Raw genomic sequence first — 72,089 nt, 5'->3', positions numbered from 1 at the left:
GGCGGCGCATCCACCAAGGCCGTGCGAAGTGCCACAAAAGCGGCTTCCTCCTCTATCCCCCAGCGAAACTTTTGACCTTTGGCGGAGAGTGCGTGCAGTGGTTTCGCAATTGTCGCAAAATCGCGGACGAACCGACGATAGTACGATGCGAAGCCAATAAAGCTACGCATTTCAGTCCTGGAACCCACTACACATGTCATCACACCGCTAGCTATGCATTACAACGTTGTATAATGTTGCTCATTATGAATTGCTCTATTGTAATGTACGTGCGTGTTAGTGGTGCTGTTGTTACACAGCTACTGTGATTATCGTTACTGCAGATGGACGCTCACCGACTGTGGACCCAAACTCTGCCCAGGACGACCTCCAGATTTCCTCGGACCTCAGGAAGGTGACGCTGACTGCTGTCCCCCAGGGTCGCCCTGATCACCCACACCGCTTTGATTACTGGCCACAAGCCCTGTGCTCAGAGAGCTTCTCGTCGGGTCAGCACTACTGGGAGGTGGACGTGGGGGGTACGGCGGGGGGCTGTGAGGTTGGAGTCACGTACGGGATGATCGCACGGAAAGGGAGTGGTACAGAGTGCAGCCTGGGAAGGAACGACTCATCCTGGGTTTTATATAAAGATAACAACAGCTGCTACGTGTATCATGGTGGTGTAAAGACCTCAGTGCCGGTGAGGGATCCTCCCCAGAGAGTCGGGTGTCACCTGCACTGGGAGGCGGGGCTGCTGTCGTTTTACCGCGCCGACTCCATGGAGCTGCTGCACTGCATTCACCACGCGTTTAGTCAGCCGCTCTACCCCGCACTGTGGGTGTGGGGTGTTGTTGGTGACTCATTGAGGATTCTGGATCTGAGTCGTGCGTCCTGAGAGCACGGAGTGTGAGCAGCGCAGAGAAACGGGCACAACGCACAGACTCACGCACACAAAGACACAGATCCCCCGTGCAGCCTTAACAGGCTGTTGGAGGCAAGTGCTGTCAGGGAGGACCTATGAAGGCCGGCACAGCACTCGAGGTGGTGGGTGGCCAACAACAAGCCCGACGGCCTTTGTCTCCCTAGTGGCGATGTTTACACATCGCACCAGGTACTCATTTGAGGCTGAGTCGACCTAGGAGAAGCCCATGACCGGTTTACCAACACCATTGATAGCGATTATCTGAATCGGTCTTGGGTCTCCCCTAGGTCGACTCAGCCTCAAATGAGTACCTGGTGCGATGAGTAAATATCGCCCCTGGGGATACAAAGGCGGGTCTCTCCCAGGCTGGCCTACATAGGTGCTACTCACTAACAGCACCTGACCCAAAAGTTTTTTAAGGCTATACGGGCGATCTGTGTCTTTTGGTGAGTGGGTTGTTCTGTGTATGCCCTTGTCTGTGTTTGTGTCTTTGTTGTTGTGTTTCTGTCTTTGTGTCTGTCTGTCGTTGTCTTTGTGTGTGTGGCTGGGCATGGTGCTGGCCACCCACCCCCTCGTGTGCCACAGTGCCAGCCTTCATAGTTGCTACTCGCTACTAACAGCACTTGCCCCAACAGTCTGTTAAGGCTACACGGGGGATCTTTGTCTTTAGTGTATAGAGGGGCATGTACGTAGTGTGGAGTGGAGCGGTGGTGCAGTGGTTAGCGCACTGGTGGGGGAGGGCAGGGGGGAGCCAAGGTTCTCTCTGACGCCATCGTCCCTCGCACTGCACCGCACGCCGCGTGGTGCTCAACGCAGAGAGAGCGGAGTTCCACCGCGGGCGTGATGGGAACACGTGTCACGTGACGCTGCGGGGTGACGCGCGCTGTTCCCTCATGGCTACTCGCTCGTTGGGCGATAAACCAGCGGTGGAAATGGGATGGCATCACTTGGGGGAGACCTGCTTGTGGCGTTTGAGCTGGGCTAAAAACTTTTGTTAGAACCAGGGGTCAGGTGACTCTTCCCCCACCCAAAGCAGTTTTATTTTACAGGGCATAGAGAAAGAGAGAAGCCACACCTAGTAGTAGAAGGAGGAGATATTTCACCACCAATATTATTCATAATAAAAGTTTATTTTTATTAATATTTTAATTCTCTGCTCTCAGACTGAGACTTGGACCTGCAGTCCTTCAATTCATGGGATAACGCCTCCCTCTGCTGACAAAAATGGGAACTGTCCTTTGACTTTGAAGTGGGTTAAAGTAATTAAGCGCATGATATATATCTCGAGTGAAGATCTACCTTACACTACAACACGACTAATATTGTCTCAACACGCATTAATAACACAGACACTGTGTGTTATTACAGGGATAATGACAACGCGAACTCCAAATATACAGCAGCTGTCACGGTAGTAATCTAACCCACGACCTCCTGCATACCAGGCGAGGGACTTAACATCTCCTAGCCACCGCGGCACCCCTCCTTAACGTGAGACACCAATCCGGTGTGAACCCAATCTCGAGTCTGATGCTGTTTAGCAACGCGTAGATGATTTGAGACGCATTGATTATATCGTACCAGTTGTGTACTTGTGTGAACGCTAATCGCATTGTGCTCGGGACTCTGGGTGAGATTTCTATTTGCTTCATTGCTGGCATGGGTTTGACTTGTTTTGATTTTTTTCAATTTTGTGACCCAGGTCACTCTTGTCAACGAAACTCATCCTGATCTCCTGAGTTCTCACCTCGTTAAACTCAAATTCAACTCAACTCGATCAGCATCAGCAGAAGTGTCATCTGCAGCAGAATCAGTAGTAGCAGCAGGACCAACAGCATCAGCAGTGGTAGCTCCATCATTAGCATCATCATCGTCAGCATCAGGAGTAGTACCAACAGCATCAATAATAATAGTAGCATTTTCAGCAGCAACAGAATGTTCACCATCAGCAGTAGAAGCAGCAAAAGCAGCAGCAATCACTCTTGCAGCCGAGACTCATCCTGGTCTCTTGAGTTCTCACCTGGTTAAACAAATTGACTTTAACACAAATTACTTGATTGTGTTCTGGGTTACCTGTGAATTGGAATACTATTTTATTGTGGGTCAAGGGTCCATGTGTGTGTGGTGATGAATAAAAACATTAAATCTGAACATCACTTTACTGTGCTGGGATGTTTGGGCCCACATTTGGGTGAGTTTCCTCGTTTCTCTGTGGCTGGGCGGTAGCAGTTTGACATCTTGATATCAGTGGTGGCTATGCACGTGGCCTGTAATCCCGCACTGTGGAGCTGAGGGTTGGTGGGACCCCTCGAATGTTGTGAAGCCCACTTCCCGAAGGAGCCGAGCAGATGCCGTGCCCCAAGCTGGCTCTGCCAGGAGAACTCCGTATTGCAAAGTGTGGACTAAAATCGTCTGTCCCTTCTGTATGGCATGGAGTGTAGCGCCGTTTCAAGCGCAGGCTTTATGCGGGTCGACCAAATTCTTCCCACATGCACACATACAAACATTCATTGACTAAAGACATCTTAACATACATAGAGGAGTGCAGACATTTGGTAATAAGTTTAACACGTTGGCTTTCACGACCAATATCCTCAATAACACATTTGGGGGGGGGGGGGGTTAGAACCCGTAAATATATAAATGATGACGCTAGTTGTAATTAGTGGTGAAACGTCGTACTCAGATTATAAATGTTGTGGCTTGGCTTTTCATCACACCGGTGTGCTGTACTATTAACGAATTAGCATGTTCTATTTATGTGAAAAACCTTACTAATTGGCTGTGTCGGGTGGTAGCAGGTTTATTGACACATATTTATAGATTTGGTAATCGTTGGTGAAGCCAGCTAATCACCACCTGACTGATGCTTTCCCGCTTGCCTCTGGTTCCTCGACGATCATGAGAGATGTGCTTTGTGCACGTAATGTCATCAGAATGGAATCTCACGAAAAACCGATGACATACGCATACGTCATCGAAATAGGTTAATATATACATCAGCTGAACAATCGAAATCATATACATGACTCATTATGTACCCAACATATTCAAACTGTGTACTATACTATACTTTGCACGACGTTTCGATCACAACACAAACAATCGTCATCAGGTGGGACAACGACAGCAAGAAAAAACTGCTGAAGTAGGCGAGAGATCTGCCGTGGCACGAGGTTATATAGTAGGCCTCGGCAGTAGGGGGGGAGAGAGAAGAGGGGGGGAGGAGGCGTGGCAGAAAGTGGACCCCGCGGCAGCCCTGGGTCACTGGAGTAAAGTGGACCACGGCAGCAGCACTGGAGAGATCGGCTGCATGGAAGGAGAGAGAAGGGGAGGGAAGGAGGCGGGGCAGAAAGTGGACCCCACGGCAGCACCCGGGTCACTGGAGTAGAGATCGGAAAAAGATGCACAGAGAGAGAAAGACACAGAGAGTCGGAAATAACAGCTGACATAGGCAGGTAGGATGTAAACATCACTGTCAGTTAAGGCTTTACCTGGTTAATAACGTCCTTCCAATGATTGCTCAGTTTGTACCCATCTTCTCGGTTCAAGTTGTGTCTGTGTTTATATATCTGGATGACTTCATGAACAAATCTCTGATAATAGCCGGTGGGTTTGCAGAGTACCTTCGTCTTGGAAAAGTCAATTGCGTGTGAGCCCACTTTGTTAAAACAATGATCAGCAACAGCAAAGGTATTGGTCCTACCGTGTTTCAGATCTGAATTGTGTTCATGAACGTGGTCCGAGACGTTGTTTCGTTTCCTCAATGTAACTGCTGCCGCAGCCACAACTCAGTTTGTAGATACCCGGGTATTGCATATCAGGAATCACATCCTTTACAGATGGGATCAAATCACGGATTTTGTGTACTGTGTTGAAACGAACCTGGATCTTGTGTTTGTTTAAGATTTTGGAAATCTTTTTGGTAACCCCTACTATGTATGTCAAAGTAAAGGTATTGGTTGGATCCTCAGATGGTTGTTTCCCCATGGCTGGGGAGACAGCTTGTACTGTATGCTGTTCTTGACTGAATTATGTAGATTCAAATAAGTGACTTAACAGAATGTACATATCCAACATACTTTTTTGTTTATCTCTGGTCTCTTTTCTTCATCACATTGGTGCTTTATACGACTGAGGTTACTTAGGGGTCACAAAAGGGAGAGAGGAGGGAAATATATAAGAGGTGAAAGAATAAATAACCTGAGATTCGCGGACGACATAGATCCGATGGAAGAAAGCTGCGTAATAGTACTGCAGGGAAGTCTTCTTACGTGGAATAAGTCAGGAAAGGATGCAGGACTGAGGATTAACGTGGAAAAGACAGTCAATGGTGTCGGAATGGAGGGCGTTGAGCAAGAAGTAATAATAGATAGTGGCAAGATTGAGAATGTAAATGAATTTGAATATTTGGGAAGTCGACTGACATGGGAAAACGACTGCCTGAAAGACAAAAGAAGAGCGAGGATCACAAAGGCAAAAGGAGGAATGGCAGGATTCAATAACATTTTGAGAAGCAGGTAAATCGGCTGCAAGACCAGGCTGAACATCTTAAGAACATGCGTTTTCAGCACAGCTTTGTATTCCTGCGAGACTTGGAGATTGAAAAAGACTAACAAAGATAAGATATTGACACTCGAACTGTATTGCAACAGAATGATACTGCATCTAAGCTGGACGCAAAGACTGACCAACGTAGAAGCAAGAACAAAGGTTGCACAGAAGAAGACCGATTGCAGGCAGCGATGAGAAAGAAACTGGCACTATTTGGACATTATGTGGGATGAACAACAGCAGGAAAATGTAATGTCAGTTGTTCGGAAAAATGGAAGGAACAGGAAAGAGAGGAAGACTTAACAGAGAATGACTTGACGATGACATCATGAAGAGATTGGTGCCGGAAAGATTTGGCACTACTTGAGGAGATTAGCACAAGACGTAAGAATGGGGAAGCAAATGACGAAATGTGCAGTTGACACCTACGGGCTATCTGCCCATGGATCGTGATGATGATGATCTTCAAGGGAGCTTTGTACTTTCACACAAACAATACAGAAAATAAAGTGGACAGCTCCACAGGTGGAGGCGACTGGCGAAATCTATCAAACAAGTACAAAATTAAATCGTCCACCACAAACCGGTAGTGCCACTCGCCCTGTCACCATGAAGACAGCCCCCAGCACCTCCCCCCAAATCTCAAGGGGGTTCAGGTGTTTGAGAATTGTCATTTTTCAATTAAGTACAGTACATAGCAGAGGTTCAAGTGTTTCAGTTTGAATGTTTGAAGTACTGTACAAGTCTTGATTTGAAGCTTTCCTGACTGCAGGAATCCATACTCTTTGGTTCTTTCGGTAAAGTCACGTAGGAAGAAACTAAGTAGTTAGAAACTAACTACGTGATTTTACTGAAAGAAGCAAAGAGTACAGTACAAGTGTTGTGTTGTAACGGTATATCTGTCAACCACTTATCAGTGGCTACTTTATTACGGACCAATTCAGACCTTGTTGACAACCCCGTGCTCCCTTATAAATCTCAACGTTCATCCTACAAAGTCCCATCCCAAGGGACAAAACACAAACAAATAGACACAAAAAATGTTGCCCACATTGAAACGGCTGTACACCGTATGGACCTGAAAACTAAATTTCCCTGTGCAAGAATCCGGGTAAACCGTATGGGTTTGCAGGTATGTTACGCGTGTAGACAAACTTACCTTTGATGTCATGGTAAACAAGGGGGGCGCTCCAGAGCTACGGTTCGAGTTGAAGTGAGCCGCGCTTTGTGGGTGTTCCCCATTTTGTGATCATTATTATTAAATCGTTTTTATGACTGGACCATTTTTAAGTGTGATAATCTTACACTACACAAATTGATAAGGGGCTGAATTTAGGAAATAGACTACACGGTTTCAACAGCGAAGTACTATACAGGAGTACAGTATGTTTCTTGCACAGAAAATCACATCGCAGGAGCACTGCCCTATCCGAATTCACAGCAACAGGACCCCCACTTATGAGCAGGAGGCTCAAAGAACTATCCCGTGTTAATTTACTTGTTTATTTTTCTTGCGGTTCTTGTGCTCTAACTGTATGACAGTCCCGTGTACTGTAGAATCATTAGTTAAATAAATACACCCCTTTTGACACAGTTCCCCTCGGCCATTTACCCTCAGGAGATATCCTTCCTCCACCTCAGCCAATCTTACAGTCGTTCACGAACAGCATTTGCCCCAACATTCTGTTGGAACATATATGGGGGGTAGTTGTATTGTGTGTGTATGTTTGTGTGCACGAATATGTAAATTGTCTGTTCTCTGAGTTGGTCACACTCGGTGCTCTTAGGACGCACGACTCAGATCCAGAATCCTCACTGAGTCACCATTACTTCCCACAGTGCGGGGTAGAGAGGCTGACTAAACGAGTGGTGAATCACGTGCAGCAGCACAATAGATTCTGCGTGATAAAACGACAGCAAGCCCCGCCTTCCAGTGCAGGTGACACCCGACTCCCCGGGGAAGATCCTTCACCGAGACTGAGATTGCTACATCACCATGAATCACTGATCAGCTGTTGCCACTTTTCCTAAAATCCCAGGATGAGTCGTTATCTCGCAGTCTGCACTCTTTACCACTCCCTTTCCGAACGATGGTCCCGTACGCGACTCCAACCTCGCTGAACCTCGCGTCGAGGTATTGCAGTAGTGTATATGGGCAGTGGTAATTTACTGTTGTGCATATATAGTCAAACATAGCTATACCTTAGTCTGGTTCTGTGAGTTTAAGGTATTAAAACTGAACCCTACTAATTATAAAAGATGCCTGAGTCTGGATCTAACTGCCTCAAGTATGATTACTAAATTCTAAGAATGCTAAGAAAGTCTGGATATGAGCCACAGCCAATAACACTGTACATTATGCATCCTAATTGTGCCTCAGAGAAGCACTGTTGTGTAAATCAACACTTCTGGAATCATGCACTTCCAGGTACAGTAAAACCTTGGATTGCGAGTAACTTGGTCTGCGAGTGTTTTACAAGACGAGCAAAATTTTTAAATAAATATTAATTTGATAAACGAGCGAGGTCTTGCAATACGAGTAGTACGTATACGCTTTGTCTGCCGAGCATCACGTGCCTTGATATACGAGTGCTTTGGATTACAAACACGTTTTTGGAACGAATTATGCTTGCAATCCAAGGTTTTACTGTATTAGGGCTGATGGATTTGGACATTTAAAAGATTTTAAAAAATAATATATATAGACAGCTATAGGAAGGATGCTGATCTATTATTGTTACAAATACTCTACACAACGCGGCTATTTTGTGTAAATTATTAATATCACCAGGAGACTTTATGTTCTCTTTTACAGCAGGATTTGCAGTGAAATGGATATTTATGCATGCGACAACCCTAACAGGCTCATAGCAATATCGTTGAAGGCATATCAAATTCTTTGGCACGTGTCGTAATGGGTACCCCAACATCTCACCATGTCCGTCTGGTGCTCATTGAGCTGCATTGGATTCCAGTTCCTGAACGAAGACAATAAAAGTGCTTGCCACAAATTAACCACAATGCCTTGCTGCTCTCATCAAGGAGCATGAACCATCGCGCAAACTCAGATCACCCTCGCGGCGGATTTTGGCTAACCATCAAACAAAGACGGTCACCGCATCGTGTGCTTTCAGATGCGCTTCTGCAGCCATCTGGAGAGCTCTTCCTTCTGATATTAGGAAGCCACTGGAGCTATGCACTTTTAAATCATCCAGATTGAAAAGACATTTCTTTAAAACTGCATGATGCTGCGTTTGGTTATCTGTCCTTCCCCCGCACCTCCGATTATACGCCGGTTGACTTACGTACGGCGCGAAAGCAGTTCAACATTCGTACCCAAAAGGCTGAGAGCGATGGAGGCACAGCGTCCCCTACTGGGGCGACCTGTGTGAAGTACAACAAATGCGCGGACTGCCGCCCCCTGCTGGCCTGCTGGGGAGTGGCATCCACGAGGCATCGTGGAATTTCCTCCTCTCACCTCTCTCTCGAAAGAGACGCGGAGCTCCGAGTGAAAGTGAATTCAGGCGAACTCGCGTGAAAGAAAGAAATAAACACCGCCGAGAGGGACTTTTCCAGCCACGTCCACCGTGACCCTGACCCCCTGCAGGCGTCTCTCCCCCCCTGCAGGCGATCTCTCTCCCCTCCACCCCGCTACAGCGCGCTCCTTGAGGCCGCGTAGACGAGGATCCTCACCCCGTGTGTCCCATCCTCCCAGCGATGTTCATGCGCGAGCCCTCACCCCACGGCACGTGCAGGTGTTGTGCACGTTCCCCTCGATCGATGTGGGGTTTGGTTTGTGCGATTTAGCGTGCAGTAATACCACCGTGGCAAAGATGTTAACTGCCTCGCCTGGTATGCCTGCTGCTGTATATTTAGAGCCTGCGTGTCTCTCTCATCATCATCACGGTGGCAAGGAGATGTTAACTACCTGGCCTGGTATGCAGGAGCTCGTGGGTTCGATCCCGACCCTGACTGACGCCTGCTGCTGTATATTTGGAGTCTGCGTGTCTCTCTCTCATCATCATCATCACGGTGGCTATGAGATGTTAACAATCTCGCCCGGTATACAGGAGGTCGTGGGTTCGATCCAGACCCTGACGCCTGCTGCTGCTGTATATTTGGAGTTTGCAGTGTCTCTCTCCATCATCACGTTGGCTATGAGATGTTAACTATCTCGCCTGGTATACAGGAGGTCGTGGGTTCGATCCAGACCCTGGCGCCTGCTGCTGTATATTTGAAGTGTGCATGTCTCTGTCATCATCACGGTGGCTAGGATATGTTAACTACCTCGCCTGGTATACAGGAACTCATGGGTTCGACCCTAATGCCTGCTGCTGTATATTTGGAGTTTGCGTGTCTCTTTCGCCGTGATCACGTGACAATGCAGCCTTCAGAGCGGTGCTCCGGAACGCGAAATTAGACAATGAAACTTTTTTGCCAGGATGGCGCTGTGCATATTCATGTTTTTTCTATTGCTGTCGTTATACAGTCACGAAAAATACCATGCAGCATTTTCATTAAGTAGTTGTATATAGCGAAACGTCGCACTCAAATGGTAAATGTTGTGGATTTACTCTCCAATACACCGGTCGGCTGAGGTAGTAACTAATTAGCGTTTTGCTTACGTAACAAATCCCTTACTAATTGGTTGTGTCCGGTGGTGGAGGGTTACGACACAACATTTATACGTGATGTAACTAAAAAACCTTTGTTATGAATATTGGTCGCGAAAGCCTACGTGTTAAACTGTATGTAGTGTATGATGTACTGCATATATTTGACACTTAATTCAAGCATAGTGTTGTCACGCACACGATGCCGACCGCCCGACTGGGTTACAGTCATTTGGAGCAGTTTTTTACCGATTAGCCTTGGACTGCTGGATAAATGTTGGAAGCCGGATAATCGATGATAAACTGTACAGCTCAGTTTCATTTACATGGGGACGCTGGTGCTGAGACCCGCAGCATCCCTTCTGCCTGTTCCAAAGCCGTTGAGGAACTCTTCGATCGCTTTCAGAGCTGATATGAAAGAGAACAACCATAAAGCAGTTAAGGTTTTACCTGCTTAATAACATCCTTGCAATGATTGCTCAATTTGTATCCATCTTCTCGATTGAAGTTATGTCTATGTTTATATATCTGGATGTCTTCATGAACAAACCTTTGATAGTAGCCCAAAGGTTTGCAGAGCACCTTGGTCTCGGAAAAAAACAATATCACACGAGCCCACAGCGATATAACAATGGTCATCTACGGCAGAGGTATTGCTTCTGCCGTTTGTCAGATCTGCCTTGTGTTCGCGGACACGGTCCGAGACATGTCGTTTCGTTTCCCCTATGTAACTGCTGCCGCAGGTACAACTCAGTTTGTAAACTCCAGGATATTGCATGTCAGGAATGACATCCTTAACAGATGGGATTAGATCACGGATTTTGTGTACTCTATTGAATCGGACCTGAATCTTGTGTTTGTTTAAGATTTTGGGAATATTTTTGGTAACACCTGCTATGTATGCTAACATGATGGTTTTGATTGGCTTCTCAGGGGGTTATTTCTCCATGGTTGGAGAAACAGCTTTGCGAATAATGCGGTCCGAGTACCCATTCATCTTTAGGGCTTGGTGTACGTATTCCAGTTCACTGGCTAGGTGGTGTTGGTCGGAAATGCAGTGGGCCCTGTGGTGTAGCGTTTTGATGAGGGAATTCTTCTGTGCCGGATGGTGGTGGGAATCAGGTTTCAGATAGGAATCTGTGTGAGTGGATTTCCTGTAGACAGTGTTCCAACGAGCCGTCAGGTCTCTTCTCAAACAAAACATCCAGGAATAGTAGCTTACCATCCTTCTCCACTTCCATGGTGAATTTGATGGATGGGTGTATGGAATTTATGTGGTTTAGAAATTGGTTCAAAGCTGGCAGGCCATGTGGCCAAATGACAAAGTCTCATCTACATATCTCTTCCACAAGGAAGGACATAGGGTGGATGTCTAGATGGCATCTGTTTCAAATTTCTCTATTAAAACATTCGCTATCACAGGTGATAAGGGGGGACCCATGGGGGTACCTTCATTTTGTTTGTAGAAAGTATCATTCCAGGTGAAGTAAGTGTTGGTAAGGCAGTGCCTAACCAGAGTAGGTACATCAGGATTCAGTCCATGTTGGACTAAATCTTCAATTATTGCTAAGGTGTCAGGTACAGGAACCTTGGTGAACAGAGAAACTACATCAAAGCTGACGATACGGTACACACCGCGTATCCAATAAATAACACATAACTGGTAGATAAGTAAGTAAGCGTACTGTTAGGCTTACCAGCATTCGACCTCATCATATTACAGCTACTGGACCAGTAGTTACCCCTGTACAGTTTTAGCACTGGTAGATTGCGCACTGCGCAGACAATAGCGGCACTAACGCCATTGCCTCCTGGCAACAAAGCCATTGGAAGTTTGAAACAAAGCTCATGGTCGCGACTGTATAGTGCTCAGCCAATGGCAGCGGCCCAAGGGACTCAGCAATTATGATTCCGCGTCTGGTAGATGCGATCTGAGCGTGGCTTTTTCACTCCAGCGCTGTCCTCCAGACAGTCTCGTCCCTTCACCTGATGAAGGCCGATGGTGTTGTGGCCGAAACGTCGTGAGAATATTATTGTGTTATTTTATTTTATCAATTTATTATTTTATTCTCATTCTACGTGACTTTACCGAAAGAACCAAAGAAGATGGTAGATGCTTGTTAAGGCCCTTCCCATTGTGCAATCCATAGCCTCAGCTGAAACTTTCGCATCGCCCTACAGCCACTGAAAGTATTAAACAAAGCGCGCCCACTTCAAACATTGTCGTTTCAGAGTGTTCTTGAGTGTGATTTTTGCAGTATACATACTGTTGTTTCATGCGTGTTTCAAGTAACTATAAGTCGCTATACCGTAGTTTATTATAATCACTTAAGTGTTGCATAGTGGATAGTCCTACCATGAAGAAATTAAACGAGTTATGACATGTCACACGTGTAAAATATATTTGGGATAGCCCGCACCTCCATATACCCTGCAGGGTTTTGTTTTGTTTGTAAAAAGTGGTATACCCCGCGGGATATACGCGGGAAAATATGGTAGTCATGGAAGTTGGAAGGTGCTCTTCTCTGTCGTCCGGTTGACAGCACAGTTTAGATTGCGTTCAATTATTTTAATATTGCCATCCCAATCACAATCATCTTCCCTTGACGTGAAGCAGGAACGTCGGTCACTGATGATGCGAGCAGATATTCCGTCTTCGTTGATTAATGATTTCAGTGCTGTGAGTACATCTTGTGGTGAGGTGTCGTTGATACGGTATAGCTGAAACACTGCTTCTTGGATAAGCACGGCTCGGAGGTCATCGAAGACTGCCTGTTGCTCATCCGTTCCATTGAAGTCGGCATTTTTCTGCGTGGGCCTGCTCAGGAGTTATATGAAGTGATGAGAGGTAAATTGATGGGAGATGAAGCGATGAGAGATAAAGTGACGAGAGATAAAGTGACGAGAGATAAAGTGAATCGAGATAGAGCGATGGGTGATAGTGATGAGAGATAAAGTGACGAGAGATAAAGTGAATCGAGATAAAGTGACTAGAGATAAAGTGATGAGAGATATAATTATGAGATAAAGTGATGAGAGATAAAGCGATGAGAGATAAAGTGACGAGAGATAAAGCAGTGAAAGAGAACGTGACTAGAGATAAAGTAACGAGAGATAAAATAATGAGAGATAAAGTGATGAGAGATAAAGTGATGAGAGGTAAAGCGACGAGAGATAAAGTGAATAGAGATAAAGCAGTGAGAGATAATCAATGCATCCAGGTATACACTCTACGCCCGTCCTTGTGGAAGAGATACATGGATGACACGTTTGTCATCTGGCCACATGGCTGACCGGCTCTGAAACAATTCCTCAAACACATCAATTACATACACCCAGCAATCAAATTCTCGATGGAGGTAGAAAAAGGCATGCTACCTTTCTTGGATGTCATAATCAAAAAGAGACCAGATGGCTCATTGAGCCAATCTGTCTACAGGAAAGTAACTCATACCGACGCTACCTAAAACATGATTCCCACCACCATCGATCCCACCAGAATTTCCTCATGAAAACGCTACACCATAGAGCTCAATGTATCTCCGACCATGAACACCTGACGAGTGAACTCAAACACGTACACAAAACTCCCAAGGCGAATGGATATTCTGACTACACAATCTGCAAAGCCATCACCCCAACCGTGAGGAAGGAGCCATTTGAAGATCAAATCAAGTGGTGGTGAGAGATAAAGCGATGAGAGATAAAATGATGAGAGATAAAGCGACGAGAGATAAAGTGAATCGAGTTAAATTGAATCGAAATAAAGTGATGAGAGTTCAAGTGAAGATCCAATCAAAACCATCACCAAAAAGATTTCCAAAATATTGAACAAACACAAGATCCAGGTCCAATTTAACACAGTGCGTAAAATTCGTGATCTGATCCCATCTGTGAAGGACAAGATTCCTGATATGCAATATCCCGGCCTCGACAAACTAAGCTGTATCTGCAGCAGCAGTTACCTTGGGGAAACTAAACTTCATGCCTCGGACCGTGTTCATGAACACAAGGGAGATCTGAAACACGGCAGGACCAATACTTCTGCCATGGCTGATCATTACTTTAATGCGGCTGGCTCACGTGAAGTTGATTTCCCTAAGACGATGGTACTTGCAAGCCCACTCGCTATCAACAAAAAATCGTTCACGAAGCCATCCATATATACCGACACAGACACAATTTCAACTCAGAAATCATTGGAAAGATGTCATCAACCACTTTGGGCCATGACTTGTTTTGTGTTTTCGTGTCAACCTCTACCGTCAGCAGTGTGGATGTTTGTAGCGAGGTGCAATGCCCCCCCCGCCACCATCGCTACCCACCTCTTTCTCCCCCTATCTCTACCCCCTTCCTACCCCCATTGTCTACTCCTACATTGCCACTGGCTGACTTACACCGCTCAGCTCTCCTACTCCCAGCTACTGCATTGTCGACTCTTACATTGCCACTGGCTCAGTGGCTGCCCCGTCCATGCTGTGTGTGCCGCGAAGCCCTCCTCCTCCCAGCTCTCGTCCCCCGTCCACTAACTTTGGAAGCCCTTAGCATAAGCAGTTGCATTTGGAGGCTCGCCCCCTCTTTTCTCTCTGCCTGATGAAGACCGCTTGGTGTTGCGATTGAAACGTCGTGGGTTTTTTGCTTTTATTATTTTCAATTTTTTTTATTTTACATTTTTAATTTTATTTTATTTTATTTATTTTATTTTATCTATGTTGCGTCCTATAACTAACCACACGGAGACGTCTGCTGGAGGCAACAAGTTTATTGAATAACTCTGAACACTCTGTTAAAGCTACTCTGTTAACCACTACTCTGTTAACACGGAGAGGTGCGACCCCTTCCACTCTATTCTAAGGAAGAGACAGCCTCCCTTCTAGCGTACTCTACCCACTCTGGGCTACGCACACGCCGGTCCGTTGCGACGGCGGCTAGGAGAAGACTGGACCGACCGACCCACCCAGAAGTACAGGACTCGCCCTGGACCGCTTCAACCCCGGCTTAGCAAGAGCCTCGGGGAGGGTCCCAGGGGGTCCGAGCTACCTCGGCTCCGCTTCAACCGGCTTACGAGAGCCACGGTTGAAGGTCCCCGGGTCGCTGGTCCAGTCTTCAGATCTTCAAATGTCTTCGAGCTTGAGTTGGTGAGTACTGCAACGACCGTCCCGAGGGCCGGCCTTTTATCTCCAGGTCGGCGTCACCCCTCCCCTCATGACCCCCCCTCCAGAACCTTCTGGAAGATCTTAGAGGGTCTTAATTCTTAAGAGGTCTTAGGAAGTGGAGGGGGGCCATCATCTCCCTCAGCCCCCAGCCCCTGGGGGGTCTGGGGTGTCAACCTCTGGTCACGGAGGGGCGGGGGTTTGACCTTCGGTCAATCCCTACCCAACTCGCTCTCTCTCTCGGCTGCCCCCTGTCGGCCCGTGAGCGTGGCGGCAGGTCAGCTGCCTACAGCGCCTTGTTATGGCACAACATCTACGTGACTTTATCGAAAGAAACAAGAATATAGAGAACATTTATGCGAGATAAAGTAACGAGGGATAAAGCATGATGCCGGCGGCGGCGTGTATAGCAGCGTGTGAGTTGTTTTTGTGAGTTGTTTTGCGTGAGTGTAAACTGTGCGTGAGTGTGTGAAAATGTGAGTGAGAATGAGCTGTGTGTGAGCTGCGTGTGAGTGTGTGTGAGTGAGCCGTGCGTGTGAGTGAGCCGTGTGAGGGTGAGCCGTGTGAGAGTGGCTGTGACGAGAGGGACTTCTGCGTTCATGTGTGTGTGATGGTGTGGTGATGTGCACTCTGTGTGTGATGGAGTGGTGATGTGCACTCTGTGTGTGTGTGATGGAGTGGTGATGTGCACTCTGTGTGTGTGTGATAGTGTGGTGGTGTGCACTGTGTGTGTGTGATGGTGCGGTGATGTGCACTCGTGTGTGTGTGTGATGGTGTGATGGTGTACACTCGTGTGTGTGTGTGTGATGGTGTGATGTGCGCTCGTGTGATGGTGTGATGGTGTACACTCGTGTGTGTGTGTGGTGGTGTGGTGATGTGCGCTCGTGGGTGTACCTGGCGCAGCCTGAGTGAGGCCTGGTTGGTCCCGCATGTGGCGCAGCCTGAGTGAGACCTGTTTGATTGTGCACCTGGTGCGGCCTGGGTGGGGCCTGGTTGGTCGTGCACATGACACAGCCTGAGTGAGGCCTAGCTAATCATGCACCTGGCGCAGCCTGAGTGAGGCCTAGCTAGATCGTGCGCCTGGTGCAGCCTGAGTGAGGCCTAGTTAATAGTGCACCTGGAGCAGCGTGAGTGAGGCCTAGTTAATCATGCACTTTGCGCAGCCTGAGTGAGGCCTAGGTAATACTGCACATGACACAGCCTGAGTGAGGCCAAGTAAATCGTGCACCTGGCGCAGCCTGAGTGAGGCCTGGCTAATCGTGCACCTGGCGCAGCCTGAGTGAGGCCTAGTTAATCGTGCACCTGGCGCAGCCTGAGTGAGGCCTAGTTAATCGTGCACCTGGCGCAGCCTGAGTGAGGTCTATTTAATAGTGCACGTGGCACAGCCTGAGTGAGGCCTAGCTGATCGTGCACATGACACAGCCTGAGTGAGGCCGAGTAAATCGTGCACGTGGCGCAGCCTGAGTGAGGCCTAGTTAATCGTGCACATCGCAAGGCCTGAGTGAGGCCTGGTTGTACACATGACACTGCCTGGGTGAGGCCTGGCGGATCATGCACCTGGCGCAGCCTGAGAGAGGCCTGGTTAATGCACAAGGCACAGCCTGAGTGAGGCCTGGTAGACAGTGCACCTGGCGCAGCCTGAGTGAGGCCTAGGAAATCGTGCACCTGGCGCAGCCTGAGTGAGGCCTGGTTGATTGCGCCCATGGCGCAGCCTGAGTGAGGCCTAGTTAATAGTGCGACAGACCACAAGCTGTGTTCCTGCCAAGGCGGCATTGCCACGGACCCCAAGCTGTTCCTGCCAAGGCAACATGGCCACGGACCCCAAGCTATGTTCCTGCCAAGGCAACATTGCCACGGACCACAAGCTGTATTCCTGCCAAGGCGGCATTGCCACTGACCCCAAGCTGTGTTCCTGCCAAGGCAACATGGCCACGGACCCCAAGCTGTGTTCTTGCCAAGGCAACATTGCCACGGACCACAAGCTGTATTCCTGCCAAGGCGGCATTGCCACGGACCCCAAGCTGTGTTCCTGGCAAGGCAACATTGCCACGGACCCCAAGCTATGTTCCTGCCAAGGCAACATGGCCACGGACCCCAAGCTGTGTTCTTGCCAAGGCAACATTGCCACGGACCACAAGCTGTATTCCTGCCAAGGCGGCATTGCCACGGACCCCAAGCTGTGTTCCTGCCAAGGCAACATTGCCACGGACCCCAAGCTATGTTCCTGCCAAGGCAACATTGCCACGGACCCCAAGCTATGTTCCTGCCAAGGCAACATTGCCACGGACCCCAAGCTGTGTTCCTGCTAAGGCAACATGGCCACGGACTCCAAGCTGTGTTCCTGCCAACGCAACATTGCCACAGACCCCAAGCTGTCTTCTTGCCCAGGGAACATTGCTACGGACCCCAGGCTGTGTTCCTGCCAGGGCAGCATTGCCAACACAAGCAATCATCATCAGGTGTTTCCCTTCTACGTGACTTTACCGAAAGAACCAAGAATATAATTTGAAGCATATTCTTGGTTCTTTCGGTAAAGTCACGTAGAAGGGAAACAATAAAATAATAAAAAATATTAAACAATAATATGTTTTATAATAAAAATATAAACAATGTTTTATATTTGTATTATTTTATTCTTTCCCTTCTACGTGACTTTACCGAAAGAACCAAGAATATGAATCCCTGCAGTCACGAAAGCTTTAAATCACGATTTGAAGCATGTTTAATTTTTTTGGGGGGGGGAGCAGAGCTTTGTGACGTCATATTTGCTGGGGCGGGGAGGGGGTCTGACTTTTTGTGACGCCGTGTGACTAGGGGGGGGGGTCAAAAATCGTCCAAAATCGCGTGACGTCATTTATAGACGGCCCCTAAAGTGATGAGAGATGAGACTTCCCTACCCCGTGTTGTAATTTCCCACGAGGGAGGAGGATCCAACCCCAACCCCTCCCCTCCCGCACCGCACGGATTGAGTCCGCAGCTGGGGCCAACGTTGGGGTGGGAACGGATCGCGTTCGTAAGTCGAGGAGTTGCCCCTCCACCATCAACTCCCCCCCCCCCATCGCTTAGCCCCGCCCCCCCCCGGCGTTGATTCCCCGGAATCGATTTTTGTTGCCGTCGCGGATTCGACAGTTTGCTCGGAATCGATGGGAGGAATCGATTCCCCCCCTCCCCACAACTTCCACCATTGCTCAGTCGCTTCAGGTCACGTAGCAGGCAGCAAGAAGCAAGCAGCACGCAGCAAGAAGCAAGCAGCAAGCAGCAAGAAGCAAGCAGCAAGCAGCAAGAAGCAAGCAGCAAGAAGCAGGCAGCAAGCAGCAAGAAGCAGGCAACAAGAAGCAAGCAGCAAGAAGCAAGCAGCAGGCAGCAAGAAGCAGGCAGCAAGAAGTCAGCAAAGCAGCAGTCATCAAGAAGCAAGCAGGCAGCAAGAAGCAGGCAGCAGCAGGCAGCAAGAAGCAAGCAGTCATCAAGAAGCAAGCAGCAGGCAGCAGGCAGCAAGAAGCAGGCAGCAGCAGCAGGCAGCAAGCAGCAGCAGGCAGCAGCAGCAGGCAGCAGCAGCAGCAGGCAGCAGCAGCAGCAGGCAGCAGCAGCAGGCAGCAGCAGCAGGCAGCAGCAGCAGGCAGCAGCAGCAGGCGTTGGTTCCGTGTGAACGCTTCCGAAGGCGGCGCAGGCGATCGGGACATCAATTCGGTGAACTTTGAACGTTGCAGGACTGAGGATTAACGTGGAAAAGACAGTCAATGGTGTCGGAATGGAGTGCGTTGAGCAAGAAGTAATAATAGATAGTGGCAAGATTGAGAATGTAAATGAATTTGAATATTTGGGAAGTCGACTGACATGGGAAAACGACTGCGTGAAAGACGAAAGAAGAGCGAGGATCACAAAGGCAAAAGGAGGAATGGCAGGATTCAATAACATTTTGAGAAGCAGGTAAATCGGCTGCAAGACCAGGCTGAACATCTTAAGAACATGCGTTTTCAGCACAGCTTTGTATTCCTGGGAGACTTGGAGATTGAAAAAGACTAACAAAGATAAGATATTGACACTCGAACTGTATTGCAACAGAATGATACTGCATCTAAGCTGGATGCAAAGACTGACCAACGTAGAAGCAAGAACAAAGGTTGCACAGAAGAAGACCGATTGCAGGCAGCGATGAGAAAGGAACTGGCACTATTTGGACATTATGTGGGATGAACAACAGCAGGAAAATGTAATGTCAGTTGTTCGGAAAAATGGAAGGAACAGGAAAGAGAGGAAGACTTAACAGAGAATGACTTGACGATGACATCATGAAGAGGTTGGTGCCGGAAAGATTTGGCACTACTTGAGGAGATTAGCACAAGACGTAAGAATGGGGAAACAAATGACGAAATGTGCAGTTGACACCTACGGGCTATCTGCCCATGGATCGTGATGATGATCTTCAAGGGAGCTTTGTACTTTCACACAAACAATACAGAAAATAAAGTGGACAGCTCCACAGGTGGAGGCGACTGGTGAAATCTATCAAACAAGTACAAAATTAAATCGTCCACCACAAACCAGTAGTGCCACTCGCCCTGTAACCATGAAGACAGCCCCCAGCACCTCCCCCCAAATCTCAAGGGGGTTCAGGTGTTTGAGAATTGTCATTTTTCAATTAAGTACAGTACATAGCAGAGGTTCAGATGTTTCAGTTTGAATGTTTGAAGTACTATACAAGTCTTGATTTGAAGTTTCCTGACTGCAGGAATCCATACTCTTTGGTTCTTTCGGTAAATTCACGTAGGTAGAAACTAAGTAGTTAGAAACTAACTACGTGATTTTACTGAAAGAAGCAAAGAGTACAGTACAAGTGTTGTGTTGTAACGTTATATCTGTCAACCACTTATCAGTGGCTACTTTATTACAGACCAATTCAGACCTTATTGGCAACCCCGTGCCCCTTATAAATCTCAACGTTCATCCTACAAAGTCCCATCCCAAGGGACAAAACACAAACAAATAGGCACAAAAAATGTTGCCCATATTGAAACGGCTGTACACCGTATGGACCTGAAAAACTAAATTTCCCTGTGCAAGAATCCGGGTAAGCAGTATGGGTTTACAGGTATGTTACGCGTGTAGACAAACTTACCTTTGATGTCATGGTAAACAAGGGGGGCGCTCCAGAGCTACGGTTCGAGTTGAAGTGAGCCGCGCTTTGTGGTTGTTCCCCCGTTTTGTGATTATTATTATTAAATAGTTTTTATGACTGGACCATTTTTAAGTGTGATAATCTTACACTACACAAATTGATAAGGGGCCGAATTTAGGAAATAGACCACACGGTTTAAACAGCGAAGTACTATACAGGAGTACAGTATGTTTCTTGCACAGAAAATCACATCGCAGGAGCACTGCCCTATCCGAATTCACAGCAACAGGACCCCCACTTCTGAGCAGGAGGCTCAAAGAACTTATCCCGTGTTAATTTACTTGTTTATTTTTCTTGCGGTTCTTGTGCTCTAACTGTATGACAGTCCCGTGTACTGTAGAATCATTAACTAAATAAATACACCCCTTTTGACACAGTTCCCCTCGGCCATTTACCCTCAGGAGATATCCTTCCTCTCCACCTCAGCCAATCTTACAGTCGTTCACGAACAGCATTTGCCCCAACATTCTGTTGGAACATATATGGGGGGTAGTTGTATTGTGTGTATGTTTGTGTGCACGAATATGTAAATTGTCTGTTCTCTGAGTTGGTCACACTCGGTGCTCTTAGGACGCACGACTCAGATCCAGAATCCTCACTGAGTCACCATTACCTCCCACAGTGCGGGGTAGAGAGGCTGACTAAACGAGTGGTGAATCACGTGCAGCAGCACAATAGATTCTGCGTGATAAAACGACAGCAAGCCCCGCCTTCCAGTGCAGGTGACACCCGACTCCCCGGCGAGGATCCTTCACCGAGACTGAGGTCGCTACATCACCATGAATCACTGATCAGCTGTTGCCACTTTTCCTAAAATCCCAGGATGAGTCGTTATCTCGCAGTCTGCACTCTTTACCACTCCCTTTCCGAACGATGGTCCCGTACGCGACTCCAACCTCGCTGAACCTCGCGTCGAGGTATTGCAGTAGTGTATATGGGCAGTGGTAATTTACTGTTGTGCATATATAGTCAAACATAGCTATACCTTAGTCTGGTTCTGTGAGTTTAAGGTATTAAAACTGAACCCTACTAATTATAAAATATGCCTGAGTCTGGATCTAACTGCCTCAAGTATGATTACTAAATTCTAAGAATGCTAAGAAAGTCTGGATATGAGCCACAGCCAATAACACTGTACATTATGCATCCTAATTGTGCCTCAGAGAAGCACTGTTTGTGTAAATTAACACTTCTGGAATCATGCACTTCCAGGTACAGTAAAACCTTGGATTGCGAGTAACTTGGTCTGCGAGTGTTTCGCAAGAAGAGCAAAATTTTTAAATAAATATTAATTTGATAAACGAGCGAGGTCTTGCAATACGAGTAGTACGTATACGCTTTGTCTGCCGAGCATCACGTGCTTTGATATACGAGTGCTTTGGATTACAAACACGTTTTGGAACGAATTATGCTCGCAATCCAAGGTTTTACTGTATTAGGGCTGATGGATTTGGACATTTAAAAGATTTAAAAAAATAATTTATATAGACAGCTATAGGAAGGATGCTGATCTATTATTGTTACAAATACTCTACACAACGCGGCTATTTTGTGTAAATTATTAATATCACCAGGAGACTTTATGTCCTCTTTTACAGCAGGATTTGCAGTGAAATGGATATTTATGCATGCGACAACACTAACAGGCTCATAGCAATATCGTTGAAGGCATATCAAATTCTTTGGCACTTGTCGTAACGGGTACCCCAACATCTCACCATGTCCGTCTGGTGCTCATTGAGCTGCATTGGATTCCAGTTCCTGAACGAAGACAATAAAAGTGCTTGCCACAAATGAACCACAATGCCTTCCTGCTCTCATCAAGGAGCATGAACCATCGCGCAAACTCAGATGACCCTCGCGGCGGCTTTTGGCTAACCATCAAACAAAGACGGTCACCGCATCGTGTGCTTTCAGATGCGCTTCTGCAACCATCTGGAGAGCTCTTCCTTCTGATATTAGGAAGCCACTGGAGCTATGCACTTTTAAATCATCCAGATTGAAAAGACATTTCTTTAAAACTGCATGATGCTGCGTTTGGTTATCTGTCCTTCCCCCGCACCTCCGATTAGACGCCGGTTGACTTACGTACGGCGCGAAAGCAGTTCATCATTCGTACCCAAAAGGCTGAGAGCGATGGAGGCACAGCGTCCCCTACTGGGGCGACCTGTGTGAAGTGCAACAAATGCGCGGACTGCCGCCCCCTGCTGGCCTGCTGGGGAGTGGCATCCACGAGGCATCGTGGAATTTCCTCCTCTCACCTCTCTCTCGAAAGAGACGCGGAGCTCCGAGTGAAAGTGAATTCAGGCGAACTCGCGTGAAAGAAATAAATAAACACCGCCGAGAGGGACTTTCCCAGCCACGTCCACCGTGACCCTGACCCCCTGCAGGCGTCTCTCCCCCCCTGCAGGCGATCTCTCTCCCCTCCACCCCGCTACAGCGCGCTCCTTGAGGCCGCGTAGACGAGGATCCTCACCCCGTGTGTCCCATCCTCCCAGCGATGTTCATGCGCGAGCCCTCACCCCACGGCACGTGCAGGTGTTGTGCACGTTCCCCTCGATCGATGTGGGGTTTGGTTTGTGCGATTTAGCGTGCAGTAATACCACCGTGGCAAAGATGTTAACTGCCTCGCCTGGTATGCCTGCTGCTGTATATTTAGAGCCTGCGTGTCTCTCTCATCATCATCACGGTGGCAAGGAGATGTTAACTACCTGGCCTGGTATGCAGGAGCTCGTGGGTTCGATCCCGACCCTGACTGACGCCTGCTGCTGTATATTTGGAGTCTGCGTGTCTCTCTCTCATCATCATCATCACGGTGGCTATGAGATGTTAACAATCTCGCCCGGTATACAGGAGGTCGTGGGTTCGATCCAGACCCTGACGCCTGCTGCTGCTGTATATTTGGAGTTTGCAGTGTCTCTCTCCATCATCACGTTGGCTATGAGATGTTAACTATCTCGCCTGGTATACAGGAGGTCGTGGGTTCGATCCAGACCCTGGCGCCTGCTGCTGTATATTTGAAGTGTGCATGTCTCTGTCATCATCACGGTGGCTAGGATATGTTAACTACCTCGCCTGGTATACAGGAACTCATGGGTTCGACCCTGATGCCTGCTGCTGTATATTTGGAGTTTGCGTGTCTCTTTCGCCGTGATCACGTGACAATGCAGCCTTCAGAGCGGTGCTCCGGAACGCGAAATTAGACAATGAAACTTTTTTGCCAGGATGGCGCTGTGCATATTCATGTTTTTTCTATTGCTGTCGTTATACAGTCACGAAAAATACCATGCAGCATTTTCATTAAGTAGTTGTATATAGCGAAACGTCGCACTCAAATGGTAAATGTTGTGGATTTACTCTCCAATACACCGGTCGGCTGAGGTAGTAACTAATTAGCGTTTTGCTTACGTAACAAATCCCTTACTAATTGGCTGTGTCCGGTGGTGGAGGGTTACGACACAACATTTATACATGATCTAACTAAAAAACCTTTGTTATGAATATTGGTCGCGAAAGCCTACGTGTTAAACTGTATGTAGTGTGTGATGTACTGCATATATTTGACACTTAATTCAAGCATAGTGTTGTCATGCACACGATGCCGACCGCCCGACTGGGTTACAGTCATTTGGAGCAGTTTTTTACCGATTAGCCTTGGACTGCTGGATAAATGTTGGAAGCCGGATAATCGATGATAAACTGTACAGCTCAGTTTCATTTACATGGGGACGCTGGTGCTGAGACCCGCAGCATCCCTTCTGCCTGTTCCAAAGCCGTTGAGGAACTCTTCGATCGCTTTCAGAGCTGATATGAAAGAGAACAACCATAAAGCAGTTAAGGTTTTACCTGCTTAATAACATCCTTCCAATGATTACTCAATTTGTATCCATCTTCTCGATTGAAGTTATGTCTATGTTTATATATCTGGATGTCTTCATGAACAAACCTTTGATAGTAGCCCAAAGGTTTGCAGAGCACCTTGGTCTCGGAAAAAAACAATATCACACGAGCCCACAGCGATATAACAATGGTCATCTATGGCAGAGGTATTGCTTCTGCCGTTTGTCAGATCTGCTTTGTGTTCGCGGACACGGTCCGAGACATGTCGTTTCGTTTCCCCTATGTAACTGCTGCCGCAGGTACAACTCAGTTTGTAAACTCCAGGATATTGCATGTCAGGAATGACATCCTTAACAGATGGGATTAGATCACGGATTTTGTGTACTCTATTGAATCGGACCTGAATCTTGTGTTTGTTTAAGATTTTGGGAATATTTTTGGTAACACCTGCTATGTATGCTAATATGATGGTTTTGATTGGCTTCTCAGGGGGTTATTTCTCCATGGTTGGAGAAACAGCTTTGCGAATAATGCGGTCCGAGTACCCATTCATCTTTAGGGCCTGGTGTACGTATTCCAGTTCACTGGCTAGGTGGTGTTGGTCGGAAATGCAATGGGCCCTGTGGTGTAGCGTTTTGATGAGGGAATTCTTCTGTGCCGGATGGTGGTGGGAATCAGGTTTCAGATAGGAATCTGTGTGAGTGGATTTCCTGTAGACAGTGTCCCAACGAGCCGTCAGGTCTCTTCTCAAACAAAACATCCAGGAATAGTAGCTTACCATCCTTCTCCACTTCCATGGTGAATTTGATGGATGGGTGTATGGAATTTATGTGGTTGAGAAATTGGTTCAAAGCTGGCAGGCCATGTGGCCAAATGACAAAGTCTCATCTACATATCTCTTCCACAAGGAAGGACATAGGGTGGATGTCTAGATGGCATCTGTTTCAAATTTCTCTATTAAAAATTCGCTATCACAGGTGATAAGGGGGAACCCATGGGGGTACCTTCATTTTGTTTGTAGAAAGTACCATTCCAGGTGAAGTAAGTGTTGGTAAGGCGGTGCCTAACCAGAGTAGGTACATCAGGATTCAGTCCATGTTGGACTAAGTCTTCAATTATTGCTAAGGTGTCAGGTACAGGAACCTTGGTGAACAGAGAAACTACATCAAAGCTGACGATACGGTACACACCGCGTATCCAATAAATAACACATAACTGGTAGATAAGTAAGCGTACTGTTAGGCTTACTAGCATTCGACCTCATCATATTACAGCTACTGGACCAGTAGTTACCCCTGTACAGTTTTAGCACTGGTAGATTGCGCACTGCGCAGACAATAGCGGTACTAACGCCATTGCCTCCTGGCAACAAAGCCATTGGAAGTTTGAAACAAAGCTCATGGTCGCGACTGTATAGTGCTCAGCCAATGGCAGCGGCCCAAGGGACTCAGCAATTATGATTCCGCGTCTGGTAGATGCGATCTGAGCGTGGCTTTTTCACTCCAGCGCTGTCCTCCAGACAGTCTCGTCCCTTCACCTGATGAAGGCCGATGGTGTTGTGGCCGAAACGTCGTGAGAATATTATTGTGTTATTTTATTTTATCAATTTATTATTTTATTCTCATTCTACGTGACTTTACCGAAAGAACCAAAGAAGATGGTAGATGCTTGTTAAGGCCCTTCCCATTGTGCAATCCATAGCCTCAGCTGAAACTTTCGCATCGCCCTACAGCCACTGAAAGTATTAAACAAAGCGCGCCCACTTCAAACATTGTCGTTTCAGAGTGTTCTTGAGTGTGATTTTTGCAGTATACATACTGTTGTTTCATGCGTGTTTCAAGTAACTATTAGTCGCTATACCGTAGTTTATTATAATCACTTAAGTGTTGCATAGTGGATAGTCCTACCATGAAGAAATTAAACGAGTTATGACATGTCACACGTGTAAAATATATTTGGGATAGCCCGCACCTCCATATACCCCGCAGGGTTTTGTTTTGTTTGTAAAAAGTGGTATACCCCGCGGGATATACGCGGGAACATATGGTAGTCATGGAAGTTGGAAGGTGCTCTTCTCTGTCGTCCGGTTGACAGCACAGTTTAGATTGCGTTCAATTATTTTAATATTGCCATCCCAATCACAATCATCTTCCCTTGACGTGAAGCAGGAACTTCGGTCACTGATGATGCGAGCAGATAGTCCGTCTTCGTTGATTAATGATTTCAGTGCTGTGAGTACATCTTGTGGTGAGGTGTCTTTGATACGGTATAGCTGAAACACTGCTTCTTGGATAAGCACGGCTCGGAGGTCATCGAAGACTGCCTGTTGCTCATCCGTTCCATTGAAGTCGGCATTTTTCTGCGTGGGCCTGCTCAGGAGTTATATGAAGTGATGAGAGGTAAATTGATGGGAGATGAAGCGATGAGAGATAAAGTGACGAGAGATAAAGTGACGAGAGATAAAGTGAATCGAGATAAAGTGACTAGAGATAAAGTGATGAGAGATATAATGATGAGATAAAGTGATGAGAGATAAAGCAATGAGAGATAAAGTGACGAGAGATAAAGCAGTGAAAGAGAACGTGACTAGAGATAAAGTAACGAGAGATAAAATGATGAGAGATAAAGTGATGAGAGATAAAGTGATGAGAGGTAAAGCGACGAGAGATAAAGTGAATAGAGATAAAGCAGTGAGAGCTAATCAATGCATCCAGGTATACACTCTACGCCCGTCCTTGTGGAAGAGATACATGGATGACACGTTTGTCATCTGGCCACATGGCTGACCGGCTCTGAAACAATTCCTCAAACACATCAATTACATACACCCAGCAATCAAATTCTCGATGGAGGTAGAAAAAGGCATGCTACCTTTCTTGGATGTCATAATCAAAAAGAGACCAGATGGCTCATTGAGCCAATCTGTCTACAGGAAAGTAACTCATACCGACGCCTACCTAAAACATGATTCCCACCACCATCGATCCCACCAGAATTTCCTCATGAAAACGCTACACCATAGAGCTCAATGTATCTCCGACCATGAACACCTGACGAGTGAACTCAAACACGTACACAAAACTCCCAAGGCGAATGGATATTCTGACTATACAATCTGCAAAGCCATCACCCCAACCGTGAGGAAGGAGCCATTTGAAGATCAAATCAAGTGGTGGTGAGAGATAAAGCGATGAGAGATAAAATGATGAGAGATAAAGCGACGAGAGATAAAGTGAATCGAGTTAAATTGAATCGAGATAAAGTGATGAGAGTTAAAGTGAAGATCCAATCAAAACCATCACCAAAAAGATTTCCAAAATATTGAACAAACACAAGATCCAGGTCCAATTTAACACAGTGCGTAAAATTCGTGATCTGATCCCATCTGTGAAGGACAAGATTCCTGATATGCAATATCCCGGCCTCGACAAACTAAGCTGTATCTGCGGCAGCAGTTACCTTGGGGAAACTAAACTTCATGCCTCGGACCGTGTTCATGAACATAAGGGAGATCTGAAACACGGCAGGACCAATACTTCTGCCATGGCTGATCATTACTTTAATGCGGCTTTCTCACGTGAAGTTGATTTCCCTAAGACGATGGTACTTGCAAGCCCACTCGCTATCAACAAAAAATCGTTCACGAAGCCATCCATATATACCGACACAGACACAATTTCAACTCAGAAATCATTGGAAAGATGTCATCAACCACTTTGGGCCATGACTTGTTTTGTGTTTTCGTGTCAACCTCTACCGTCAGCAGTGTGGATGTTTGTAGTGAGGTGCAATGCCCCCCCCGCCACCATCACTACCCACCTCTTTCTCCCCCTATCTCTACCCCCTTCCTACCCCCATTGTCTACTCCTACATTGCCACTGGCTGACTTACACCGCTCAGTTCTTCTACTCCCAGCTACTGCATTGTCGACTCTTACATTGCCACTGGCTCAGTGGCTGCCCCGTCCATGCTGTGTGTGCCGCGAAGCCCTCCTCCTCCCAGCTCTCGTCCCCCGTCCACTAACTTTGGAATCCCTTAGCATAAGCAGTTGCATTTGGAGGCTCGCCCCCTCTTTTCTCTCTGCCTGATGAAGACCGCTTGGTGTTGCGATTGAAACGTCGTGGGTTTTTGCTTTTATTATTTTCAATTTTTTTTATTTTACATTTTTAATTTTATTTTATTTTATTTATTTTATTTTTTGGTATTTTCACATCTATGTTGTGTCCTATAACTAACCACATGGAGACGTCTGCTGGAGGCAACAAGTTTATTGAATAACTCTGAACACTCTGTTAAAGCTACTCTGTTAACCACTACTCTGTTAACACGGAGAGGTGCGACCCCTTCCACTCTATTCTAAGGAAGAGACAGCCTCCCTTCGAGCGTACTCTACCCACTCTGGGCTACGCACACGCCGGTCCGTTGCGACGGCGGCTAGGAGAAGGCTGGACCGACCGACCCACCCAGAAGTACAGGACTCGCCCTGGACCGCTTCAACCCCGGCTTAGCAAGAGCCTCGGGGAGGGTCCCAGGGGGTCCGAGCTACCTCGGCTCCGCTTCAACCGGCTTACGAGAGCCACGGTTGAGGGTCCCCGGGTCGCTGGTCCAGTCTTCAGATCTTCAAATGTCTTCGAGCTTGAGTTTGTGAGTACTGCAACGACCGTCCCGAGGGCCGGCCTTTTATCTCCAGGTCGGCGTCACCCCTCCCCTCATGACCCCCCCTCCAGAACCTTCTGGAAGATCTTAGAGGGTCTTAATTCTTAAGAGGTCTTAGGAAGTGGAGGGGGGCCATCATCTCCCTCAGTCCCCAGCCCCTGGGGGGTCTGGGGTGTCAACCTCCGGTCACGGAGGGGCGGGGGTTTGACCTTCGGTCAATCCCTACCCAACTCGCTCTCTCTCTCGGCTGCCCCCTGTCGGCCCGTGAGCGTGGCGGCAGGTCAGCTGCCTACAGCGCCTTGTTATGGCACAACATCTACGTGACTTTATCGAAAGAAACAAGAATATAGAGAACATTTATGCGAGATAAAGTAACGAGGGATAAAGCATGATGCCGGCGGCGGCGTGTATAGCAGCGTGTGAGTTGTTTTTGTGAGTTGTTTTGCGTGAGTGTAAACTGTGCGTGAGTGTGTGAAAATGTGAGTGAGAATGAGCTGTGTGTGAGCTGCGTGTGAGTGTGTGTGAGTGAGCCGTGCGTGTGAGTGAGCCGTGTGAGGGTGAGCCGTGTGAGAGTGGCTGTGACAAGAGGGACTTCTGCGTTCGTGTGTGTGTGATGGTGTGGTGATGTGTACTCTGTGTGTGATGGAGTGGTGATGTGCACTCTGTGTGTGTGTGATGGAGTGGTGATGTGCACTCTGTGTGTGTGTGATAGTGTGGTGGTGTGCACTGTGTGTGTGTGATGGTGCGGTGATGTGCACTCGTGTGTGTGTGTGATGGTGTGATGGTGTACACTCGTGTGTGTGTGTGATGGTGTGATGTGCGCTCGTGTGATGGTGTGATGGTGTACACTCGTGTGTGTGTGTGGTGGTGTGGTGATGTGCGCTCGTGGGTGTACCTGGCGCAGCCTGAGTGAGGCCTGGTTGGTCCCGCATGTGGCGCAGCCTGAGTGAGACCTGTTTGATTGTGCACCTGGTGTGGCCTGGGTGGGGCCTGGTTGGTCGTGCACATGACACCTGAGTGAGGCCTAGCTAATCATGCACCTGGCGCAGCCTGAGTGAGGCCTAGCTAGATTGTGCGCCTGGTGCAGCCTGAGTGAGGCCTAGTTAATAGTGCACCTGGAGCAGCGTGAGTGAGGCCTAGTTAATCATGCACTTTGCGCAGCCTGAGTGAGGCCTAGGTAATACTGCACATGACACAGCCTGAGTGAGGCCAAGTAAATCGTGCACCTGGCGCAGCCTGAGTGAGGCCTGGCTAATCGTGCACCTGGCGCAGCCTGAGTGAGGCCTAGATAATCGTGCACCTGGCGCAGCCTGAGTGAGGCCTAGTTAATCGTGCACCTGGCGCAGCCTGAGTGAGGTCTATTTAATAGTGCACGTGGCACAGCCTGAGTTAGGCCTAGCTGATCGTGCACATGACACAGCCTGAGTGAGGCCGAGTAAATCGTGTACGTGGCGCAGCCTGAGTGAGGCCTAGTTAATCGTGCACATCGCACGGCCTGAGTGAGGCCTGGTTGTACACATGACACTGCCTGGGTGAGGCCTGGCGGATCATGCACCTGGCGCAGCCTGAGAGAGGCCTGGTTAATGCAAAAGGCACAGCCTGAGTGAGGCCTGGTAGACAGTGCACCTGGCGCAGCATGAGTGAGGCCTAGGAAATCGTGCACCTGGCGCAGCCTGAGTGAGGCCTGGTTGATTGCGCCCATGGCGCAGCCTGAGTGAGGCCTAGTTAATAGTGCGACAGACCACAAGCTGTGTTCCTGCCAAGGCGGCATTGCCACGGACCCCAAGCTGTTCCTGCCAAGGCAACATGGCCACGGACCCCAAGCTGTATTCCTGCCAAGGCAACATTGCCACGGACCCCAAGCTGTGTTCTTGCCAAGGCAACATTGCCACGGACCACAAGCTGTATTCCTGCCAAGGCGGCATTGCCACTGACCCCAAGCTGTGTTCCTGCCAAGGCAACATGGCCACGGACCCCAAGCTGTGTTTTTGCCAAGGCAACATTGCCACAGACCACAAGCTGTATTCCTCCTCCTTGGTTCTTTCGGTAAAGTCACGTAGAATGAGAATAAAATAATAAATTGATAAAATAAAATAACACAATAATATTCTCACGACGTTTCGGCCACAACACAAGCGGCCTTCATCAGGTGAAGGGAGCGAGACTGTCTGGTAGGACAGCGCTGGAGTGAGAGAGCCACGTTCAGATCACGGCTTTTTAAGCTGTGTGAGAGGAACAAAGAGCCTTGACGAAGGAATTAGCATAAAATTTAGCATTGAAATGGCTGAATGATTAGCTTGTGACTGGTCACAGAAATAGCTATGTTAAAAGTTAAAGCATACACATCCGCAGAGGCACCCATTGTTAAAAGGAATTAGCATAGAATTTAGCATTGAAATAGCTAAATTAAGGCATACACATCCGCAGAGGCACCCCTTGATAATGGGATTAGCATAGAATTTAGCATTGAAATGGCTGAGTGATTCGCTTGTAACTGCTACAGAAATAGTTACGTTGAAGTCAGAGCATACACATTCACCGAGGCACTTAGTACAAATCAAACAGGAGAATTTAGCATTGAAATAACTAGGCGAATTTAGCATTGAAATAACTGGGTGATTTGCTAGTGACTGGTCACAGAAATGACTACACATCTGAGCTATTCACAGTACTATATAGTGAACCAATAAAAACTAAAATATAAATTACCTTCATGTTATCAATAAACTCTATATTCTCCAATCAGCTAAGCTACCAACCATAAGTCGTTATATATCACAATGCTATATGGCGAAAAAATGGGTGGATTCTTACCCTCAAATTTCCGTACCACGGATAGCTACGGGCCCCGTTCAGACGGACGAGTTCGTCCATGGTCGGAACAGAGGAGGGGGAGAGAGACAGCTGCGAAGCCCTAGTATACTCCATGTTGTAAACCATACCATTAACCGTGGTGTGAGAGGTATTAAGAGGCAATGCTGGCGAAAGAGCTGCGGTCTGAAGGTCATCGTAAAATTACAATTAATTAAGAACAGAAATGATTTAACACATCTTTCCAGTGGTTACTAAGCCTGAATCCATCTTCTCGGTTGAAATTGTCTCTGTGCTTGTATATGTGAATGGCCTCATGAACGAATCTCTCATGGTAGCCAGTTGGTTTGCAAAGAACCTCCGTCTTGGAGAAGTCAATGTCATGTGAGCCCACTGAATTGTAACAGTGATCTGCCACGGCAGAGGAGTTCGTCTTACCGTGTTTCAAGTCTGCTTTATGTTCGCGGATGCGGTCCGAGATATGTCTTTTGGTTTCTCCAATGTAGCTACTACCACAGAGGCACTTTAGTTTGTAAACGCCCGGGTACTGTATGTCTGGAAGAGCATCTTTTACAGATGGAACTAAATCACGGATTTTGTGTACTGTGTTGAATCGGACCTGGATCTTGTGTTTATTCAGGATTTTGGAGATCTTTTTAGTGACCCCTGCAATGTAGGGTAAGGTGATGGTTTTGAGTGGCTCCACAAGAGGATCCTTCTTCATGACTGGAGTGATGGCTTTGCGGATTGTGTAGTCGGAGTAGCCATTAGCCCTGAGAGCCTGGTGTACGTGCTTGAGTTCACTGGTAATGTGTTCCTGGTCGGAAATGCATTGGGCTCTATGGTATAGAGTCTTGATGAGGCAGTTCTTCTGGGATGGATGGTGGTGGGAATCCGGTTTCAAGTAAGCATCTGTATGGGTAGCTTTCCTGTAGACAGAGTGGCTCATTGAACCATCATGTCTCCTTTTAATTAAGACATCCAGAAAGGGTAGTTTGCCATCTTTTTCGACCTCCATGGTAAATCTGATGGCTGGGTGTATGGAATTGATGTGGTCGCGGAATTGGTCTAGAGCAGGCTGGCCATGTGGCCAGATGACAAAGGTGTCATCAACGTACCTCTTCCATAAGGTCGGGCGTAGAGTGGCAGTCTGGATGGCGTCAGTTTCAAATTTTTCCATGAATACGTTGGCTACAACTGGAGATAGGGGGGAGCCCATTGGGGTGCCCTCAGTTTGTTTGTAGAAAGTTCCATTCCAGGTGAAGTATGTGTTGGTTAAGCAATGTCTCACCAGGGGGGGTACATCAGTATGCAGTCCTTGATGAACCAGGTCTTCAATGATAGCGATGGTGTCAGGTACCGGGACTTTGGTGAACAAGGACACCACATCAAAACTGACAAGCAGGTCGTTTGGGGACAGGGAAATGTCTTTGATTGTCGATACCAGGTGAGTAGAATTTAGTACCGCAGAGGTGGTTTTTCCAGTGAAAGGTCGCAGTATATCAGCCAGAAAACGTGCCAGTTTGTAGGTGGGGGAGCTGATAGTAGAGACGATGGGACGAAGGGGTGTATCTTCTTTGTGTATCTTTGGAAGGCCATATAATCTTGGTGGTCTGGCAGCAGAGGGTTTCAACAAGAACTGTTTGTTCTCATCAATTAATGCTGTTGAATCAGAGATAATTTTGTTCGTTTTGGTGACCAGGCTGTTGGTGGGGTCTCTTTTTATTTTTGTATAGCTGCCATCGTTGAGTAGTTCTTGAATTTTGTTGTTATATTCTGTTTTGTCCATGATGACAGTGGCATTGCCTTTGTCGGCTGAGAGAACGACAATATCATCCCTCTTTTTTAATTGAGATAATTCAAAACGTTCGTCTTTGCTGATGTTGCTAGGTGGCAACTTAGCGTTTTTGAGGGTTGCAGCGATTTCAGATCTTGCTACGTCTGCAGAGATGTGACTCAAGCCCTTGAGTGCAACGTCGACATTGGCAATGATATCATTAACCGGTAAGTGTCTCGGTGTGACAGCAAAGTTTAGACCTTTAGCTAAAACGGATTTCAGACCATCAGAAATGGAACTGTTACTGCGATTAATTACGACTTTGTTGACGTCTATCTTTTCGGTGTGTGGATCCGATTTTTTGCTGGAGAGGTGATTGAATTTGGAAATCAAATTGTCCCTACATTTGTTCGACATAGTGGCAGCCGAAGAGGTAGTCATATTGTCTACATGTTCCCAATCCGATGTAGACATTGTTGCTGTCAATTTTAAGTGTGATTTGTAGAGTGTCTTGTCTAACTGATCGAGTTCGGTGCGTGTAAGTCTGATTTTTTCCGAGATAAGAGCGAAGCTAGTTCTAGCTAGAATTCGTTTTGCATTGAGAGAAGTTGCAACAGCAGAGGTTAGTGTAAATGCGGTTGGTATTACCTTAGAGTCGCGGCATCTCTTCAGAAAGGTGAGAGACTCGATTAGTTGAGCCTTCTTATCCGCTAAGTTGCCACCTAGCAACATCAGCAAAGACGAACGTTTTGAATTATCTCAATTAAAAAAGAGGGATGATATTGTCGTTCTCTCAGCCGACAAAGGCAATGCCACTGTCATCATGGACAAAACAGAATATAACAACAAAATTCAAGAACTACTCAACGATGGCAGCTATACAAAAATAAAAAGAGACCCCACCAACAGCCTGGTCACCAAAACGAACAAAATTATCTCTGATTCAACAGCATTAATTGATGAGAACAAACAGTTCTTGTTGAAACCCTCTGCTGCCAGACCACCAAGATTATATGGCCTTCCAAAGATACACAAAGAAGATACACCCCTTCGTCCCATCGTCTCTACTATCAGCTCCCCCACCTACAAACTGGCACGTTTTCTGGCTGATATACTGCGACCTTTCACTGGAAAAACCACCTCTGCGGTACTAAATTCTACTCACCTGGTATCGACAATCAAAGACATTTCCCTGTCCCCAAACGACCTGCTTGTCAGTTTTGATGTCGTGTCCTTGTTCACCAAAGTCCCGGTACCTGACACCATCGCTATCATTGAAGACCTGGTTCATCAAGGACTGCATACTGATGTACCCCCCCTGGTGAGACATTGCTTAACCAACACATACTTCACCTGGAATGGAACTTTCTACAAACAAACTGAGGGCACCCCAATGGGCTCCCCCCTATCTCCGGTTGTAGCCAACGTATTCATGGAAAAATTTGAAACTGACGCCATCCAGACTGCCACTCTACGCCCGACCTTATGGAAGAGGTACGTTGATGACACCTTTGTCATCTGGCCACATGGCCAGCCTGCTCTAGACCAATTCCGCGACCACATCAATTCCATACACCCAGCCATCAGATTTACCATGGAGGTCGAAAAAGATGGCAAACTACCCTTTCTGGATGTCTTAATTAAAAGGAGACATGATGGTTCAATGAGCCACTCTGTCTACAGGAAAGCTACCCATACAGATGCTTACTTGAAACCGGATTCCCACCACCATCCATCCCAGAAGAACTGCCTCATCAAGACTCTATACCATAGAGCCCAATGCATTTCCGACCAGGAACACATTACCAGTGAACTCAAGCACGTACACCAGGCTCTCAGGGCTAATGGCTACTCCGACTACACAATCCGCAAAGCCATCACTCCAGTCATGAAGAAGGATCCTCTTGTGGAGCCACTCAAAACCATCACCTTACCCTACATTGCAGGGGTCACTAAAAAGATCTCCAAAATCCTGAATAAACACAAGATCCAGGTCCGATTCAACACAGTACACAAAATCCGTGATTTAGTTCCATCTGTAAAAGATGCTCTTCCAGACATACAGTACCCGGGCGTTTACAAACTAAAGTGCCTCTGTGGTAGTAGCTACATTGGAGAAACCAAAAGACATATCTCGGACCGCATCCGCGAACATAAAGCAGACTTGAAACACGGTAAGACGAACTCCTCTGCCGTGGCAGATCACTGTTACAATTCAGTGGGCTCACATGACATTGACTTCTCCAAGACGGAGGTTCTTTGCAAACCAACTGGCTACCATGAGAGATTCGTTCATGAGGCCATTCACATATACAAGCACAGAGACAATTTCAACCGAGAAGATGGATTCAGGCTTAGTAACCACTGGAAAGATGTGTTAAATCATTTCTGTTCTTAATTAATTGTAATTTTACGATGACCTTCAGACCGCAGCTCTTTCGCCAGCATTGCCTCTTAATACCTCTCACACCACGGTTAATGGTATGGTTTACAACATGGAGTATACTAGGGCTTCGCAGCTGTCTCTCTCCCCCTCCTCTGTTCCGACCATGGACGAACTCGTCCGTCTGAACGGGGCCCGTAGCTATCCGTGGTACGGAAATTTGAGGGTAAGAATCCACCCATTTTTTCGCCATATAGCATTGTGATATATAACGACTTATGGTTGGTAGCTTAGCTGATTGGAGAATATAGAGTTTATTGATAACATGAAGGTAATTTATATTTTAGTTTTTATTGGTTCACTATATAGTACTGTGAATAGCTCAGATGTGTAGTCATTTCTGTGACCAGTCACTAGCAAATCACCCAGTTATTTCAATGCTAAATTCTCCTGTTTGATTTGTACTAAGTGCCTCGGTGAATGTGTATGCTCTGACTTCAACGTAACTATTTCTGTAGCAGTTACAAGCGAATCACTCAGCCATTTCAATGCTAAATTCTATGCTAATCCCATTATCAAGGGGTGCCTCTGCGGATGTGTATGCCTTAATTTAGCTATTTCAATGCTAAATTCTATGCTAATTCCTTTTAACAATGGGTGCCTCTGCGGATGTGTATGCTTTAACTTTTAACATAGCTATTTCTGTGACCAGTCACAAGCTAATCATTCAGCCATTTCAATGCTAAATTTTATGCTAATTCCTTCGTCAAGGCTCTTTGTTCCTCTCACACAGCTTAAAAAGCCGTGATCTGAACGTGGCTCTCTCACTCCAGCGCTGTCCTACCAGACAGTCTCGCTCCCTTCACCTGATGAAGGCCGCTTGTGTTGTGGCCGAAACGTCGTGAGAATATTATTGTGTTATTTTATTTTATCAATTTATTATTTTATTCTCATTCTACGTGACTTTACCGAAAGAACCAAGGAGGATGAATCATTGCAGTCACGAAAGCTTTAAATCGAAATTTAAGCTGTATTCCTGCCAAGGCGGCATTGCCACGGATCCCAAGCTGTGTTCCTGCCAAGGCAACATTGCCACGGACCCCAACCTATGTTCCTGCCAAGGCAACATGGCCACGGACCCCAAGCTGTGTTCTTGCCAAGGCAACATTGCCACGGACCACAAGCTGTATTCCTGCCAAGGCGGCATTGCCACGGACCCCAAGCTGTGTTCCTGCCAAGGCAACATTGCCACGGACCCCAAGCTATGTTCCTGCCAAGGCAACATTGCCACGGACCCCAAGCTATGTTCCTGCCAAGGCAACATTGCCACGGACCCCAAGCTGTGTTCCTGCTAAGGCAACATGGCCACGGACTCCAAGCTGTGTTCCTGCCAAGGCAACATTGCCACAGACCCCAAGCTGTCTTCTTGCCCAGGGAACATTGCCACGGACCCCAGGCTGTGTTCCTGCCAGGGCAGCATTGCCAACACAAGCAATCATCATCAGGTGTTTCCCTTCTACGTGACTTTACCGAAAGAACCAAGAATACAATTTGAAGCATATTCTTGGTTCTTTCGGTAAAGTCACGTAGAAGGGAAACAATAAAATAATAAAAAAATATTAAACAATAATATGTTTTATAATAAAAATATAAAACAATGTTTTATATTTGTATTATTTTATTCTTTCCCTTCTACGTGACTTTACCGAAAGAACCAAGAATATGAATCCCTGCAGTCACGAAAGCTTTAAATCAAGATTTGAAGCATGTTTAATTTTTTTTGGGGGGGGAGCAGAGGGGGGGGGGGTCTGACTTTTTGTGATGCCGTGTGACTGGGGGGGGGGGTCAAAAATCGTCCAAAATCGCGTGACGTCATTTATAGACGGCCCCTAAAGTGATGAGAGATGAGACTTCCCTACCCCGTGTTGTAATTTCCCACGAGGGAGGAGGATCCAACCCCAACCCCTCCCCTCCCGCACCGCACGGATTGAGTCCGCAGCTGGGGCCAACGTTGGGGTGGGAACGGATCGCGTTCGTAAGTCGAGGAGTTGCCCCTCCACCATCAACCCCCCCCCCCCCCCCATCGCTTAGCCCCGCCCCCCCCGGCGTTGATTCCCCGGAATCGATTTTTGTTGCCGTCGCGGATTCGACAGTTTGCTCGGAATCGATGGGAGGAATCGATTCCCCCCCTCCCCACAACTTCCACCATTGCTCAGTCGCTTCAGGTCACGTAGCAGGCAGCAAGAAGCGAGCAGCACGCAGCAAGAAGCAAGCAGCAAGCAGCAAGAAGCAAGCAGCAAGAAGCAAGCAGCAAGAAGCAGGCAGCAAGAAGCAGGCAACAAGAAGCAAGCAGCAAGAAGCAAGCAGCAGGCAGCAAGAAGCAGGCAGCAAGAAGCCAGCAAAGCAGCAGTCATCAAGAAGCAAGCAGGCAGCAAGAAGCAGGCAGCAGCAGGCAGCAAGAAGCAAGCAGTCATCAAGAAGCAAGCAGCAGGCAGCAGGCAGCAAGAAGCAGGCAGCAGCAGCAGGCAGCAAGCAGCAGCAGGCAGCAGCAGCAGGCAGCAGCAGCAGGCAGCAGCAGGCAGCAGCAGCAGGCAGCAGCAGCAGCAGGCAGCAGCAGCAGGCAGCAGCAGGCAGCAGCAGCAGGCAGCAGCAGCAGCAGGCAGCAGGCAGCAGCAGGCAGCAGCAGCAGGCATCAAGAAGCAGGCAGCAGGCAACAGCAGGCGTTGGTTCCGTGTGAACGCTTCCGAAGGCGGCGCAGGCGATCGGGACATCAATTCGGTGAACTTTGAACGTTGCAGCAAAATCGTTGAAATCATTTAAATTAATGAAAAAAAATTTCGGCGGCGGCGGCGTTGTTCCGCCGGTGCCCGGGGTGCCCGGGGTGCCCGGGGCCTGCCGCCCTGGTCGGTAGGGGATTCTAGGCGAGCGCGGAGGGCCCGAGAGCCCGTGGGGGGCCTACAGGAGGCGGGGTGAAAAAAAGTTTGAAAAGTTACATTAATCACACACACACATAGTCACATATAATAATCACAGACACACATTTCACGTACATAATAATCACACGCATAATTACATACATAACAACAACAACCGCCATTCGCCACTAAGTAGTGGTGACGTCACCACGACGCTTGTGCCAGGCTATGTGCACCCTGAGGGTACGTGAAGTGTCGAACGCCCGCTGGCAGGAGGTCACGGGGCAGACCCAGGTGCCACGGGTCGACTGACTGAGATGACTGGCTGATGCACCACCTGTTCCCCCTACTGTGCCAACCTGATGTGCTTTAGCCACCCGGCGCTCCGCTTGTTGTTCTGAGCGTCGTTCCTCCGCCCTCCGTTGTTGTTGGAGGGCGACTGCCTCCAACTGCCCAGTAGCATCCTTCACGAGCCTCCTCCACAGAGGCCGATCTTGACACCGCTGGTACCAGTCATCGGCAAGTCCACTCAGCTCCACGTCCTCCTGTACCACATCACTCCATCTCTTCTCTAGCCCGTGCCGCGCCCGCTTAGCCCCCTCGATCCGGCCGAACAAAAGCTGTTTCGGCATGCGGTGGCTGGGCATGCAGGCTACATGACCCAGCCATCGCAGCCTTCCCCGCCGGAGGAGCTCACTGATGGGACCCTGCCCAGATCTTTCAAGGATTTGTGAGCTCCTCACACAATCCAGTCTGGTTAAACCCAGGATGGATCGTAGGCAGGCCAGCCTAAATGTTTCTAACCGGCAAAGATGTTCCATTAGGGGGGTCCACGTTTCGCAAGCGTAGAGAAGGGAGGGAATGACCGTGGCCGAGAAGACCTGAAGCTTAGTGCGGAGCGACAGACCAGGTAGCTTCCACACAGCGTTACGCAACCGATGAAAAGATATTGCCGCTCAACTGATTCGGAGTGAGACTTCTGCTGTTAAACTGGAGCCAGTCATAAGCGCACTGCCCAGGTATGGGAAACTCTCCACTCTCTCCACAACTGCCCCATCACCGATTGGGAGTTGTGGGGATGGAGTGTCCGATGGTACAAAATACCCAGGCAGGTGCTTAGTTTTGGTGGGGCTGATGGTAAGGCCCCACCTCTTAGTGGCACGCTCCAGTCTCAGCAGCAGCGTCTCCAACTCCTCCTCTGACTGAGCAGCTATTACCAAATCATCAGCATACATAACGTGGTTGAGCAATAGGGAGCCATCCCTTGACCGCACCCGGGCATCGATCAGCCTCCCATTATATCTGTACCATATGGAGATTCCGCCCGGTACAGCTATTGAAGGCTTCACGAAATACGTGGTCAAAATAGATGTTAAATAATGTGGGAGCCAGAGGACATCCCTGTCGCACCCCAAGGTGTACAGGGAATGGCTCTGACTCCCGGCCACGTAGTTTTACCCGGGCCCGCTCACCATCATGAAGGTCCTTAATGATCGTGAGCAGAGGGTCAGGTACTCCAAAAGCACGAAAAAAAACCACGAGCCCAGGCCTACTGATGGTATCATAGGCCTTGACCAGGTCAATAAAACATAATCAAACACATAATCACATACATAATAATCACACACACATAATTACATACATAATAATCACACACACAAAATTACATACGCAATAATCAAACACATAATCACAAAAGCATAATCACACGCACACATACCCCTAGACAACGAGAGAGCCAATAATAATCGAACCTACTTAATAAGCACACACAATCACATAATAACTGAACACACACATAATCACTCACATAATCACAGACATAATCACTCACATAATCACATACACTTAATTAACTCAATTACAAACACATAACTCACACACAATCACATACACAATCACATACACAATCACATACACGTCCAATAATAATTTTGAACACACACACGAATTACACTTAACACACATTTCCAGTTCAGAACACTTAATTACACACGTTAACATATTTTACGTAATTATTATTTTTAAAATCATTTTCATTTTCACATTTAATTTATCATTTCATCACAATATATACAACAGACGGATGATCTCACATGAGGAGCGTGAGTAGCGGCATGGAGAGTTCGACTCCTGCCACCTCGACAACCGCGACAGCGACGTCTGAGGCCGTTTGACCGGGGAAGTACCGAGACTTGCGTCGTTTACAGAGGACTATGGAGTGAAGATCTTTCGCTGAAGCAGTGGGGCGAAGGGCTAAGCACCCATACATGTGAGTAGGTAGATGGATGATGATGAAGTGGATGAAAATAATAATAACCATGCTGAAAAAGTTACAACCAACACCCACTCATCTGCACCCAACACCCTCCCACCCGGAAATCTGCCACTCCCTCACCCACGACCCACCCAGCCATCTACAGAGACCTCCCCCCCCTCACATCTCTCCACCAGCCCACACTCATCTCATACCTGCACAGGTGCCCACCCAATTACCCGCCCATCCATTCACACAGCCACCCAACTGATCACTCACCCGAAAGAACCAAAGAGTATGGATCACTCACCCACCAAATAACCCGGCCATCCATTCACACACCAACCCAACTGATCACTCACCCACCCAATTACCCGGTCCATCCATTCACAAACCCACCCAGCTGATCACTCACCCACCAAATAACCCGGCCCACCCTCCAACTCGCCCATCTGCTCACCTGCCCACCTGCTCAACCCCACAACCAATTCAGCTGCCCACCGACTCACCCATCCAGCCGATCGCCAACCACCAGGACTAAAACCGCATCCCAAGAAAAAAATGATTTTACAAATGACCATCAGAGATCACGAGGCACAGATTGAACACATGAAGTTGATGTAGATTTGAAACAATTCCAAATTTTGAATTCTAAAACACAGATGCTGAATAAATAAATAAATAAATAGTAATGACTGCGACGAGTATAATGTTTAGTGTTAGACCACGTGAATATAAATGTGTCGTTAAAGCCCCCACCACCTGACACAGCCAATCAGTAAAGTTTGCCACTTAAATAAAAAGTGCCAACTAGTTACTACTTCAGCACACCGGTGGTGTATTGGAGAGTAAATCCACAACGATGACAATTCCGAGTATGATGTATTGCTGGAGATTACAACCAGCTACATCAGGCGATAGCCGGAATTGTCAAAAGGTAAATGCTGTGGGTTTACTCTCCAACAGACAACCGGTGTGCTATAGTAACTAATCGGAATGTTCTGTTTAAGTGACAAACTGTAATTCATTGGCTGTGTCAGGTAGTGGCGGGTTTAACGACACTTTATATTTAAGGGATCTAACCCAAAATGAAAAAAAATATTACAGCTAATATTTCTCACGAAAGCCTACCTATAACTTTAAAACTTTAATAAGAATTTACAACGTGCAGTTTACTCTGAAAAAACCCAGCCTCACCCTATCTGGTGTAACCAGTCTGTGGGAAAAATCCATCACCGTTTTCACGGTTACAATGGGTTTTTTGTATAAATATATCAATTGCGGCTCTTACACCCTGGCACTGTGTGAATGTGACGCCACGTCTACACAGGTGAGCAGGGCTGCCGCAGGGAACATTCCAGGGCGCGTCTCGTGGTGTTTATAATTTAACTGCAGGTGAAGTCAGTTCGTTTGCTTGTTCATCGTGGCTGTTCTGTGATTTTTTTTTACATTTTGCTGCGGTGGCTCTGAGATATTAACTACCTCGCCTTGTACACAGGAGGTCGTGGGTTCGATCCCGACCCTGACGCCTGCTGCTGTATATTTGGAGTTTGCGTCTTTCTCGCCGTGGTCCTGTAAATTTTTCTCCGCTCCCTCCGCTCTCCCCTCGACATTGAGAATCCACGTCACGCGTTCAGAGTTTTTGGCTGAGAAAATGTCCACGGGAAAAGTCACTTCGCTGGGCTTTCATTTGTGGCCAGGTCGCCTTTGGGAAAAAGAGCTATGTATCTCAGTGGACCTTACTACCTTGTAAAATATTTTTGTTATTTTTTATAGAATCTGCCAAACTCAGCGAGTCCAGGATTTAAAATGTCAACATTGACAAGAATAGGTGATGAAGAATTGTTTTTTACGTGATGGTGATTTTAAACGTTGAGCAAGATTTTTTAATGCATATTAGGAAAATATGCAGTGATAATCATACCGATTTTGAGCTTAAACGAACGACGATGTTTGTTTAGCCAGAGGCTGTTCGCTGTTGTTACGCGTGAGGCCACCCACCCAGGGACCCAGCCACCCAACTGCACGCCCTCCCAGCCACCCTTCCTCCCTCCATCACCGCCCGCTCGCCCATCCTTCACCCCATCCTCCTGCCCATCTGTTTCCCCTCTCATCAAAAAACCACCCCATTCAATCACTCAACCTCCACCACCACCCACTCACTCGCTCGTACCTTCGATGAGCACGAGTGGCTACGTACACTGCGAAATAATTTCAATATACATACTCACCCACTCACCCACACACCCACTCACCCAACCACTCACCCACACCCACTCACCCAACCACTCACCCGCACACTCACAAACACACCTCCGATTAGCACGGTTGACTACGTACGGTGTGAAAGAAGTTCAACATACATAAAACCACCGTCCACCCAGAATAAAACTGTGTGGTAGGAATAAAAAAGACGAAAAAATATTTGAAAGATGAACAGAGGGCGCATGAAGCCAGTAGTTAAAATATTAGTTGATGAAGGTGGAAGACGATTACAGACTGCGAACCTTGAAAAAAGGCCTTGGAAGAAAAAAATGGATAAAGACACAGAAGGAAAAAAACAAGTTCACCTTTACATCAGAATGTTTGCACAAGGTGCGGTTCCATTGTGCAATGCACACAGCCTGACCCTTGCCGGTCAATCAGCTTGTGGGACAAACCATTATCGCTGTGTGCCTGGCTGCTGCTGCTGGGTTTTGTTTGTACAAATATTATATCACTTGAGACCGGTCAAAGCTATGTATGTATGTTGAACTTCTTCCACACCGTACGTAGCCAACCGTGCTAATCGGAAGTGCAGGGGAAGGACAACAAACTAAACACAAAAATAAGGTTTAGCTAACACAGTGCGTGACTGTAACGCCACGTCTACACAGGTGAATGCGGCCGCCGTTTGGAACATTCCAGGGCGTGTCTCGAGGTATTTATAACTTAACTGCAGGTGAAGTCAGTCCATTTCCTTGTTCATCTCCGCTGTGCGAGCTGCTGCTGCCGCTGCGATAGCTCCTCCGTGAGCCGCGGCGAGCGACTGAGTCCGAGTGAAGCCATGGGCCATGGCGAGCGCGTCTCCCAGTGATTGTGTAGACAGTGAGCTGAGCTGCCCCATCTGCCTGGGCACGTTTGAGTGCCCCTCCACGCTGAGCTGCGGACACTCGTTCTGCCTCCGGTGTCTGGACGGTGCCTGGGAGAGAGCGAGCAGCTTCAGCTGCCCGCAGTGCCGAGCGATCTTCCCTGAGCGGCCCCAGCTGAAGAGGAACGTGGCGCTAGCCAACCTGGTGGAGCAGCTCAGAGTTGGAGAGAGGATGGCCGCAGTTGTCTTCTGTGACGGCTGTGATGATGGGGAGACTCCTGCAGTGAAGACCTGCCTGAGGTGTGAGATGTCCCTGTGCGAGTCCCACCTAAAGCCTCATCTGAAAAACCCCAAGTTGATGGACCACGTCCTGGTGGCTCCCATTGTCAGCCTGGAGGAAAGAAGATGCAAGAAGCACAAAGAGGAGCTCAAATTCTACTGCAAGCAGGACGCGAGCCTGGTGTGCATGGCCTGTACCATTACCGGGGAACATAGAGGGCATGATGTCGATACACTGGAGGATGAGCATGAGACACGGAAGGTGAGTACCTCAGGGTGTGAGAATGGGATCGCTTCAGTTCAAGGTCGCCATTCATGTTTTGGCAGGGAAAGGAAGGGACAGGAGTTTGAGTATAAGGAGGAGGAGGGTGGTTCGACGTTTTTTTGGGTGAGCCGTGCTGGAGGAAGTCCGTGAATGGACGTTGCACGTGAAGTGAAGAGCCGTTGTGTTGAACGATCGTGTCCCTGTCCCCTGCTGTGGCCTCTACACCACCAGAACACGAGCTGACAAATTCGCGACTTCCACATCGCATTAAATTAAACATCAGGAAATTATTATTCTCTCTTCACTGCGCCTTCTTGCTTACAGACTGCTAAGTCAGTCCAGGCTGACTCCCTGAGCACTCTTCTGGTGGGCAATTATAGAGCTGTCACTGTGGTGAGTTCCGTGTGGAGTGGGGCTGAGAGAGAGCCGCTCAAGGAGTGGAGTCCCCTCTGGTGACTTTGTTTCTTACAGAGGAGAGTCGGAGAAGAGACGCGAGCGGTGGATGAGAAGAGGAAGAAAGCTGAGGCATCCGTGGGACAGATGAAGTCCACTCGCAAGGACGTGCAGGTACGACATGTGGGTACTGTGACCTCGTGGTCTCCACCCTGCGTGAAGTCTGTGACTCTATGAGAACAACTCCGTAGATTCAAGTAAGCCTTTAGTATAATTGGAAATAGCAATACATGATGTATATTGCTGCTTGAATGTGGATTTTTAAATGCAACGTTTATAACAAACAAGTTAATTTTTAGTACCACTGCAAAGATGTATACGGGATAACTCGAATTACTTTCTATGGGTTTGATCAAATAAGAGTGCATTAGATTAAAAACTAAAACTTACAAGTAAAGATTGTGATAAAATATAATAGAAAATCTTAGCTCTTTAATTCTAGAACACAAGAGATGACTTGAAGAGATATGATAGGGAACGCCGGGAAAACTATTTCATCACACATGCAAGTATAAAATAGACAATGCATACGTAATGAAATGTTAAAACTTGTTTTACTTGCATTTCAGTTGGCATTCATTGTGATGTATTAATGACTGAATATTGGTGTTGTGCGTATAAGGCAGGGGTGGGGAATGTCCAGCCTGCGGGCCGTATAAGGCTCGCGAAATCATTTGGCAGTTCTAGCTATCACATTAGAGGTGAGTTAATTAAATGTTTGACGAAATACAACAGGCTAATCTTTAAGTTGATACTTTTGTATGGCCCCCGAATGATGTTATAAATTTCCAAATGGCCCTTGGCAGAAAAAAGGTTCCCCACCCCTGGTATAAGGCAACTGATAGTTATGCAATTGCGTATACTTTTAATATTTCTGCAAGGAATGGGTTTGAGCCTATTTGTTATCAACTGTATGGATTTACATTCTAACTAAATATATGACCTAGAATAGGGCATATCCTGATATAGAGAACTGGACGCCTTTGACCAGTGTAGCTTGCGACGGAGACTTCACATTCACTCTGCGAATGTATCTCAAATACTGGACTCCATCGATGAACAGCGTGACAGTCGCTGTCTGAAGCAGTCACAGCCAGGAGGATCTGCCCTCGTGGACACATTGCAGGGCTGACACGTTGGATGATCCCACCAGAGCACTGTGTGCAATCATTAACGGCCTTGCTCGGGATTGGAGGTAGCCCAGGGGCAGGCTGAGGCTGACCTGGACGCGCACGATTGAGGCCGATCTCAGGCATCCTAATCTAGGCGGCCTGCACTCGGCATGGTGTGGAACCCAGGACAGAGTTGCCTGGCGATGTGTTATGAGCATTGCTACACCCCGCCCTGCTAATGATTGATTTGTATCCTCTATCAAGTCACCTTGTGATGGTAATAATGCTTTACGCAAGTATAACACTTGGGCTTTTGCGACTAACATTATCCAAAATAGAGTTATTTTCAGAGTTAGATCGCGACAATATGAATGTGTCATTAAACTCACTAACCACCCAACATAGCCAATTATTAAGGTTTGTCATGTAAACAAAACATGCCAATTAGTTACTAGTTCAGCAAACCGGTGTGTTGGACAGTAAACCCACAACATTTACAATTCAAGTATGACATGTCACCGGTAGTTACAACCAGCTTCATCAGGCCACAGCCAGAATTGTTCTTAAATAGATAATTAAATGTGATGTCATCACTTGTGAGCCAATCAGGTGCGAAGACCAGGAGATGGAGGAGAGGTTCATGTATTTATATAAATTACAATTGATATATATTATTGGTTGGGTTATTCACAGTTAATCAACACACACGATGTACATCATGTATGTACATTATGCATTTGTAGTGTCAATGATTCTGAGACAAGGTTCGTAGGAGGCACCTTTTGTTTATCAACTTTCACGGTCTTGTCCACACACTCTCCACAGTTGCTTAGCCTATCCTGTACACAACACTAACGGTCAAACACTGACCGTGCCGACTGAGCAAACAACTTTGAGCAGCGCAATATCTAGTGAAGACGGCAGTGACGACGGCAATGAGATGACAGCAACGACGAGACAAGTCCACTCCCAGAACCGGCAGCCCCGAGACCCCGCTCTCGGCTCCTTTGATGCTCCCAGAGCGGCCTGGCTCCACCCTGACTGCACCACTCTTCTCGAACCTGCTAGCAGGTTCCAGAGGCCTCCAGATGGGGTCCTCCATGACCCTTGCCCGAGTTCCTCCTCTCTGCCAACACACCGTGCACACCCTCATCGGCGTGTGTACTGTTTGTCAACCACAGTTTCTGCCACTGTCCACCAGCTGGCACTATTATGCTACACATGTACTAAAATAACTCTTATGGATAATTTACAACCTTTGTTAAACCAATGTAACATTGAGGCTTTGCCACAACCGTCAGGCTAGCAGATTGCTTAACAATACTTTACCATGCTGGTCAATGTGGGTTGGTGAAGACAGCCCAGCATCCATTCATAAATTACTCACCACACAGTTTGATGACCACCACACCACCACTGCCCTACCTGGTGATCATCATGACGATCCATGGGCAGATAGCCCGTAGTAGGTGTCTACTGCCCATGTCGTCATTGGCTTCCACTTTCCTGTCTCTGTCTTGTGCCAATATGCTCTAGTAGTGCCACATCTTACTGGTACCAATCTTAATGTCGTCAATCCATTCTCTGTGAGGTCTCACTCTCTTTCCGGTTCCTTCCATATTTTTGAACAACAACATACTTTTCATTTGCCTGCTGTTTTCCATACTACATATGTGTAGTGCCAGTTTCCTTCTCATCACTGCTGCATCATATCTTCTTCTGGGTGCCATATTTTTCTTACTTATACGCTGGTTACTCTTTGGGTTCAGCTTAGATGCAGTATCCTTCGATAGCAATACATTTCGAGTACCAATATCTTATGTCTGTCAGTATTTTTTAACGTCCAAGTCTCGCAAGCATACAAAGCTGTACTGAACACGCATGTTCTTAAGATGTTCAGTTTGTTCTTGTAGCTGATTTTCTTGCTTCTCCAGATGTTATTAAATCCTGCCATTAATAATTTTGCCTTTGCGATTCTCGCTCTTATTGCGTCTTTAGTGCAGTAATTCTCCCATGTCAGTAGATGTCCCAAGGAATACAAATTCCTTTACATTCACAATCCTGCTGCTTTGTATTATTGCTTCTCTCTCAATGTATTCATTTCTGAACAGCATTGTCTTTGTCTTTTCCACGTTAAGCCTTAGTCCTGCATCCTTTCCTAACGTATAGAGCATATGAACACTTTACTGCAAGACTATGCAGCTTATTTTCCATTGGATCTATGTCGTCCACAAATCTTTATTGTCTCCTTGCACATATATATCCTTTGCTATTGTCCTGAATGGCATTTATCACTCTTTATAAGTGTAGTGTCATAGGTCTCTTCTTCCTTCTTGTTGGAGGCTTCTGTGTGTGTGCTTGCGTCGCACACACTCAGTCAGATAGTCGCAGGAGGCACCGTCCTCCCCTTTTATTGGTGTTGTGTTCAGGCCACCAACTCCGGCCCCCTCTCTCATGACCATGCTGCCATACGACCCGACCGAGACACGACCCAGCCGCATTGCACCGATGGCGTCGATCGAGACAGCCAACTACTGTCCGGCCGCACAATGCCCAGGTAAAGGCGGTAGCGACAAAGGTGACGAGGAAGAGACAAGTCCACTTCCAGAACCGGCAGCCTGGAGCTCTCGCTCTCTGCTGCTTATATGCCCCAGTTCCTCCACCCAACCGACACATATGCATGTATGCTCAACAGCGTGTGTGATAACGGCCCACCTACAGTTGCAACTGCTGTACAAGAGTCAGCACTATTTCACACTACTATTAGAGCAGTGGTTCTTAACCTGGGTTCGATCGAACCCCAGGGGTTCGGTGAGTCGATCTCAGGGGTTCGGCAGAGCCCCCGCCACGGAGGTCCGGACACACTTGAATTATTGTGTAAATTTGTGATGACACACACGGCCCGCTTGGCCATCACTGGCTGCAGATGATCATGCTACACTGCTTGGCCAATCAGCGCTGCGGGGAATTTAGTGCGTACTCAGTAGTCAACGTGTGACTGTTGTTGTCGTACGTCGTGTGATTTCTTTAATATTTTATCCATACTAACTATGTCGGGCAAAAGAAGAAAGTGGTCGGACGAATATGTACAACATGGATTCTCATGTATCACGGAACGTGATGGGAGTGAGCGTCCTATCTGCATGACTTGCAACGCCAAGTTGAGCAACTCTAGTCTTGCACCGGCAAAACTAAAGGAACACTTCTTGAAGCTGCATGGAGACGGGGAATACAAGAACACAACACTTGCTGAATTCAGGGTGAAGCGAGCCAGATTCGATGAAAGGGCCACTCTGCCTGCTCTTGGATTTGTACCTGTTAACAAACCGATCCTGACAGCATCGTACGAAGTTGCTTACCTGATCGCAAAGCAGGGCAAGCCACACACCATTGGTGAAACACTTGTGAAACCAGCTGCATTAAAGATGGCGAATCTAATACTCAGAACAGCGGCCGAAGGTAAATTATCCCAAATTCCCCTTTCAAATGACACCGTCAGTGACAGAATAGAAGACATGAGTAAAGACATCTTGGCTCAAGTAGTCGCGGATCTGATTTCAAGCCCGGCAAAATTCAGCCTTCAACTCGACGAAACCACAGACGTTTCTGATCTAAGCCAGCTTGCTGTTTTTGTACGCTATGTCAAAGACGACATGATAAAAGAAGAGTTTTTATTTTGTAAGCCTCTTACAACAACAACGAAGGCAGCCGATGTGAAGAAGCTTGTGGATGACTTCTTCAGAGACAACAATCTTTCATGGGATATGGTTTCTGCAGTTTGTACGGACAGAGCTCCAGTCATGCTGGGAAGAAAGTCTGGTTTTGGTGCGCTAGTAAAGGCCGATGCACCACACATCATTGTGACGCATTGTATTCTGCACAGGCATGCGTTGGCAACAAAAACCTTACCTCCAAAAATGGCAGAAGTATTAAAAACTGTGGTGGAATGTGTGAACTATGTGCGAAAAAGTGCTCTGAGGCACCGCATCTTCAGTGAGCTGTGTAAAGAAATGGGCTCTGAATTTGAGGTACTTCTGCTCCATTCTAATATTCGGTGGTTATCCCGGGGACAGGTGCTGAATCGTGTTTTTGCCATGCGTGTGGAATTAGCCCTGTTTTTGCAAGAGCACCAACACTGCCATGCAGATTGCTTCAAAAATCCTGAGTTCATTCTCATTTTAGCGTACATGGCTGATATATTCGCAGCTCTCAATCATCTCAATCAGCAGATGCAGGGTGGTGGAGTCAATATCATGGAAGCGGAAGAACACCTGAAGGCTTTTCAAAAAAAGCTACCGTTATGGAAACGACGAACAGAGAACAATAACTTCGCAAACTTCCGGCTTCTGGACGACTGTGCAAGTAAGATCGAAGATGTGTCTGGAATCGGAGATATTTCTGTATCCACGGAACTGAAGCAAACAATTGCCACGCACTTAGATGAGCTTGCAAAGTCTCTCGACGGATATTTCCCTACAAGAGAGTCATATCCAGCATGGGTGAGACAGCCGTTCACGTTTGCTGTTGAAACAGCAGATGTCAATGATGAATTCCTCGACGAAATCATTGAAATTCAGCAGAGCCAGGTTCAACAGCAACTCTTCAGAACAACAACGCTCTCAACGTTTTGGTGTCGACAAATGAACAAGTATCCAGTTATTGCTAAGAAAGCCCTGGATTTTTTTATACCATTTGTTACAACATATCTTTGTGAGCAATCCTTTTCGAGGATGCTGGACATAAAAACGAAGAAAAGGAACAGACTTTGCTGTGAAAATGACATGAGAGTGGCACTTGCCAAGGTGAAGCCACGCATATCTGAACTGATCTCTCAAAGGCAACAGCAGAAGTCACATTGATTTCCAGGTATGTAATTTGTTGTGAGTTTATGCATTGTGTTGGTTTTATTCTTTGAACAAGGTAATGTTCATGCACGGCTCATTTTGTGTACCAGTAAAAAACATATCTACGTCTTGAATTTGAAAAAAATCACATTTTATTTTTCACTAAAGAGGGGTTCGGTGAATGCGCATATGAAACTGGTGGGGTTCGGTACCTCCAACAAGGTTAAGAACCACTGTATTAGAGGTAAAGGGGATATAGCAACACCAGTTGCGTCAACAGGAATACCAGCAAAACTATTAGCTGGAGGCTGATCTGCTCATTCAGTCTCTAAAATCTCTTTGAAAATAACTGCAAAATTGACTTGCAATATAAAGCCAAACACGAAGCCGCAAATATATTCCAATTGAAACTAATTGTCTGGGATGAAGCACACACGTATGCCAGGCTGTTGATAGATTATTGGGTGATCGAACCGTTAAATGTAAACAATTTGGAGAATTACAGGTGCTGAAGCTGAAACAGAATTTGCGAGCTCTGGAAAGTGAAAAGGAACTTGTGGAATAGCTCCTGGATGTTGTTGGTGGAAAAACAGACGATACAGCAACATTACCTTCACAATGCTATCCAGAAAATCAAGATACATTTGCGCAACTATACGGTGACATTTACTTTTCTACGATTACTCCTGAACAGCTTAAATGAAGCGCAATACTGAGTGTTACAAACGCAGACTTTTTTTATCTCAACAATGGAGTTGAGTGCTTTTCCAGTGCGTGGATACGATTGTGAGTGATGATACTGCTGATCAACTTGCATTCCCGTAAGAATTGTTAAAGTCTTACTCCAACCGAAATGCCTCCTCATGAACTGAAACTTAAAGTAGGAGTCGTTATCATGCTCCTTAGAAACCTAATGTCATTGTGAAGACTACGTAATGGTACAAGACTTACTCTTACTCAAATACAAACTTACATAATCGAAGCAAATATGATCTTGTGGAGCAACCTCCGACAGGGTACTTATTCCAAGAATCCCACTCATTCCATTCGACACAAATTTAACATTCAGTTTCAAACGCTAACAATTCCCCATACGATTGGCTTTTTCAATTACAATGAATAAGTTACAATGTCAAACGTTTGATAAAAAATGCATTTACTTACCTAAGTCTGTTTTTAGTCAAGGACAATTATATCTTGCTCGATCAAGAGTCATATCGTGTGATTCACTTCATCTAGTGTCGGAAAATGACCCAGCATATGGCAATTGTTGAAAAATATGAATAACAAAAATATGTGAATGTTTCATTAAGATCTGCTAGATCAGTGAATGTTTCACCGGGTACAGCTAGTCTCATATAAAGCGCTTACAAGTGGGAACACACAGCGGTGCTGGCCGAGCAAACGTACCCACCCCCAATCATTCGCTCAGCCAATGAGAACGACGCATGCTGAGCCAACCAGACCCCACCCCCCGTGATTAGCTTATCACGATTTTTATTACATTTTTAAAACAATCGATTTTGTTTTTTTTTAATGTTAGCGAGGTGAGAACTCACTCGACCATGATAGAGGTCCAAGAAACCTCACCACAGAAATGTAGACTGAGGTCACCGCTAAGTTCACGGAGGTCCTGGACATCTTCTCTGAGAATGACCCCAGACTGGGAGCGCTGCAGATCCTACCACCTCATCTCCCACTGCTGCCATGGTAGCAGGAGTACAGTATTATGCACAGCATGTCATACTTAATGCGGTTATTATAATTATTTTTGATTCATTAAATAATGTTTACCATCTGTATTATTGGTGCTTTTACCGATACCCCAATGAAGCCCTCGTATATTGGTCATCTGAAAGCAATAACGCTGATGGGAACACATCCCCATATATACAACAGTACAATTACCCATTTCGGCGCTGATTCGATAAGCGCTCACTTCTTCAGGAAGCATACTGGGCGTTTAGCGAGGTCTGCCAGTACTGATAAAGTAACGCAGTCCCAAAAGATCATGGGGCAAATAGATTGTATACAAAATACTTTTATTGATGATGTGCAGAGACAAATCTATGAAGAAGGTGAATCGTGTGCGTATCTGTTTTGGTAAATTATTTACAGATCCTCACCAATACACTTCTGGACGAAGGTTACGCAAGATCGTGTTGATCATTGAGGCTATTTGGCCATACTTAGTTGCGTGGGTCAGTGCAGGTTGGTGAAGGTAGAGTCGAGCACTGGTTCATATCTCAATCATCACGCAGCTCTCTAATCATGTTGGAGGCTGGGGAGGGAGCCCAGCCTTGGCTGAGAGTCAAGGGCACTCCAGTAACGTGGGGTAGTATCAGTAGCATGCAAGGACGCATCGCAAAACCTAGTTTTAATATATGGTCATTTTAGAGAGAATAGGGAGGTACTTATTGAGGTTGCAACTGGGAATTTGTGGAGTTAGGAGGACCTTACATACTTGGCAGATTTGTTTAAGAGGAATCTTAGGATGAAGACAACCCAGTGGTGGTCTTTAAACAAATCCAGGGGGGATAAATTGGAGGTGATACAGAGGTTGCAATAATGTGTTGATATGGAGGCATCAAGGTCAAAGTGGGCAGCCAGGTGGTATAATGGAACAAGAGGCTAGGCAGTCAATGATTTCACAGGAGTCAAAGATGGTGAGGATGGCGGCTTGGACTATATCAAGATGGAGCCGAGGTGAGACAATGTTTATTTATATAGAGTATTTTGTTTATTAAATCTTACTGGTGATATGATTAATGTGAATGGCAAGGTAGCACCTAGATACCTAAAGTTATCGACCTGTTCAATGGGATGTGAGTCCAAAGACATCACGTGGAGGCAGGGAAAAATAGGTTTGGAGTAACTGGAAAACAATGTGACTTTGGTCTTAACAGCATGGAATATGAATTTATAGAACTCATCGCATGCCCCTTGCAGGATTCCATGGTCCAGACCAAGGTTCGCATCTCAGGCGAGTTCACCCGCATGAGGGCAATGCTGGATGAGGATGAAAGGGCAACTCTGGATAACGTGGATGTGAAGGGGCGCGAGCTGCTGTCCCGGATCGAGGAGAACATCGCTCATTACGAGCGCGAGATCAGCGAGCTCCAGGCAGCAGCCACGCGCCTGCACGCTCTGCAGGAGGAGAGGGACTCGCTCACGTTCCTGCAGGTAGAGCGCTCGCTGAGCCAGGGTCGTACTCGACTTATGAACACAACTCGTTCCCAGGCATGTTCGTAAGTCGAAAAGTTCATAAGTCAGAGCACAACAATGTACTCGATTTAAATGCCCATAAAGTCCGTGTCATGAAATATGTTACAGTTCAACAAAACATTGATGCATTGTTAAACTCATAAATAAGAAGAAATACTGTACATTTTCACATAACACGGTAAAACATTTGTATAGTAAATAAAAAATAAGATAAAGTAATTTAAATAGAAGAAATCGTTTTTTTTCGCTTACCTTAAGTCCTGATCCTGTCTTGCTTGTTGAAAGAAACAAAATGAGTCGCTACAATTGAACACACACACGAACATGGGGCACGTGCGCATGCAGGACAACGATGCCCCATATAGCCTTAACAGACTGTTGGAGAGCACCGTCTATGAAGGCCGGCAGTGCACACGAGGGGGTGAGAGGGCATCACCCCACCTGGCCACCAATGACCACTGTTGCCTCTGCATTGGCGATGTTTACACACCAAACCAGGTAATAATTTGAGGCTGAGTCGACCTAGGGGAGGCTCAGGACCCATTCAGATAATCGTCACTGCTGTTGGTCGTAAGCGGGAATCGAACTTGGGTCGCCGGGTTGGTAACGCAGCGCGCTTACCATTGCACTACCACTCCCCACACACTAACTTGTACACGCACGCACATACGCGCATGGGCGCACACACGCACAAACACTCACTGCCAGCATGAGGCTGACTCATTACATTTCGCGGAGGATTGCTCCGATGAAAAACATTTTTCGTGATTAAGTTTGTGTTTTACGTCAATGTAAAAAACATATATAATTCATGAAAGCTGGTTCGTAAGACTGGTGTTCATAAGTGCCTTGTACATTTAGAAAGGCAGCACATGCGAGGTGTCACAAAGAACATAATAACGCAACTTGCATTGTCAATACAATCCGTGGCCCTTGTGTTCTGGAATTAAAGGTGGAAACAAGTCCACCAACATGGATTTGTATATTTTTGTAAACATTAATTGCTACTGAATTTGCAAAGAATCAATAAACTATTAACAAACAAATCCCTCAAGTTAATAATCGGTCGGTAATGTATACAGACGTTGGCACTACAATATCTAACCACATGGTCTTGTAATATACAGATTTAAGCTATTTACTGCTAGATTTTGATTATTAACGTAACCAAATGTGGACCAATCAAGCGTAATACTAAAATAGAGATTTTAACATCAGGAGAGCCATAGGTATTTGGTTTTTTTATCAGTCTCGGAAAGTTTAAACCATTCCGGAGATTCTCTGCTTCAACAAGTGTTGACTTGCCACCAACCGACACAGCCAATTATATTTGTCACGTAAAGATAGCATACCAATTAGTTACTAGTTCAGCACACCTGTGTGCTGGGGAGTAAACCCATAACATTTACAATTGGAGTACAACGTTTTGCCATTAATTACAACCAGCCTCATTAGGTGACCATCAGAATTGTGGAGAAATTCTCTTGTTTTGGTCTTAGAGGAATAAATATGAAGTCATCACTGTGAGCCAATCAGGTGCGAAGCCCAGAGTAGGTTAATCTATGCATATAAATTACAATGGATCTCTATTATTAGTTGGGTTATTCACAGTTAATCAAATACGTTATGTATGTACATTATTCATGTACATTGCTCAAAAATCGTATCAAAGGTGGGCCCCTGCCATTTTTGGGTCCAAAAATCGTCCCAAAATTTTTAAACTACTGACCAAGGTAACGCAATTCTCTGGGTGGATAATTATTTCGAATGAGAATAGGTTTTCCTCTTTTTCCTGCAACAAAACAGGTGTAAATATATTAAAACAACAAACTGAAACCTTTAATAAGTAATCATGTCTGCATTAACCACAATACTTGTGGTCAGAATGCAAACAAAAAACACTCTGATAATATATGCATTGTCTTTGAAACTGATTGGTCCAAACCAGAGACAGCTTTCTTTCGAGCCGAGTCTAGAGGCGTCCTCTGATCTAGCACCGTTTGAGACTAGCCTCGAAAGAAAGCTGTCTCTGGTTTGGACCAATCAGTTTCAAAGACAATGCATATATTATCAGAGTGTTTTTTGTTTGCACTCTGACCACAAGAATTGTGGTTAATGCAGACATGATTACTTGTAAAAGGTTTACGTTTGTTGTTTTAATATCTTAACATCTGTTTTGTTGCCAGAAAAAAAGGGAAAACCTATTCTCATATTTTGGTACTGGCAAAGGAGTGGTCCCATGATGTAATTATTTGGAATGTTGGTTCACAATCACTGCCACTCGATGTCGAGTGCCACGTACGCCTATTGCCTGTGGCAAGGGTTTGAGAGGCCACACCTTGCTGATGAGAACCATCGAGTCCAAACGAATCCATGGCTTTGTCTTGATTACAACGAACAACACTGGGGTTCGCGAATGGCTGAGCGCAGCCACATCGCGTCTACCAATCACCGTGTGGTTAATGTGACTGGAGGTGAATTGTCTCACGCCCCCTGTGTCTGACTCCTGCAGGTTCACCTGAAGGAGACAAATCGGTATGGACTCATGAGCTCGCACAGATTCACACATTGGGTGAAGCTGCGTGTGGGACATGATGATACTGTGTGTAATGATGCTGTGTGTGAAGATGATGTTGCGTGTGATGGCTGTGTGTGATGATGCTGTGTTTGATGATGATGCTGTGTAAGACACGGACTATGTGTGATGGTGCTGTGTGTGATGGTGCTGTGTGTGTTGGTGCTGTGTAAGACACGGGCTGTGTGAGTCACTGATGGTTGTGGTGTCACAGGAGAGACGCTCAGAAGGAAGCTCCACACTCATCTCCCAGCAAAGAAGACATTGCCATGATAAGCGCACAGCAAGGAGCTCTGATCAAACTGCTGCCGTTCATGTGTGAGTAACACGGTCTCTTACCACGTGTACATGTGTTAACTCTTAACACCAAGCAGGATTGTAGAACCACACGCAGACAAAACTTCAGGTAAGGGCTTACGCCGGTTTAATAGCAATCTTCACATGACTCTGTGTACTCCACACTCACTGACTTATTACACTCTACACTCGACGCCTACACCCGTTATGGTGCGCGTCAGAACTCTGGCCTGCACGTGGAACTGCTTCCAACTATCTACACCCCCTTGCTTACTTCCTTGTCTGCCCCGGGCGGGAGCTCACCCATCACCGCCCGGCGACGAGGTGAGGCCTCCACCCCTCTAGCCTTTCTTCGGCAGCGGCTGGGGTGTTCCCACGCTGGCTCTCGTTCCTCTTCCCATGGCGGACCCTTCACTCTCCCTTCGGCGAACCCGCCCTCGTCCCGGGGTCCCCCTTAAGTACCCTGCCGCCTCGATGACATGACATCATCACGTCACGTCATCCCACTCTACAGATGACATGATGTCATCCCATTACTCCTCTACACATGTATGTTATTGCGTATGTAATCGTGGCTGTGTGTATGTATCGATGAAATGGAGTGTGTGGAAAGGGGTAGTCTAGCAGTTGGCATGGTGCGCTACAAATCCAGCTACTGGAGTTCGATTTCTGCCCACGGCCAACACCAGTGATGATTATCTGAACAGGTCCTGGACTCCCCCTAGGTAGACTCAGCCGTAAATACATTGTTGGCTATGTGCAATGCGAAAGAGGTTCAACATAAAAACAAATTAGTTTCTGGTGCAGTGTGTAGACATAGACACGAGAGAGACAAAAGCGGTCGGGCGTGGTACTGGCCACCCACCCTCTCGTGTGCCATGCTGGTCTTCAAAGGTGTTCGCTAGCAGCACTTGCTCCAACAGTCTGTTAAAGATATACGGAGATATATTTGCCTTTATAATAGTGTCTGTATGCATGTATCTTGAACTTCTTTCACACTGTACGTAGCCAACCGTGCTAATCGGAGGTGTATGGATAAGTGAGAGTGAATGTTCAATGAAGATGGGATGGTTTGTGCACTGAGCTACAAACATGGTCACCCCCACGTGATTCACGGCCATGGCTGGATTCAGAACTAATATTGGACCTCTCCTAGATCGACTCAGCCTTAATGATTACCTAGTACGTCTGGCAAACATCAGCACTGCGGGCACAAAAGCAGCCTGCGGGATTTGTATGATTCAATGATAAAGGCTATGGCTTTTTAAACGAGATCAAGGTAATTATAGGAATCTTATGGATGACTGTTATTACCCAAGGATCACACATCCAGACCAAGACACATTTGAGATTCTTAGGCTTCATATTAACCGCCTGATGCTCAGAGAGTCAAACTAGGGCACTTTAAGAATTCTTAGGTTCTCCAGTTAATGGCTGAGGCTCACAGAGCCAGACTAAGACATAACCTTGGTTAATATTTTATATCACCACACAGCACGTGCAAAGATCAACATTACGACTGTAATGTATTCATTAGACAATACTATATAACACAACCACGAGTGTATTTCACTATTACATGAGCTTCATTGATATTACACCTTTGTATTATCCAGTGAGGATTCTGTTGGCCAAAGTAACCATTGTAGCAGATGAATCTACGAGTATAAGTCTTCTCTGTAATGGATGTCATCATCAGATTAGAGCAAGACCACATCATCCTTGTGATGCATAGGGTTCATTGTTGATGCTGTAGGCTCATAACCAGACTAAGGCAGCCTAATGAGTGTCAATATTCATTCATAATGCTTGAGGCTACTATATCCCTACTAAGGCACGGTAAGGATTATTGGGGTTCAAGGTTAATACCAGAGGCTCACATAGCCAGACTGATCTATCACTGTGGCTGACCATGTGCATCACTGTATATACATATTCTTTGGTTCTTTCGGTAAAGTCACGTAGAATGATAATAAAATAATAAATTGATAAAATAAAATAACACAATAATATTCTCACGACGTTTCGGCCACAACACAAGCGGCCTTCATCAGGTGAAGGGGGCGAGACTGTCTGGTAGGACAGCGCTGGAGTGAAAGAGCCACGTTCAGATCACGGCCTTTAAGCTGTGTGAGAGGAACAAAGCGCCTTGACAAAGGAATTAGCATATAATTTAGCATTGAAATGGCTGAATGATTAGCTTGTGACTGGTCACAGAAATAGCTATGTTAAAAGTTAAAGCATACACACCCGCAGAGGCACCCATTGTTAAAGGAATTAGCATAGAATTTAGCATTGAAATAGCTAAGTTAAGGCATACACATCCGCAGAGGCACCCCTTGACAATGGAATTAGCATAGAATTTAGCATTGAGATAGCTGAGTGATTAGCTTGTACCTGCTGCAGAAATAGAGCTTGTACCTGCTGCAGAAATAGCTACGTTAAAGTCAGAGCATACACATTCACCGAGGCCCTTAGTACAAATCAAACAGGAGAATTTAGCATTGAAATAACTAGGCGAATCCAGCATTGAAACAACTGAGTGATTAGCTAGTGACTGGTCACAGAAATGACTACACATCTGAGCTATTCACAGTACTATATAGTGAACCAATAAAAACTAAAATATAAATTACCTTCATGTTATCAATAAACTCTATATTCTCCAATCAGCTAAGCTACCAACAATAAGTCGTTATATATCACAATGCTATATGGAGAAAAAATGGGTGGATTCTTACCCTCAAATTTCAGCACCACGGATAGCTACGGGCCCCGTTCAGACGGACGAGTTCGTTCATGGTCGGAACAGAGGAGGGGGAGAGAGACAGCTGCGAGGCCCTAGTATGCTCCATGTTGTAAAACTATACCATTAACCGTGGTGTGAGAGGTATTAAGAGGCAATGCTGGCGAACGAGCTGCGGTCTGAAGGTCATCGTAAAAATACAATTAATTAAGAACAGAAATGATTTAAAACATCTTTCCAGTGGTTACTAAGCCTGAATCCATCTTCTCGGTTGAAATTGTCTCTGTGCTTGTATATGTGAATGGCCTCATGAACGAATCTCTCATGGTAGCCGGTTGGTTTGCAAAGAACCTCCGTCTTGGAGAAGTCAATGTCATGTGAGCCCACTGAATTATAACAGTGATCTGCCACGGCAGAGGAGTTCCTCCTACCGTGTTTCAAGTCTGCTTTGTGTTCGCGGATGCGGTCCGCGATATGTCTTTTGGTTTCTCCAATGTAGCTACTACCACAGAAGCACTTTAGTTTGTAAACGCCCGGGTACTGTATGTCTGGAACAGCATCTTTTACAGATGGAACTAAATCACGGATTTTATGTACTGTGTTGAATCGGACCTGGATCTTGTGTTTGTTCAGGATTTTGGAGATCTTTTTAGTGACCCCTGCAATGTAGGGTAAGGTGATGGTTTTGAGTGGCTCCACAAGAGGATCCTTCTTCATGACTGGAGTGATGGCTTTGCGGATTGTGTAGTCGGAGTAGCCATTAGCCCTGAGAGCCTGGTGTACGTGCTTGAGTTCACTGGAAATGTGTTCCTGGTCGGAAATGTTCGCATCCGCGAACACAAAGCAGACTTGAAACACGGTAGGACGAACTCCTCTGCCGTGGCAGATCACTGTTATAATTCAGTGGGCTCACATGACATTGACTTCTCCAAGACGGAGGTTCTTTGCAAACCAACCGGCTACCATGAGAGATTCGTTCATGAGGCCATTCACATATACAAGCACAGAGACAATTTCAACCGAGAAGATGGATTCAGGCTTAGTAACCACTGGAAAGATGTTTTAAATCATTTCTGTTCTTAATTAATTGTATTTTTACGATGACCTTCAGACCGCAGCTCGTTCGCCAGCATTGCCTCTTAATACCTCTCACACCATGGTTAATGGTATAGTTTTACAACATGGAGCATACTAGGGCCTCGCAGCTGTCTCTCTCCCCCTCCTCTGTTCCGACCATGGACGAACTCGTCCGTCTGAACGGGGCCCGTAGCTATCCGTGGTGCTGAAATTTGAGGGTAAGAATCCACCCATTTTTTCGCCATATAGCATTGTGATATATAACGACTTATTGTTGGTAGCTTAGCTGATTGGAGAATATAGAGTTTATTGATAACATGAAGGTAATTTATATTTTAGTTTTTATTGGTTCACTATATAGTACTGTGAATAGCTCAGATGTGTAGTCATTTCTGTGACCAGTCACTAGCTAATCACTCAGTTGTTTCAATGCTGGATTCGCCTAGTTATTTCAATGCTAAATTCTCCTGTTTGATTTGTACTAAGGGCCTCGGTGAATGTGTATGCTCTGACTTTAACGTAGCTATTTCTGCAGCAGGTACAAGCTCTATTTCTGCAGCAGGTACAAGCTAATCACTCAGCTATCTCAATGCTAAATTCTATGCTAATTCCATTGTCAAGGGGTGCCTCTGCGGATGTGTATGCCTTAACTTAGCTATTTCAATGCTAAATTCTATGCTAATTCCTTTAACAATGGGTGCCTCTGCGGGTGTGTATGCTTTAACTTTTAACATAGCTATTTCTGTGACCAGTCACAAGCTAATCATTCAGCCATTTCAATGCTAAATTATATGCTAATTCCTTTGTCAAGGCGCTTTGTTCCTCTCACACAGCTTAAAGGCCGTGATCTGAACGTGGCTCTTTCACTCCAGCGCTGTCCTACCAGACAGTCTCGCCCCCTTCACCTGATGAAGGCCGCTTGTGTTGTGGCCGAAACGTCGTGAGAATATTATTGTGTTATTTTATTTTATCAATTTATTATTGTATTATCATTCTACGTGACTTTACCGAAAGAACCAAAGAAGATGAATCATTGCAGTCACGAACGCTTTAAATCGAAATGTATATACATACACATATATTACTATTGCCCATGCATTGCAATACCTCTAAGTTACCATACAGCACACAAGAGTGTAAAGGAGTATTACATGAGCTCTATTAAACCTACACGTGTGTATTATTGAATGAGGATGATGTTGCTAAGATGTGTGTATCTGTGAGTGTTTAACACAGAGACGCTATGGCTTAGATTCTGAGGATTCATTATTAGTGCTTGAGGCAGCATGATAAGACTCAGACACAGCTAGGATTCTTCGAGTTCAGTGTTAATGCATAAGGCTCTCAGATTCAAAGGCACCTTTAGGATTCTGTGTGTATATTCAGAGGTTTATCAGACAGCCAACCAAGGGCTTGACCTTGGTTGACCGTGTAAATCACTACGTAGGAAAAAAGATAAATTGCTATAAAACATGTAGCAATATACCTATACATTCAAATATAGCACACACACAGAGATGAGTGTAAATCACTATTACATGAGCTCTATTAACACTACACGTGTGTATGATTGAGTGAGGATGCTGTTGCTATTCTGCGTGTGAGTCTTTGACACACACACTATGGCTAAGATGTTTAGGATTCATTATTAGTGCTTGAGGCAGCGAGATCCAGACACCTTGAGGATACTTAGGGTTCGTGTTACAGCCTGAAGCTCTCAGAATCAAAGTCAACTTTAGGTTCTATTAGGCAGCTAGACCAAGGCATAAACTGAGTTGCCCGTGTAAATCACTACACAGGCAACAACTAAGAACACGTATCAATATCTACCGATAGGTTTATATAGACAGAGATCCCTGGTATGGCCTTAACAGACTGTAGGGGCAAGTGCTGTTAGCGAGCTCCTATGAAGGCCGGCACGGCACACGAGGGGTGGGTGGCCAGCACCACGCCCGACCGCCTTTGTCTCCCCAGTGGCGATGTTTACACACCGCAGTCATCACTACACCAACAAACACACAGTGTACATCACTACACTATCACACACACACGAGTGTACATCACTACACTACCACACACACGAGTGTACATCACTACACTATCACACACACACGAGTGTACATCACTACACTATCACACACACACGAGTGGACATCACTACACTATCACACACACGAGTGTACATCACTACACTATCACACACACGAGTGTACATCACTACACTATCACACACACACACGAGTGTACATCACTACACTATCACACACACACACGAGTGGACATCACTACACTATCACACACACGAGTGTACATCACTACACTATCACACACACACACACGAGTGTACATCACTACACTATCACACAGAGTGTACATCACTACACTATCACACACACACATACGAGTGTACATCACTACACTATCACACACACACACACACGAGTGTACATCACTACACTATCACATACACACACGAGTGTACATCACTACACTATGACACACACACACGAGTGTACATCACTACACTATCACACACACACACGAGTGTACATCACTACACTATCACACACACACAGTGTCCATCACTACACTATCACACACACACACGAGTGTACATCACTACACTATCACACACACAGTGTACATCACTACACTATCACACACACACAGTGTACATCACTACACTATCACACACACACAGAGTGTACATCACTATCACACACACACGAGTGTACATCACTACACTATCACACACACACACAGTGTACATCACTACACTATCACACACACACACGAGTGTACATCACTACACTATCACACACACACACACGAGTGTACATCACTACACTATCACATACACGAGTGTACATCACTACACTATCACACACAGTGTACATCACTACACTATCACACACACGAGTGTACATCACTACACTATCACACACACAGTGTACATCACTACACTATCATACACACACGAGTGTACATCACTACACTATCACACACACAGAGTGTACATCACTACACTATCACACACACAGAGTGTACATCACTACACTAACACACACACACACACACGAGTGTACATCACTACACTATCACACACACACGAGTGTACATCACTACACTACCACACACACGAGTGTACATCACTACACTATCAGACACACACACACGAGTATACATCACTACACTATCACACACACACGAGTGGACATCACTACACTATCACACACACGAGTGTACATCACTACACTATCACACACACACACACGAGTGTACATCACTACACTATCACACAGAGTGTACATCACTACACTATCACACACACACACACGAGTGTACATCACTACACTATCACACACACACACGAGTGTACATCACTACACTATCACATACACACACGAGTGTACATCACTACACTATCACATACACACACACGAGTGTACATCACTACACTATCACACACACAGTGTACATCACTACACTATCACACACACACACACAGTGTCCATCACTACACTATCACACACACGAGTGTACATCACTACACTATCACACACACAGTGTACATCACTACACTATCACACACACACAGTGTACATCACTACACTATCACACACACACAGAGTGTACATCACTATCACACACACACGAGTGTACATCACTACACTATCACACACACACGAGTGTACATCACTACACTATCACACACACACACGAGTGTGCATCACTACACTATCACACACACGAGTGTACATCACTACACTATCACACACAGAGTGTACATCACTACACTATCACACACACGAGTGTACATCACTACACTATCACACACACAGTGTACATCACTACACTATCATACACACACGAGTGTACATCACTACACCATCAAACACACACGAGTGTACATCACTACACCATCAAACACACACGAGTGTACATCACTACACTATCACACACACAGAGTGTACATCACTACACTATCACACACAGTGTACATCACTACACTATCACACACAGTGTACATCACTACACTATCACACACAGTGTACATAACTACACTATCACACACACAGTGTACATCACTACACTATCACACAGACACACAGTGTACATCACTACACTATCACACACAGTGTACATCACTACACTATCACACACACAGAGTGTACATCACTACACTATCACACACACACACACGAGTGTACATCACTACACTATCACACACACACGAGTGTACATCACTACACTATCACACACAGTGTACATCACTACACTATCACACACACACGAGTGTACATCACTACACTATCACACACACAGAGTGTACATGACTACACTATCACACACACACAGTGTACATCACTACACTATCACACACACACAGTGTACATCACTACACCATCACACACACAGAGTGTACATCACTACACTATCTCACACACACAGAGTGTACATCACTACACTATCACACACACAGTGTACATCACTACACTATCACACACACACAGTGTACATCACTACACTATCACACACACACAGAGTGTACATCACTATCACACACACACGAGTGTACATCACTACACTATCACACACACACGAGTGTACATCACTACACTATCACACACACACACGAGTGTGCATCACTACACTATCACACACACGAGTGTACATCACTACACTATCACACACAGAGTGTACATCACTACACTATCACACACACGAGTGTACATCACTACACTATCACACACACAGTGTACATCACTACACTATCATACACACACGAGTGTACATCACTACACCATCAAACACACACGAGTGTACATCACTACACCATCAAACACACACGAGTGTACATCACTACACTATCACACACACAGAGTGTACATCACTACACTATCACACACAGTGTACATCACTACACTATCACACACAGTGTACATCACTACACTATCACACACAGTGTACATAACTACACTATCACACACACAGTGTACATCACTACACTATCACACAGACACACAGTGTACATCACTACACTATCACACACAGTGTACATCACTACACTATCACACACACAGAGTGTACATCACTACACTATCACACACACACACACGAGTGTACATCACTACACTATCACACACACACGAGTGTACATCACTACACTATCACACACAGTGTACATCACTACACTATCACACACACACGAGTGTACATCACTACACTATCACACACACAGAGTGTACATAACTACACTATCACACACACACAGTGTACATCACTACACTATCACACACACACAGTGTACATCACTACACCATCACACACACAGAGTGTACATCACTACACTATCTCACACACACAGAGTGTACATCACTACACTATCACACACACAGTGTACATCACTACACTATCACACACACACAGAGTGTACATCACTACACTATCACACACACAGAGTGTACATCACTACACTATCTCACACACAGAGTGTACATCACTACACTATCACACACACACGAGTGTACATCACTACACTATCACACACACACAGTGTACATCACTACACTATCACACACACAGAGTGTACATCACTACACTATCACACACACAGAGTGTACATCACTACACTATCACACACACAGAGTGTACATCACTACACTATCACACCCACCTCGTGTGCCGGCCTTCACAGGTGCTCACCAACAGCACTTGCTCCTACAGTCTGTGAAAGGTGACACACGGGAGACGTTTGTGTTTGTTGTACACACACAGAGACGCTATGGCGGTGTTTATATCCACGCTGCTGCTGTGATCCACTGCCTCCCACGGGCACTACCGCACAGTAGGGCTGAACGATTAATCGATTCCAAATCGAAATCGGAATTTCAAACAATGCGATTAGCAAATCGCAAGGGCTACGATTTTTTTGCGATTTGAAAAGTCCCGTCAGTTTCTATTTGGAATTGTTTTGTGTTTTATTATTATACCTTTATTTATTTAACTTAACAGTTGTATATGTTTGATTGTTTTATTTTATTAAAACATTTTGATAAACACATGTTGGAAGCAATTCATATATTTTAAGTTCTCATCCTTGCATTAAAATATAAAGAGCAGTTCATATTGTGATGGTATCACGTGGTAATGCTCCATCACGTGTTTTAAATCTATCACACACTGAATATCGAACTGAAGCTTTATTTCCATTTTTTATCGCAAATCAAATCGCAATATCTGTCAGAAAAAATCGCAATTAGAGATTCTCCCCAAATCGTGCAGCCCTAGCGGACAGAGCGCCCCACCTCCTGGCACCTCGCAAAGCCCCGCACGGGCAGCCACCACCACCCTGCCTAGCAGGTGCTACAGGCTGCGGGGTCACGTGGTGGGACAGCCACCACCACCCTGCCTAGCAGGTGCTACAGGCTGCGGGGTCACGTGGTGGGACAGCCACCACCACCCTGCCTAGCAGGTGCTACAGGCTGCGGGGTCACGTGGTGGGACAGCCACCACCACCCTGCCTAGCAGGTGCTACAGGCTGCGGGGTCACGTGGTGGGGCAGTCACCACCCTGCCTAGCAGGTGCTACAGGCTGCCGGGTCACGTGGTGGGGTAGTCACCACCCTGCCTAGCAGGTGCTACAGGCTGCGGGGTCACGTGGTGGGGTAGTCACCACCCTGCCTAGCAGGTGCTACAGGCTGCGGGGCTACTTGGCGGGCAGCAGCTGGCAGTGCAGACAAACGCACCGTTGTACTGTACTTCTGTGCTCTCGCCTGCCTTCGCCAACGCACGGTAACCGGCGTGGTGAAGTATGGTCAATATCCCCCACGACCCGCATGGTGCAGGGAGGCCCTCATCTAGCAGCGGATTCACAAAGCGCCCGTTAGATGTCATCACACCACTAGCTACGCGCTACAACATTGTGTAACAATGCCCATTATGAATTGCTCTATTGTAGTGTGCGTGCGTGTTAGTGCACGAGTGATATTGTTAAAGTGCTGCTGTTGTTACCACGGCTACTGTGATTATCGTTACTGCAGATGGACGCTCACCGACTGTGGACCCAAACTCTGCCCAGGACGACCTCCAGATTTCCTCGGATCTCAGGACGGTGACGCTGACCGCTGTCTCCCAGGGTCGCCCCGATCACCCACACCGCTTTGATTGCTGGGACCAAGCCCTGTGCTCAGAGAGCTTCTCATCGGGTCAGCACTACTGGGAGGTGGACGTGGGGGGTGCGACGGGGGGCTGTGTGGTTGGAGTCGCGTACGGGACGATCGCACGGAAAGGGAGTGATAAAGAGTGCGGTCTGGGACAGAACGACTCATCCTGGGTGTTATATAAAGATAACAACAGCTGCTACGTGATTCATGGTGGTGTCTGGACCTCAGTGCCGGTGAGGGATCCTCCCCGGAGAGTCGGGTGTCACCTGCACTGGGAGGCGGGGCTGCTGTCGTTTTACCGCGCCGACTCCATGGAGCTGCTGCACTCCTTTCACCACTCGTTTTGTCAACCGCTCTACCCCGCACTGAGTGTGTATGGTGTTGATGGTGACTCAGTGAGGATTCTGGATCTGAGTCGTGCGTCCTGAGAGCAAGGAGTGTGAGCAGCGCAGAGAAACGGGCACAACGCACACTCACGCACACAAAGACAGATCCCCCGTGTAGACGTTACAGACTGTAGGGGCAAGGGCTGATACAGAGCAGCTATGAAGGCCGGCACGGCACTCGAGCGGGTGGGTGGCCAGCAACCCGCCCGGCCGCCTTTGTCACCTCAGGGATGATGCTTACACACCGTACCAGTAACTCATTTGAGGCTGAGTCGACCTAGGGGAGGCCCATGACCGGTTCACCAACACCAGTGACGATTATCGGAATCTGTCCAGGCTCTCCCCTAGGCCGATTGAGCCTCAAATGAGTGCCTGTTTGATGTGCAAACATCGCCACTGGGGAGACAAAGGCGGGTCGGGCGTGGTGCTGGTTACTGACACCCTCGTGTGCCACAGTGCCGGCCTTCATAGGTGCTACTAGCAAACAGCACTTGCCCCTACAGTCTGTTAAGGCTACACGGGGGATAATTTTCTTTGGGTTAGTGGGTTGGTCTGTATGCCTTTGTCTGTGTGTGTGTCTTTGTTACTTTGTCTGTGTGTGTGTGTGTCTTTGTATTTCTGTTTTGGTGCTGGCCAACCATCCCCTCGTGTGCGAGAGTGCCAGCCTTCACAGGCGCTGCTACTTGCTATGAACAGCCCTTTCCCCAACAGTCTGTTAAGACTACATAGACACAATAGATAAAGACAAAGATCCCTCGTATAGCCTGAACAGACTGTTGGGGCAAGTGCTGTTAGCGAGCACCTATGAAGGCCGGAATGGTACATGAGGGGGTGGGTGGCCAGCACCACGCCCGACAGCCTTTGTCTCCCCATTGGCGATATTTTCTCATCGCACCAGGTACTAATTTTAGGCTGAGTCGACCTAGGGAAGGCCCAGTACGGGTTTACTAAAACCATTGATAGCGAATATCTGAATCTGTCTTGGTTCTCCCGTAGGTCGACTCAGCCTCAAATGAGTACCTGGTGCGATGATAAAATATCGCCCCTGAGAATACAAAGGCGGGTCTCTGCCAGGCGGGTCTCTGCCAGGCTGGCCTACTCACTAACAGCACTTGACCCAACAGTCTGTTAAAGCTACACAGGAGATTTTTGTCTTTAGTGTATAGAGGGGCATGTGCGTAGTGTGGGGTGGAGCGGTGGTGCAGTGGTTAGCGCACTGGTAGGGGAGGGCGGGGAATTCTCTCCACGCTCTCGGCGTTGAGCGGAGTTCCACCGTGGGCGTGCTGGGAACACGCGTCACGTGACGCTACGGGGTGACGCGCGCCATCCCCCTCGCGGTCACTCGCTCGTTGGGAGATAAACCAGGGGTGGGCATGGGGTGGGAATGTGATGGCATCACTAGGGGGGAGGGGCTACTCGTGGCGTGTGCAGAGCGTCGCTGAGATGAAGCATTTTTGTTCTAACCAGGGGTCGAGGGACTCCTCCACCCACACAAAGTTGATTTATTTTGCAGGGCTTAGAGAGAGAGAATCCATTTTAAAATCTAGTAGGAGGGCGTTCGCCACCAATATTTTTCGTAATAAAGGTTTGTTTTGTTTAAAATTTTAATATCTTTGGACCTCCAGACACAACCTTCGATTCATGGGTTAACACCTTTCTCTGCAGACAAAAATTGGAACTGTCTTTTGACTTTGAAGTATGTTAATTAAGCTTGATATATGTCAGGAGTGAAGATCTACCTTACAATACAACACGACTAATATTGTCTCAACACGCATTAATAACACAGATACACTGTGTGTTATTACAGGGATAATGACAAAGTAAAATCCAAATATACAGCAGCTTTCAGGGTTGTAATCCAACGCACGACCTCCTGCATACCAGGCGAGGGAGTTAACATCTCCTGGCCACCGCGGCGCCCTCCTTAACGTGAGACACCAATCTGGTGTGAACCTAACTCGAGTCTCAGGCTGTTTAGCAAGGCGTAGATGATTTGAAACACATTGATTATATCGTACCAATTGTGTAGTGTGAACGCTAAGTCAATTGTGCTCTGGGCTGTGGGTGAGATTTCTACTTGCTTCATTGCTGGCATGGGTTTGACTTGTTTTGATTTCTTCATTTTTGTGACCCAGGTCACTCTTGTCAATGAGACTCATCCTGATCTCCTGAGTTCTCACCTCGTTACATTTAAATTCAACCCGACTCGATCATCAGCATCAGCAGAAGTAGCATCAGCAGCAGAATTAGTAACAGGAGCAACAGCATCAACAGCAGTAGCTCCATCATTATCATCATCAGCATCGGGAGTAGAACCAGCAGCATCAATAATGATAGAATCATTATCAGCAGTAACAGAATCATGATCAGCAGCAGAATCAGCATCATTATCATCACTCTTGCAACCGAGACTCATCCTGGTCTCTTGAGTTCCCACCTGGTTAAACAAATCGACTTTAACACGTAGGCTTTCGCGACCAATATTATCAATGATAAATGTTTATTGGGTTAGATCGCGTAAATATACATAGACTTGATTGTGTTCTGGGTTACCTGTGAATTGTAATCACATTGTATTGTTGGTCAAGGGTCAATGTGTTCTCGGTGAATAATAAATAAAATCTGAAAATCTTTTTTTAAGATTGTCATCCAGGCTGTGAATGTGACACTCTCATAGCTGAGACTGACTTGTGTAAACATGTATTTTTTGGGATGGTTATTGTTGTTTTGTTTGTATTGATGTTATATTATCGGAGATTAAACCCGGGCACGGTTTGTAAATCTACAGCTAACGCCTTCACAGGTAAGTACTGTCTGTAGCCTTGGGCCACATTCCATGACGCGTCTCGTGGTATTTATAGCAGCACTCTCAGTCAGTTTGCTTGTTCCTCGTCATCATGAGCTATGATGATGAATGGATCCTGACTGATGGATGATGATGAAGAGCACGATGATGATGATTACGCTTGGTAATGATGACCACCGCCCACTCACCTGCACCCAACACTCTCCTACCTGACACCTGCAACTCCCTAACCTACTACCCCCCAGCCGTCTACAGAGACCCTCCCACCTGCACACACCTGCTTGGCCATACACCTGCCCATCCTGCCACCCCCCCACCTACCCACCTCATGAATATTCAAGCGCCCATTCCCGGCTGATCTCCCTCCCACCTGATCACCTGCAAACCCGCTTAATCACCCACCCGCACAAAGGCAAAGATCCCCCGTATAGCCTGAACAGACTGTTGGGCAAGTGCTGTTAGCGAGCATCTATGAAGGCCGGCATGGCACACAAGTGGGTGGGTGGCTAGCACCAAGCTCTGCCGCCTTTGTCTCCCGAGTGGTGATATTTATACTCCACACCAGGTACTCATTTGAGGCTGAATCGACCTAAGGGAGGCCCATGACCGGTTCAGACAATGGTCATTGGTGTTGGTGGCCATGAGTGGGAATTGAAATTGGATCAGCAGGTTCATAGCACAGCGCACTCACCACTATAACACTAATCTCCACGTAAACACACACACCTACTCAACCACACACACCCTCCT

The 72,089-nt window shown here is 46.5% G+C and overlaps 1 protein-coding gene across 1 annotated transcript; it reads left to right on the top strand.

Moving 5' to 3' along the window:
• Positions 1–43,340: 43,340 nt before the first annotated feature.
• LOC116956983 (E3 ubiquitin-protein ligase TRIM7-like) lies at positions 43,341–69,894 on the top strand. The gene is made up of 6 exons (XM_076054912.1): positions 43,341–44,647; positions 45,122–45,217; positions 54,009–54,242; positions 56,797–56,819; positions 57,074–57,177; positions 68,022–69,894. The coding sequence occupies exons 1-6, from the start codon at positions 44,090–44,092 to the stop codon at positions 68,570–68,572; spliced, it is 1,566 nt and encodes a 521-aa protein (XP_075911027.1). The 5' UTR covers positions 43,341–44,089; the 3' UTR covers positions 68,573–69,894.
• Positions 69,895–72,089: the final 2,195 nt, after the last annotated feature.

The sequence above is a fragment of the Petromyzon marinus genome, chromosome 68 (genome assembly GCF_048934315.1).
Source record: "Petromyzon marinus isolate PM22_M1 ecotype Great Lakes invasive population chromosome 68, UKy_Petmar_22M1.pri1.0, whole genome shotgun sequence".
Classification (NCBI taxonomy): Eukaryota; Metazoa; Chordata; class Hyperoartia; order Petromyzontiformes; family Petromyzontidae; genus Petromyzon; species Petromyzon marinus.
The sequence above is the reverse complement of the archived record's forward strand: the minus strand, read 5'-3'. Positions and strand labels throughout refer to the sequence as shown.

Excerpts from the sequence above, each read along its gene's own strand:
- LOC116956983 (XM_076054912.1), top strand. The coding sequence starts at position 44,090 with ATGGCGAGCGCGTCTCCCAGTGATTGTGTAGACAGTGAGCTGAGCTGC. Across the intron at positions 56,820-57,073 it reads CACCTGAAGGAGACAAATCG|GAGAGACGCTCAGAAGGAAG; the intron begins GTATGGACTCAT and ends GTGGTGTCACAG. Across the intron at positions 57,178-68,021 it reads CAAACTGCTGCCGTTCATGT|ATGGACGCTCACCGACTGTG; the intron begins GTGAGTAACACG and ends TCGTTACTGCAG.